This window comes from Pleurodeles waltl, chromosome 6 (assembly GCF_031143425.1).
Source record: "Pleurodeles waltl isolate 20211129_DDA chromosome 6, aPleWal1.hap1.20221129, whole genome shotgun sequence".
In the NCBI taxonomy this organism is placed as follows: Eukaryota; Metazoa; Chordata; class Amphibia; order Caudata; family Salamandridae; genus Pleurodeles; species Pleurodeles waltl.
This window is the reverse complement of record NC_090445.1, coordinates 524,866,179-524,938,267: the sequence shown is the minus strand read 5'-3', so window position 1 is coordinate 524,938,267 and position 72,089 is coordinate 524,866,179.

Genomic DNA, 72,089 nt, shown 5'->3' with positions numbered 1-72,089 from the left:
ATATGTTATTCCCCCAGGTGAGTACAATTGCCACATGCCAGACAGGGGTCTTGGACAGGTGGAGACTGGGCTAGTGAGTGGAGTACCCATAAAGGTGGCAAAAGGTGAGCAGTGAGCATGCATGACCTAGCATTTTGGTGACATATTTTCGTGTTGTGTCTTATCAAACTCCATTCCCCCAGGTATTCCTGTCATGCCCTCAGGGTGCCAGATGGACAAGACTTTCTCCTACCGGGGGAGAGAATTGTAATGGGGGAGTGGGAGGGCCACCATGAGTCTTCTTGGCCTGCAGCTGGTGCCTGGAGACCAGGGAATGAACCTTTTCCCTGAAGTATTCCACCTCTTCCTGATGTCCTCCCTTGTGTGCAGGGTGGTGCCTACAGCATTCAGTCTGTGGACTATCCTGTCCCACATTTCTATTTTCCTACTGATAAAAGTATGCTGGACTTGTCCTCCAAACAATTGTACCTCTACTCCTATGATTTCATCCATCATAACTCTTAACTCTTCATCTGTGAAATGGGGTTTTTTGGAACGTGACATGGTGGACATTTTTTTTAATAAGTTTAGAAGAGTGACAGTGACTTACTAAAGGGCGTAGTGCAAAAGGGTGTGGCTGGCCAAACATTTGTGCAGGGTTTTTTATGGAATGGTGAAAACAAATGGTGCCTAACATCTATGTAGAGTGGGATAAAGTTGTTCTGTCTTGCTGGGTCTTGCTGTATAATTGCAAAGGATTGTGGTGTGTATAGGGGTTTTCTTTATAATGTCCTTTGCAGGTGTGTGCAGAGTGGCAATTTATGTCAGCTGTGTTGTTTTCAAATCCATCCAATGTGCCGTTGTGGATTACTTTTGGTAACCGCAAACCGCCGTGGTTCAGACCACCACTGGCTGACTGCCATCAGTGCCCACCACTGTGACTTTGGACCTGTTATACAGTCAAAGGTTGGTTGCAGTGTTGTGGAGGCTGGAGTTCAGACCGCCTATTTCTGGGCCTCTGCGCTGCTGCCAGTCTGCCCTTTTTGGTTGGCGGTCGGTGGTCCTGCCTGTATGATTCATAAAAGGGCGGTCTATAAGACCTCCAACATGGCAGTCTTTTTGAGACCGCCAACATGGTGGTCTGGTGGTCTGACTACCAAACTCTAATTGAGGCCCTTAGTGGAGGTACTTACCTGCAGAAGGTGGTAGTTTTCGGTAAGGTTAGTATTTTTATTTTAAAGTGGTTTGTCGTAGTTGTTTGAGGTAAGTACAGTAGGCCTATTTTTTTCTCCATTTTTACTGTGAGGAACTGTGTTCTGTTTACACATTTCTGGTGTACATTAGTGTTTATTTGGGGCATTTTGCTTTTGAGGGTGTGGAGGGTGTGGATGTTTCCGTGGTTTCTTTTACCAATATTTTTATTAAAGTCTACATTTCTTATATTTGGATAGCGAAAAATAGTTAGAATTGTTTACCTGCTATTTGTTTCATTTTTCCTTCTTTTATGTCGTATTGAGCATTTCTTTAATATCTAACTTTTTCAGGTTTTAGAGCGATTCCCTGGTTTTTATATGATCGAAAGTGATGGATTGCTTCCTTCATTTTTGCTTTTTCTTTCTTTCGACTGAAGCCTTCATGTTAACATTTTTGGGCAAGTGCATTTTTATGATTTAAATATTAGTAGGATTGACTTTTTTATTTTGTTTGTTATTTCGTTTAGATTCAGGCATTATGTATAATTTAATTTTGTTACATTGTGTAGTGTTTTTGATCTGTGTGTGCTGTATACTGTTCTTTTATAAATAATAAATATACTTTTTATTTTCTGATTACATTGCTGTTTCTTTTTTATAAAAAAGGTAAATTTTTATTTTGAGTTATTTTCTAGTGAAATGTTTAATGTGGTGTTCTGGCTATTGTTTCAAGGTTGAGCTTGAGGATTAGTACATAAATAAGTTTTGCTTTGTCGCAATTATTGCAATCAATTAGGGCCTCATTTACTAAGAAGTGGCACAGCACTGCACCAAATTAAGCAGCGTGTGCTGCGTCACTTCAGAAATACCAGGAGATGCCTTATTTAATACAATACAGTGCACCCTTGTGAGTTCCCTAGTGCTGGTGCTAAAATTAGCTGTCTAGTGCCAATGTAGACACCCTTGCACCATGAATGATTGTTTAATTTCAGGAAAGTGTCCCTTCCTGCACATAAACAATCAAGAATGGTGATTTGCTAGTCCTATGTGTGCTGCACAATACAGCACAAATAGAAGTAGCAAATCATTATTATTCTTTGATTCTTTATGTGCAGGGAGGAACACCCTCCTGCATATAAACAATCATTCACTGCAACGCAGGAACCCTTGCACCATGGTGCAAGGGTGCCAATGTTGGTGCTAGGAAGCTAAATATATTGGCACTAGGCAGCTAACATAACCAATCGTTAATGGTGTTTTGCTCTTCCTATGTTTGCTGCGCCCTCGGGTGGCGTTAGTTTTTGGTGTTGTCTTGGTTTACAAATCCTCGCAAATCTGGAGCAGAGTCAAAAGGCAATGAGTGTTGCAGTGGAATGCTCACAGCCATGCAATGCATCTAAAGGGGCCCTATTTACAAAGCTGCCTTAGGCCACAAAATGTGGCATAATGTCACTTTGTAAATGTGGGGCAGGGCATTGCACCACTGAAACATCGTAAAAGTAATGTTCCAGTAGGGCAATTCGCTTACAAATCAGGGTCTTTGTTTGGATATTTTTGGTTTCTGTTGTGTTAGGGTTTGTTCTAGTCTCAGATATTGGTAGCTTTGTTGTTTTTTTAGTCTTTCTAGAAATTGGTGGAGTGCAGGCTGGTTTCTTCCAACTGTTCCTTGGAAAGGAATAGTGCCATCCCATGACTGCATTGTTTGCTGTGCAGTGATGATACTCTAATGCATCTTGCATCATGGAATGCAAAATTTGGGTTGGTGTCTGTGTCTTCATCAGTGCAGGTGACCAGTCCAACTGTCTTTAAAATAGACTATAAGTAGTGAGAGTTTCTATTAACATGTAGTGTTTGGGTATTGATGTAGGCTAAAGATATTATTTGTTTAGACTATGTGCAAATCCTATGCTTGTGGCATATTCTATGTTAAATATTGATTTTCATTGGTGCCTTCATATACCATAATTAAAATGGTATAAACACCTTTTTATTGCTTGGCCTGAGTATACCTTTAGGATTGCGGAAATCATAGCTTGCTCAAAATTAATAATAATTGTTTTAAGATTGTAAAGATTTGTATGTGCCTGATTAGTGTTAAGATTGCATTATAGATTGCACTTTGCTTGCTTGGCAGCAGCGCATATATTAAAGAGACATTTGTGTTATTGCATTGCTCATGTGTGATGTATATTTTTGTAAATGGTGATGGGCAGGGTTGAAATATCCTTCCATCATTCCATGGGTAACATTGTACTATGTTTAGTACGTTTATGTTAGTTGCATGGGCAGAGAGTCTTTCACATTTTTTTATGTCTCTGCATTAAGGAATATTGGTTTATATGTGTTATTGTTACGTTTTGGTGGATTTCTATTTCTTTGTATGTGCTGGGTGCTTTTCGTGTTTTCCCTATAACCAACCTTGTTTTTGTTACTAGTATTTTTAGATTTTCTCTGACAGTGAGGTGCTTGCTTCTCTTAAGTGCTGAAGGACATGCCTGACTTGAATTTCAGTCATATGTGGAGGGTGGCTGTTCCCTTACATTTTCAACAATATCTTCTTTTGTGGAGACCCTATCATAGCAAGGATTGAAGTGATATTTCATGCATCTCTATTACGTTCTTGAACAAGAAGTACTTTCATTTTTAGAGGTTTAGCCCCATAAATTAACCTACAATTTATATCACCTTTTGTGATATGTTGCAGTTTCCAACATTATGGCCCTCGTTACAACACTGACGGTTGGTGATAAAGCGGCGGTAATACTGCCAACAGGCCGGCGGTAGGAAATATGAAATTATGACCATGGCGGAAATCGCTCAGACAGACAGCCACTTTAACACACCGACCGCCAGGGCAAAATCAACAGGCACCACGGCATTAACGGCCAACAGCCAGGTGGAAGACAAAGTGCCGCCCACAGTAATATGACCCACCTATCCACCCCCTTTTCCGGGGCGGTACCAAAGACATCAAAAGCCTGGGGTAAACACTGCACAGAAGGGAAACGACTCACCTCTGGACACTCAAGGAAGAACCATGCCTGAGTTGCATGTCTTCCCCATGCTCTTCTACCTTCTGCTCCACTATGAACATAAAAGCCTGCGAAGACGACAACAGTGAGTACTGCCACCTAGCACACAGGGGAGGGGGGAGCAAAAAGAGAGTGACACACACACGCAACACCCCCGCCCCCAACACCACACACACAACCAGATGCAATAACATTACATATTCACCCGAACCCCTCAGGGATAATGCAAGGACAACCAAAATAGAGTAGAAAGAGTGTAATAAGATAAATATACTAGTAAAACGTGCATCCTAAGCAAAAAGTATATACATCAGGTCAAAAATAGACAGGCACCTCAGGGGGACTGGTAATGGGGGGCACCTCAGCCGGAAGATGGTACAATGCCACTGGTCCTGGAGGGGGGCAACATGCCTATCACTCTGTCCTGGGAAGTGCAAGGCCAGAGTCTCTCAAGTGGGTGACTTGCCCAAAAGCTCTGGAGGGGGCAACATGCTCTGTGTTTGGTCCTGGGGAGTGCAAGGCCATAGTCTCTCAAGTGGGTGACTTGCCCACTGGCTCTGGAGGGGGTATCATGCCCTTTGCTTGGTCCTGGGGAGTGCAAGGCCACAGTCTCTCAAGTGGGTGATTTGCCCACTGCTTGGTCCTGGGGAGTGCAAGGCCACAGTCTCTCAAGTGGGTGATTTGCACACTGCTTGGTCCTGGGGAATGCAAGGCCACAGTCTCTCTAGTGGATGACTTGCCCACTGGCTCTGGAGGGGGCAACATGCCCTGAGCTTGGTCCTGGGGAGCGCAAGGCGATAGTCACTCAAGTGGGTGACTTGCCCACTGGCTCTGGAGGGGGTGACATGCCCTGTGCTTGGTCCTGGGGAGTGCAAGGCTACAGTCTCTCAAGTGGGTGATTTGCCCACTGCTTGGTCCTGGGGAATGCAAGGCTACAGTCTCTCTAGTGGATTGCTTCTCCACTGGTTCTGGAGGGGGCATTGTTCCCAGTGAGCTTCATTCTGGAGAGGATGGGGGGAGTGGATGGCTTCTTCCACTGGTTCTGGAGGGGGCATTGTGCCCTGTGATGCAGATCTTGGGGGAGTGCAAGCTCACAGCCTCTTATCTGGGTGTCAGAACCTCAGGATTTGCAGGGGCCAGGTCTCACAACAGCCCACGGATGCAGGACTACACACTCTCCACCGGCAGTGACGGCTGCTCAGTGGTGGCAGTGGCGGTGCTGGTGTCAGTGCTGGCAGTGGTGGGGGGAGGCTTCAGCCCATCCCCTGCACCCTCGGACGGCTGCTCACTCCGGCTGCTGCTGCTGGCAGTGGTGCTTGTGGTGGTGCTGATGGCGGTGCTGGTGGCGGTGCTGGCAGTGGTGGGGGGAGGCGCCAACCTATCCCCTGCAGCCTCAGACAACTGCCCACTCAGGCTGCTGCTGGCAGTGGTGCTGGTGGCAGTGCTGGCAGTGGTGGAGGGAGGCTCAAGCCCATCCCCTGCAGCCTAGGACGGCTGACCCACCATGGTTGGTGGTGGGGGCTCCGACTGAGTCCCAGCACAAGGCCTCTTGTCCTTTTTGCCTGCTGGTGCAGGCCCCTTGCCCTTCCTGCCAGCAGCATGGGATGGCTCCTTGCTTCTCTTGGCAGCAGCTGGGGACTGCTCGTTGCCCTTCCTTTTACCAACTGGGGTGCCTCCTTGCCCTTTTTTTTGCATCAGCTGGGGTGCCTCCTTGCCCTTCTTTGCAGAAGCTGGGGGTGCGTCCTTGCACTTCTTTGCAGCAGCTGGGGGTGCCTCTTTGCCTTCCTTGCAGCACTTGGTGCAGGCACCCTATCAGTGTGGCTGCCTGGTGTCCCGGATCCTCTCCCACCTGGTGTAGCTGTGGACACTACTGTGCCCCTGGACTGAGTGGCTGAGGTGCTTGCCAGGGTTGTAACCACCCTGGCCAGACGTGAGGGACGGGGTGGGAGAGGGCTAGGAAAGAGGTCAAAGGTGGAGAGGAAAAGCTTCTTAGGTACATTGGAGCAGGAAGAGGTAGATGGTCTGGGAGTGGAAGTAGAGGGAGTGGTTGTAGGTATCTGACTGCTGTGTTTGGGTGCAGGTGCATGGGCTGGATGCTGTTGTGAGGTGGATGGCTTGCGTTTGTGTACTTTGGGAGGATGGGGCACAGACACAGTGGGAGAGGACACAGGGGAAGTGTGCATGGATGTGGTGGTTGTGACAGCCAGTGATGGGCGTGTGCTGATAGGTGTGCTGGTGATGGGGTTATCTGATGAGGATGTAGTGCATGCATGTGTGAGTGTAGACGCAACTGGGAGGGAGGTGGATAATGAGGAGGAGGGGGTCATAGTGGAGGCAGTGGATGTTGTTATGTCTGCATCTGGATGGTGTTTGTGTGAGTGCCTGCGGGATGAAGTGAGGTGCTTCTGTTTGCATGTCCACTCTTGTGTGTTGTCCTGGGTGCATGCTCGTCTGACTGTGTGCTTGGGATAGGTTGGGGTTGAGGGGAATGGGATTGGGTAGAGGACGCTGGAGGGAAGAGGCTAGAAACAGGGACAATGGCTGGTATCAGAGAGGAGGCCAGAGCCTGGGTTGATCTCTGTTGGCCCGCCATGCCAGTGTGAATGCTGTCCAGGAATGCATTTGTCTGTTGCAATTGGGCTGCAGGCCACTGGATGGCATTCACAATGGTTGACTGCCCAACAGAGATGGATCTCAGGAGGTCAATTGCCTCCTCACTCAGGGCAGCAGGGCTAACTGGGGCAGGGCCTGAGGTGCCTGGGGCGAAGGTGATGCCAACCCTCCTGGATGAGCGGGCACAGGAAACACGCTGAGGGGCTGCTGGGAGGGCGGTGTTGGTATGGGGGTGGCAGCTGTAGCTGTGGTGGGCACAGAGGTGTATGCCAACACCAGGGAGCTTCCATTGGAGGAGGAATCCGTGTCAGAACTGTCCCCTCCTGTCTCCACCGTGGTGCTCCCCTCGCACTCCGTCCCACTGGTGCCCTCACCGTCGGTGTATTCAGCTGCAGCTCCCTCCATCGCCGGTGCCTCAGCTCCTCCACCAGATGATGCTAATGCACATAAGGACAGGGTGACAAAACAAAAAAGGGGGGCGAGACAAAGGATACACTTGGTCAATGGAGCAAACAACACCAACTTTGGCATACATGACACACACACATCCCTATGCGCTAGGCAATGCACCACCAGTCACAATGCTAGTCACCAGCCCAGGGATAGGGACACCTAATGCTACTTGCAGCATACCTGAGACCCACAGACCTGAGCCCAGTAGTAGATGCATACTAGCTTGGTTGGAGGTATTTTTTACATCAGAGCCCTGCCCAACATGGGACCTACGCTGCAATGTCAGGCCTGGCCGAGGGGCACCCACAGGCGCACATTCCCCACCCGGATACCACCCCACCATGCGCTAGTTGTATATTGGGGCACTGTACTCACCACCTTGTGGCTGCTGTGATGTCCCCAAGCACCCAACCAGCTCCAGATAGGCCACCGCCAGTATGTGGGCTATCAGGAGGGTCAGGGTTCGATGGGCACCCCATCCCCAGCATGGCCTCCGCCATCTTCCGTGCCCAGCGTCTCAGGTCATCCCACCGTTTGAGACAGTAGGTGCTCTGCCTGCCTAGACCCCACAGGGTCCGCACGTCCTTGGCGATGGCACACCATATACCCTTTTTCTGATGGGCACTGACCTGCGGGGAAATGGACCCAGGGAAAGATATTAGTCCGACCATCCTGCCTGTTACTCTCATGGCCCACCATGCCCATTCCCATCCCCATTAGCTGTAGGCCCATACAGCATTCGGTACTAGGGTAGGATCCCATCCACCAGTGTCTCCATACTCTGCCGAGGTGAAGACAGGGGTCCTTTCCCCAGTGACACGAGCCATGGTCAATTCTAGACACAGGTCACAGCAGCACCTGCAGGGTAGGTCCTCTCCTGTTGAAGGTCAGGTAGCAAGTTGGTGAACAGATATCCACAGCGGTGCATAGCGTCACCGCCGGCGTCCATAACCATTGGCCACTGTAACCCATTGGGCCAATGTTAACTAATGAGGAGTTGCACAGCGTTTTTCGACCGCCTCTCTCAACGGCGCACAGCGTCATGGGAACTACCTGATTTCCACCTGTCCCTCCAAACATGACAGGTGAATGCCATTTCAGGGTGGAGGCAGGCCATGGCTCCTAACAGTGTCACAGTACACATTTGCACCATTTGGACCTCTCCAACAAAATACTCTTACAATCACAACATGCATTGAAGTGTAGTGGTTGGAAATAAGAGATACTAACCAGCTCCTCACCATTTTACCCCATAGATTGCAACCGCTGCGGATGAACAGGAGATGGAGACATCCCCCGGTGTACAGACCCATGGTGGACTTGGCAACAATGGAGGACAGGCACATTATCCTCACCTATAGACTGGACAGGGCCACAATCACAGAGATGTGTGGCCAACTGAAGCCTGACCTGATATCTGCTATCTTTCACCCCACTGGGATACCCCCTCTTGTGCAAGTGCTATCAGTGCTCCATTTCCTGGCAAATGGCTCTTTCCAAGTGTTAGTAGGCTTGGCAGCAGGAATGTCTCAGCCAATGTTCTCAATAGTACTGACCAGAGTGTTTTCCGCCCTGATTAAACACATGCACAGCTACATTGTTTTCCCCCAGGTGGAGGATTTGGCCACAGTGAAAGCTGACATCTATGCAATGGGACACATCCCCAACATTATTGGGGCAATTGATGGTACACATATAGCATTTGTCTCCCCCACAGCGAAATGAACAGGTGTTCAGAAATCGAAAGAGCTTTCACTCCATGAATGTGCAGATGGTGTGCCTGGCGGACCAGTACATCTCCCACGTCAATGCGAAATATCCTGGATCTGTGCATGATGCCTTTATCCTGAGGAATAGCAGCATCCCATATGTTATTGCTCAACTCCAGATGCACAGGGTGTGGCTAATAGGAGAACCATGGTTCCCACTCACTGGGTGTTGGTGTATGGGTATGGTGTGGGCCGTAAGGGTTGGTGTGTGGCTAACAGTTGTCCCTCAATATTTGCAGGTGACTCCGGTTGCCTCAATATTTGCAGGTCACTCTGGTTGCCCCAACCTCTCATGGCTACTGACCCCTGTGAGGCATCCCAGGACAAGGGCAGAGGAACATTTCAATGAGGCACATGGGCGAACATGAAGAATTATAGAGAGGACCTTTGTCCTCCTGAAGGCCAGGTTTCATTGCCTCCATCTAACTGGTGGATCCCTGTACTACTCACCCAAGAAGGTGTGTCAGATCATCGTGGCATGCTGTATGTTGCACAACCTTGCCTTACGTCGCCAGGTGCCTTTTCTGCAGGAGGATGAGGCTGGAGATGGCTGTGTGGCAGCAGTGGACCCTGTGGTCAGTGTAGAAGAGGAGGCAGAGGATGAGGATTAGGACAACAGAAGTGCAATAATTTGTCTATACTTCCAATGACACACAGGTAAGAAAGTGTAACTTCACATTTACTTGACATTTTTGTGTTTGACATTATCACTGGCAGCCTGTTATTCCCACTTCTATGGACACTCACTGTAGCCTTTGGCATCTCTGTTTGCAGATATTTGTGCCCCACTATCGCTCCTGGTGTGTAGACTGCAGCCAACTACAGGTCATACCTATGTTTAAATTACATTTCTGTACAGTTGATTTTCAATGTTTAAACCTTGTTGAACTAATACATATTTAACCCCTTCTGTGCCAGGGACGTAAAGGTTACGTCCACCGGCAGAGTGCTCATGTGCCGAGGACGTAACCATTACGTCCTTGGCACTGAGCTCAGAGGGAGCACTAGCGCTCCCTCTGTGGGCTTCCCTCCCACCCCCGTGACGTCAGCATGAGCTCATCAGAGGCCACTGAGCTTTCAGCATGATCAGAAGAGAAGCATTTCTCTTCCGATCATGTGATGGGGACCCTGAGAGGCTTCAAAGGGAAGGAAAGGAATGTCCTTCCCTTTGAAGTCTCTCAGAGCATTTCAAAAGCCAGATCGTAAAGCAATCCGGCTTTTGAAATGCCCACTAGACACCAGGGTTATTTAAAAAAAAAATGAAACTGTCACAAGGGGAGCTACCCCTTGGGCAACGGTCGCTCCCCAGGGGGGCAATATTTTGCAAGGCCTTTTCTGCCCCCCTGTGGGCAGATCGGCCTATTGTTGTTAGGCCAATCTGCCCCCAGGGGGGAGAGAATCCACTAGGTGCCAGGGATCATTTTTTATTTTTTTTTGTTGGGGAGGGTCACTCCCTAAGGGGCAAATTATATTTAGGCCATTTATGACCCCCTTGGGGGCAGATCGGCCTATTTTTATGAGGCCGGTCTGCCCCCAAAGGGGGCAGAAACCACTAGACACCAGGGAGTTTTTTTTTTACAGCAAATTCACGGAAGGGGAGCGACCCATTAGACAAGGGTTGCTCCCCGGAGGTCAAATTTATTTGAGGCCATTGGCCGATCTGCCCCCAGGAAGGGGCAGAAACCTCTAGGTGCCAGGGATAAAAAAAATGTTTTTGATTTTTTATGGATGGGGAGCGACCCCTTAGGCAAGGGTCGTTCCCCTGGGGGGAAAATTGTATTTAGATCATTTCTGCCCCCCTTGATTTTTGTTAGGCCAATCTGGCCCCAAGGGGGGCAGAAACCACTTAGGCACCAGGGATTAGTGTGTGTGTATGTGTGTGTTTTCTTTAGGGGGGCAGCCCATTGGGTAAGGGTCGCTCCCCATGGGGGCATATTACTGTTAGCCATATCTGTCCCCCTTGGGGGCAGATGCGCCTATTTTTGGAAGGCCCACCTGCCCCCTAGGGGGGGCAGAAAACCCACCAGAGACCAGGGAAGTTTTTTTTTTTTTTTATGGCCATACCCCCACCCCAAATAAATGGGGCCAAAGATGTTCTGCCCACCAGTGGGCAGATGGGGCAATTACCCCTGATCCACATTCACCGGGAGGGGGGCAGAAAGTCTACTAGATGCCAGGAAATTAAAAAAAAATATCTATATATATTGGGGTGGTGGCTACCAACTAGTATGGGCCTGGTTATGCCCCCACCTCAACTGAAGAGGGTAAAAGTCTTTCAGCTCTCCCTAACACTTTAAAACATCTTATCCCACAGCAAGCAAGAAGACATTTGATTATTTTGGGTTTTGGTTTTACGTTTGGGCCACGAGAGCTTGGCTAACTCCCAAAATCGCCCCACTTGGAATGGTGAGGGCTGCACTTTTTGGACTTTGGGACGCTGCCATGTAGAAAAATCCACAAGACCTAGACACATCTGAAAACTAAGCATCTGGGTGATTCCAGGGTGGTGTGTTTCACATGCACACCGTACCATTTTTACAACCGCATTGCCCTGCAAACCTCCAACTTTGCTGGAAATCACACATTTTTCCCACGTTTTTGTGATGGAACCTTCCGGAAACTGCAGGAATCCACAAAATTCCTACCACCCATCATTGTCTCATCTATACCGATAAAAATTCTGCTGCACTTGTCAGCCTAAAAATATTTTTTTGCAAACTGCCCTTTTGGAACCCCTTTGGTTCCCCCTCAATATGAACATGTTTTTGGCTCTTCCCTTTCACAAGCACTTGGCCCACCTACACAAATGAGGTATGATTTTTACCGGGAGACTGAGGAGAACACTGGGTGGTATGAAATGTGTCCCAGTGCAGTGATCCCACACAGAAATGTGGAAAAATGTGATTTGGGGGCTAAATTTGAGGTTTGCTGAGGATTCTGGGTAAGAAAACATTGGGGGATCCATGCAAGTCACACCTCACTGGACTCCATCAGGTGTCTAGTTTTCAGAAATGTCTGGGTTTGGTAGGTTTCCCTAAAACGTAATTTTGTATTTGATAATTTTGATGTGTCCAGATAGTTTTTCGGGGCATTTCCTTTCGCTGGCATTATGCCCACCCACAAAAGTGAGGTACCATTTTTATTGGGACACTTGGGGGAACACTGGGTGGAAGGACATTTGTGGCTCCTCTCTGATTCCAGAACTTTCTGTCACCGAAATGAGGGTAAAAGTGTTTTTTTTGGCCAAATGTTGAGGTTTGCAAAGGATTCTGGGTAACAGAACCTGGTCAGAGCCCCACAAGTCACCCCATCTTGGATTCCCCTAGGTGTCTAGTTTTCAAAACTGCACAGGTTTGCTAAGTTTCCCTATGTGCCGGCTGAGCTACAGGCCAAAATCCACAGCTAGGCACTTTGCAAAAAACAGCTCTGTTTTCTTTGTGAAAATGTGAGTGTCCACGTTGTGTCTTGGGGCATTTCCTGTCGCGGGTGCTAGGCCTACCCCCACAAGTGAGATACCATTTTTATCGGGAGACTTGGGGGAAAGCTGGGTGGAAGGAAATTTGTGGCTACTCTCTGATTCCAGAACTTTCTGTCACTGAAATGAGAGGAAAAAGTGTTTTTTTGGCCAAATGAGGTTTGCAAAGGATTCTGGGTAACAGAACCTGGTCAGAGCTCCACAAGTCACCCCATCTTGTTTTCCCCTAGGTGTCTAGTTTTCAAAACTGCAGAGCTTTGCTATGTTTCCCTATGTGCCGGCTGAGCTAGAGGCCAAAATCCACAGCTAGGCATTTTGCAAAAAAAACAGCTCTATTTAGTTTGTGAAAATGTGATGTGTCCACGTTGTGTTTTGGGGCTTTTGCTGTCGCGGGCGCTAGGCCTACTCCCACAAGTGAGGTACCATTTTTATCGGGAGACATGGGGGAATACAGAGTAACAAAACAAATGTTATTGCCCCTTGTCTTTTATTACAATTTATCCTTCCAAATGTAAGACAGAGTGTAAAAAAGACGTCTATTTGAGAAATGCCCTGTAATTCACATGCGAGTATAGGCACTCCAGAATTCAGAGATGTGCAAATAACCACTGCTTCTCAACACCTTATCTTGTGGCCATTTTGGAAATACAAACGTTTTCTTGATACCTATTTTTCACTTTTTATATTTCAGTAAATGAATTGCTGTATACCCGGTCTAGAATGAAAACCCATTGCAAGGTACAGCTCATTTATTGGCTCTGGGTACCTAGGGTTCTTGATGAACCTACAAACCCTATATATCCCCGCAACCAGGAGAGTCCAGCTGACGTAACGGTATATTGCTTTAAAAAATCTGATATTGCAAGAAAAAGTTACAGAGTAAAACGTGGAGAAAAACGGTTGTTTTTTACCTCAATTTCAATATTCTTTTATTTCAGCTGGTATTCTCTGTAGGAAACACTTGTAGGATGTACACAAATGACCCCATGCTGAATTCATAATTTTGTCTACTTTTCAGAAATGTTCAGCTTTCTGGGATCCAGCATTGGTTTCTTACTCATTTTTGTCACTAACTGGAAGGAGGCTGAAAGTACAAAAAATAGTAAAAATGGGGAATGTCCCAGTAAAATATCAAAATTGTGTTGAAAAATGGGGTTTTCTAATTCAAGTCTGCCTGTTCCTGAAAGCTGGGTAGATGATGGTTTTACCACCACAAATCCTTTGTTGATGCCTTTTTCAGGGAAAACACCACAAGCCTTCTTCGGCAGCCCTTTTTTCCCATTTAAAAAAAAAACACAGACATTTTGGCTGTATTTTGTCTAATTTCTTGGTCTCCTTCAGGGGAACCCACAAAGTCTGGGTACTTCTAGAATCCCTAGGATGTTGGAAAAAAAGGATCCAAATTTGGTGTGGCTAGCTCTTGTGAACAAAAAGTTATGAGGGCCTAAGCACGAACTGCCCCAAATAGCCAAAATTAGGCTCGGCACAGGAAGGGAAAAGGCCTGGCAGCGAAGGGGTTTAATCATTTGACATACTCCATACGTATTTTTTCAAAGGGTGTTTATTTAAGTGCTAAGAGGTAAAAGGGGATGTGCAGTGTGCTGGGGTGATGATTGAGAAAAGTCCAGGGTATAGTTCCAGTGTATTTGTATCACAGGTGCATTGTCCAAAGGGGCATAGGAAGGGGAGCGATGGCAGTTCAAGGTGGACAGGGTGACAGAGTGGGACACAAGGGTGACAATCAGGAGAGTAATTTTTCCTGGCTGGGTTTTGACAGTAGTCTCTGGCTTCTGCCTGGATTGCAGGGAACGCTTGTGGGTAGTTCTCCTTCTGCAGGGGGAGGGGTGCTGGTGGCCTGTTGTTCCTGTTGCGGGCCTCCTGTCCTCTAGCGCCAACGGAGGTGGAGGGCTTTTCATTGGTTTGGCTAGTGACAGAGGCCCGGTGGGGTGCCACTGCCTCCCTCATCTTGTTGGCCATGTCTGCCAGCACTCATGCAATGGAGACCAGGGTGGTGTTTATGTTCTTCAAGTCCTCCCTGATCCCCAGGTACTGTCCCTCCTGAAGCCACATGTTCTCCTGCAACTTGTCCAGCATCTGGCCCATCGTCTCCTGGAAATGTTGGTATGCTCCCAGGATCAGGGTGAATGCCTACTGGAGAGTCGGTTCCCTGGTCCTGTCCTCCCCCTGTTGCACAGCAGTCCTCCCAGTTTCCCTGTTGTCCTGTGCCTCTGTCCCTGAACCGTGGGCCCACCGCCACTGATCCCAGGTCCCTGATCGTCCTGTGTTTGTGGGGTGGCCTGGGGTCCCTGTAGTGGTGGACACACTGCTGATTGATGTGTCCTGGTGACAGAGGTATGGGTCCACTGGGTGGGTGCTTTGGTGATGTTTCCTGAGGGGGGAGGCTCTGTGGTGGTGTGAGAGTGTGCCTAGGTAACTGACTGTCCGTAGATCCCTGATGCGCCAGGTTGGTCATCATGATCCAGGCGAGCAGAGCTGCTGTCATCACTGTGGGCCTCTTCTGGGGGGACTGGATGTTGCTGGCACCTCTTCTCTGGTGACATTGGCTGGGAGACCTGTGGGGGTATAAATGCAGTGTTATTGTTTCTGCGTGTGACATCATGTGCATGGGTGTGTTGCCCTCTATGGTTGTTATTGCCCTGGCAGATTTCCCTTTATGTGAGTTGCTATTTGGTGGGCTAGGTGATTCTCCCCAGTCTGCATGCAGTGGTGATAGGTGTCCATGAGGGTCTGTGAGGGGTGTCCATGCATTGGTGTTACATGCAGGGCTTGGCATTGGGATGAGTGAGTTGTGATGGTGGGGTATGTGGAAGGTGGTGAAGTGATGGGAGTGAGGGTACGGGTTGGGGTTTGTGATGGCATGCAGGTGGGGTGGTGATATTAATAGAGATTTGACTTACCAGAGTCCAGTCCTCCTCCTACTCCTGCCAGGCCCTCAGGATGCATGATTGCCAAGACTTGCTCCTCCCATGTTGTTAGTTGTGGGGGAGGAGGCGGGGGTCCACCACCAGTCCTGTGTACAGCTAGTTGGTATCTTGCTGCTGTGGAATATACCTTTCCCGTAGGTCGTTCCAGAACTTCCTGATGTCCTCCCTTGTTCTGGGGTACTGTCCCACGGCGTTGACCCCATCCACGATTCTCCACCATAGCTCCATCTTCCTAGCAATGGATGTCTGCTGCACCTGTGCTCCAAATAGCTGTGGCTCTACCCGGAAGATTTCCTCCACCATGACCCTCAGCTCCTCCTCAGAGAATCTGGGGTGCTGTTGTGGTGCCATGGGTGTAGTGTGAGTGGTGAGGGTGAGGGTGTGTGGGGTGATGTGTTGGGGTGTGTGATTTAAAGTGCGTGAATGGTGTATAGGTGATTTTATGTGGCTCTTGTTGTGTGTGTGCTCTTGCTGTCCCTCTCTGGTAGCAATTATTTTTCATCGCAAAGGGTTGTGGGTAATATGGGTGTGTGTTTTATAGTGGTGTGTGTGTGGGTGTGGTGTGTGTATGGGTGTCAGGTATGTGTTGTGAGAAAGTAGCCTCTTTCTAGCATGGTTACCCTCACCTTTGGCCTGTTTGTGAGTGTGTGTCAGTGTGTTTTTACTGTGTCACTGGGATCCTGCTAGCCAGGACCCAAGTGCTCATAGTTTGTTGCCTAATGTGTGTGTTGTCAGTAGTGCTTGACTGTGTCCTTGAGGCTCTGCTAACCAGAACCTCAGTGCTTATGCTCCCTCTGCTTTTAAATCTGTCACTGTAGGCCAGTGACTTCATTTACCAATTTCAATTGGCATACTGGACCCCCCTTATAAGTCCCTATTGTATGGGATCTAGGTACCCAGGGCATTGGGGTTCCAGGAGATCCATATGGGCTTCAGCATTTCTTTTGCCACCCATAGGGAGCTCAGACAAACCCTTGCACAAGCCTGCCATTGCAGCCTGCGTGAAATAATGCACACGTTACTTCACAGACATTTTCACTGCACTTAAGTAACTTATTAGTCACCTATATGTCTGAACCTTCACTTGCTGAGGGTTAGGTGCAAAGTTACTAAGTATGAGGGCACCCTTGCACTAGCAAAGGTGCCCCCACATAGTTCAGTGCCATTTCTCTGGACTCTTTAAGGGCTGGGACGCCATTACATGTGTGCACTACATATAGGTCAATACCTATATGTAGCTTCACAATGGTGGGATATGCCATGTAACATGTCTCAGATCATGGAATTGTTCCCCCATTCTAAATCTGGTATTGAGGAGCCAATTATATGCTCCACCATGGGCCCCAGTACTGCCAAACCAGCTCTCTGAGGCTTGCACTGCAGCTACAGCTGCTGCCACCTCACAGACAGGGTTCTGCCCTCCTGGGGTCTGGGCAGCTCAGTCCCAGGAAGGCAGAACAAAACATTTCCTCTCAGAGCAGGATGTTACACCCTCTCCCTTTGGAAATAGGTGTTACAGGCTGGGGAGGGGTAGCGTCCCCCAGCCTCTGGAAATGCTTTGAAGGGCACAGATGGTGCCCTCCTTGCATAAACCAGTCTACACCAGTTCAGGGACCCCTTCTCTCCTGCTCTGGCAGGAAACTGGACAAAGGAAAGGGGAGTGACCACTCCCCTGTCCATCAAAACCCCAGGGGTGGTACCCAGAGCTCCTCCAGTGTGTCTCGCTTCAGCCATCTTGCTTTGCAAGGTGTAGGGGCACTCTGGAGGGCTCTGAGTGGCCAGTGCCAGCAGGTGATGTCAGAGACCCCTTCTGATAGGTCCATACCTGATAAGGTAGCCAATCCCACTCTCAGGGCTATTTAGGGTCTCTCCGGAGGGTTCTCTTCAGATTCTGCTTACAGGTTTCCTTCAGAAATCCTCTGCAACAACTTCAGACTCTTCTGACCTCGGATCAACCGCAGCCTGCTCAAGAAATGCTGTAACTGCAACAAAGTGTCTACAAGAGACACTTTTCTTCAGCAACCTCAGCTCCAAGTCAGCAACTGCAACAGAATCCATGGTGTGCACGCTCTGAGGACTCCCTGTTTTCATCCTGCACCAAAAGGACCAAAGAAATCTCCTGTGAAGTGACAAAGTCACTCCCCTGCTCCAAGCAGGCACCTTGCATGACGACGACCGGCATCCTGGGACTCCTCTCACAGTGACGAGCATGTTCCTAAGGACACAGAGGGTGGACATCATCAACATAGACTTTCCTGAGGTCCTGCTGAGGCAATTTGGAGGAGGTAAGACCTTGCCTTCCCCGAGAGCGATGGTACCCCTATGTACTCCGTCTTATTCGCATCCTGAGGCCTCTGTGCACTCTTTGCCAAATTCCTTTGTGCACAGCCTGTCCCAGGTCCCCAGCACTCCATCCAGTGACGCTCAACTCACTGAGTTGTTCTCCGGCAGCGTGGGACCTTCTTTTGTTGTGCTGCATCAACTGCATTTCGCACCTTCTTTGAACCCAGATCCTGCGACTTCTTGGGGTGCTGGCTGGCATCCTGAGGGCTCTCTCAAGTGCTGAGAGTCCCCTCTTCCTCCTCACACAGAGTTGAGGCCCCAGTCCCTCCTGGGTCCATCCAGCACCATTTTGATGCAAAACACACTTTTGTCGTAGCCAAGATGATGTAAGAAGGTGTCATGGGAATGGATTAAACCCACTGAATGATCTGGAGTACCCACTTGTCTGATGTTACAGACTGCCAGTGGAATAGGTGATGGCAGATTCTGGGTGTCCCTCATGTTATGCCCCACTGTGTGCCCATGATGGTATGAAGGTAAGCTAAAGGGAGGTTTGGAGGTGGGACTGCCAGGGGGTGTCAGGCTGGGACAACCTCTGATTGGTGGACCCATGTGGTCTCTGGGAAACACTTCCACAGATGTGAAATGGCTGGGAAGCATGTTGGCCTTGGTGGCTGAGTGGAAAGAATGCAGCTGGTAGGCACTACGTAGCCACGAAAAGCGTGAAAGGCAGACTGTGGTTCATAGGGTGCTATGTACAGGCCCAAAGGCGTCCAGCGCTGAGTCTGCATTCTCGCCAAAGAAGCTAGAGCCATCAAAGGGCCTATACATTAGGGAAACTTGGACAGCACCCAAAAAGCCATTAGTTTCTTAATCCGGCATGTCTACCACTAAAGACAGAATACTTCTGCCTAGTGAATTGGCTGAGTCCCTTCCGCAGTGAATAGTGAACTTAGCTGCTTCTCTGCCAACTTCAATCCCCTGTGACAGTATGGCTCGGATCTCCACTGAGACCATGGGCAGCACTTGCCCAAATGAACCCCAAACTGTGTTGATGTATTAGCCCATAAATCACATGGTGTTCACTGACTGTAGTGCTAGACAAGTGTAAGCGGACTCCCTGTTTTCATCCTGCACCAAAAGGACCAAAGAAATCTCCTGTGAAGTGACAAAGTCACTCCCCTGCTCCAAGCAGGCACCTTTCATGACGACGACCGGCATCCTGGGACTCCTCTCACAGTGACGAGCATGTTCCTAAGGACACAGAGGGTGAACATCATCAACATAGACTTTCCTGAGGTCCTGCTGAGGCAATTTGGAGGAGGTAAGACCTTGCCTTCCCCGAGAGCGATGGTACCCCTATGTACTCCGTCTTATTCGCATCCTGAGGCCTCTGTGCACTCTTTGCCAAATTCCTTTGTGCACAGCCTGTCCCAGGTCCCCAGCACTCCATCCAGTGACGCTCAACTCACTGAGTTGTTCTCCGGCAGCGTGGGACCTTCTTTTGTTGTGCTGCATCAACTGCATTTCGCACCTTCTTTGAACCCAGATCCTGCGACTTCTTGGGGTGCTGGCTGGCATCCTGAGGGCTCTCTCAAGTGCTGAGAGTCCCCTCTTCCTCCTCACACAGAGTTGAGGCCCCAGTCCCTCCTGGGTCCATCCAGCACCATTTTGATGCAAAACGCACTTTTGTCGTAGCCAAGATGATGTAAGAAGGTGTCATGGGAATGGATTAAACCCACTGAATGATCTGGAGTACCCACTTGTCTGATGTTACAGACTGCCAGTGGAATAGGTGATGGCAGATTCTGGGTGTCCCTCATGTTATGCCCCACTGTGTGCCCATGATGGTATGAAGGTAAGCTAAAGGGAGGTTTGGAGGTGGGACTGCCAGGGGGTGTCAGGCTGGGACAACCTCTGATTGGTGGACCCATGTGGTCTCTGGGAAACACTTCCACAGATGTGAAATGGCTGGGAAGCATGTTGGCCTTGGTGGCTGAGTGGAAAGAACGCAGCTGGTAGGCACTACGTAGCCACGAAAAGGGTGAAAGGCAGACTGTGGTTCATAGGGTGCTATGTACAGGCCCAAAGGCGTCCAGCGCTGAGTCTGCATTCTCGCCAAAGAAGCTAGAGCCATCAAAGGGCCTATACATTAGGGAAACTTGGACAGCACCCAAAAAGCCATTAGTTTCTTAATCCGGCATGTCTACCACTAAAGACAGAATACTTCTGCCTAGTGAATTGGCTGAGTCCCTTCCGCAGTGAATAGTGAACTTAGCTGCTTCTCTGCCAACTTCAATCCCCTGTGACAGTATGGCTCGGATCTCCACTGAGACCATGGGCAGCACTTGCCCAAATGAACCCCAAACTGTGTTGATGTATTAGCCCATAAATCACATGGTGTTCACTGACTGTAGTGCTAGACAAGTGTAAGCGAACATCCTCTTGCCAAAGATATCAAGCCTTGTGGACACCCTAGGCAGTGGAATGACTCTGTAGGAGGAGGCGTGGACCATCAAGGTATCCAGGGTGGGCTGATGGATGAGGAAACTGAGTTCCCCAGGAGCAGGGAAATGGTGTCAGGTAATTGTCCTGTGCAGAGGTTCACCTCTGTACGACTTAGACCAGGCCCCAAGCAGGACATCTACAAAGGCTTCATGAAATGAGGAAGGGGAGAGTTTCAGGGGACTACTCTCAGATGAAACACCTTGGTGAAGAAAGTTGTCTAGATACCCCATTGAGGGCAGCTGAAGGTCAGGGACCTTAGCCACCCTCCCCACCAGAATGGCAAAGGAAGTCCTTTCTTTGAAGCCACAGTAGGAGAAGAGACCAAGCTAGCCTTTAGTGAGGTATCATTTGCTGTAACTCGGCATTTCCTTGGACCAGATGAGAATAACCATAAAGGTCCCAAGACTCCTCTCAATCATCTCTCTCTCCAGCTCTGTCTAAAGCAAAAGGCAATGACTCTGACTCGTATGGCATGGTTGTGACTAACCCCTGAGTATGCCTTTGATGCCTCTCCAGCTCTGTATCAGAGTCAAGTATGATGATGGGAGTCGGTGCCTCCACAGGGCTTCAGCAGCATTATGAATGTCTGCACTGAAGCAGGATCTGAGGAAGGTTGCTTTCTCATGGTCAGTACTGCTCTGGATCCAGCATTAGATCCAAGGGGGCTGACTGGCTCCAAAGGCCAAGCATGGGCTCCCTCCAAATTCATGATCCCTAAAGGTGCTCCAGAGGGTTTGGACCACAAAAACATGAGATGCGTATCTTCATAAAATTCCTTGAGTTGGATGAGTGTCGCTCTTGCTCCTGCAGTGGAAATGTGGGAGCGGGGCTTCAATTTATTTCATCATTCCCACACCTCGTTTGAAGACTTGGACCAGAGCAATCAAGTCGAAGACTGCTTAAACTTCTTGTACTTCTTCTTTTTTGTAGGACTTATTTGATGAAGACTTCAACTGAAATAATAAATGTTGAGAGTGGCTCTGAGAGAGGTCCCAGGACCTTACATGTGACCATGTTCTGAATCGTTGTAGGGTCCTCCAACACTGGCAGGCAAGGAGCTTCAAGGATCACTTCCAAAATGCTTCAGATGCATGGTGCAGCAGTCCCAGCAGGTCTTGAAGTTGTGATTCCGCTCGAAGCACCACAGGCCAACCAAGATGGGTCTCTTGCGGACCAAAACCATTGTGGGTCTTTCACAGGCATCTTCCTGTGACAGCCATCAGAGGATTTGAAGGCAATGTTTTTTTAAGGGACATCACTAGCACACCACGCGTCAAAGTCTCGGAAAAAGACAATAACAAAACATTGAAAAAAAGTCAGACAAAAAAATTACAATGCACTTCTTCATAAACTTTGTTCACTCTTTTCATCAGGGAGGACCTGGGGGGTGGATGTTCTATTTCGTTTGTGGTTCTGAGTACACATTTATGGATTTCCATCAATCACATTGATAGAGTGTTAAGGAAGATGCATGATGAACATGTACAAGTTCTTCCAATAGTATCTTGTTGGAACAGACCCCCTGTATCCACTGCTAATTCAATTATCAGTGCAGTCCCCATGAGTTTTTTAAACAAACCCTCCCCTCTATGAACTAATTTTCTCAAAGAAAAAGGTCTTAGATGACTTTTGCTGAGAGTCTTGAACTTTGGATGTTCATCAATTGTTGTCTTATGAATTCAACAGTCTTGAAGATTGGATGATTTAAGAGTTTATGCTAGGTACTGGCAAACTATTAAGCATTGGTGTTCTTATACCAGATTTCTTCCTTCCTCTTCCGGGCCTGTGAAGATTCTTTACTTCCTTTGGAACTTTCTTTAATTAGGTTTATCAGTGTCTGCATGAAGAAGCCAGTGGACTGCAGTTAGGGGATCAGATTTTGCTTTAGCATTTCACCTCCTCAAGTCTATTTTTGAGACATCCAGTGCTGCACTTGTTGTGCTGGATTCGGGCGGCACCACCACCAGATAGTGGGCAAATGAGTCCAATTCCACACCATGTGACATCTGTCGGCCTAACCAAGTACCTCACCAGCACTTAAAAGGGGCAGTGATTTGTGGGAGCCATGAGCATGACATTCTGATTTCTCAGGGAAATCGAGGTCTGAGCGATGTCATACTTTTCTCTCAGTTACATTTGTCTCATACATGCAAAACAAACAGAAGCAAGAATTGGTTCAATACATCTTTTTGAATCAACTGCGTTCTCGATAAAATGGCATGTACTGCAATGATTAGAATGATAAAATATAATAATAGCAATGCATTGACAAGGAAAGTGAAACATAAGAAAAGTCCCACAATAGTGTCAGAATGCTAAGATTTTGAATTCCTACCTACCTGTCTAAGATACTACTAGAACCCAACAGAGTTAGCCCTAATCTGCCTTTCCGGTTCGTTGGGAAGACACCATCCCCCATATCTGAATATGGTAGCAGCAAGGAGGGCTGTTGGTTTACTCAGAATCCTTTCCCATGTAGGTAGTAAGGATGCCAAGTCTCAGCAGACACCTGCTGTGAAGCGACAGCATGCAGTGACAGTTCTTGTGGCTGGAACTCTCCCTCTAACATATAGGGGCAGAAGGATGTTTTATAATAAACCAGCTGGTGTTCTGAGAAAGAACACAAGCTAACGTAAGAACACATATGTTTCTTGTGAAGATTGTGTGTTACACTTTGTACTGACATCAATATCGGGTACAGCTTTGAGCAGAGCACTGAACAAGAATGTCATACTGAGAAGAATGAGAAAAGTTCCAAGGCTAAAAGTCTGTGAGATAAAAGAAATAAAACATTGCCATAGAATGAGGCTTCTGCTCAGAAATTAAAATAATAAAATTAATTGTTTTTAGGTTAAAGGGCACAAACAGTAGGCCTATGGATAAAATAACATGCCCATAAAAGCTCACTAAAATAACCTCACAATGCACTCACCTCTTCTTTGGACCTAATTTCGATGCTACGAGGTTTGCAGGATTCTCCTTTTGACCCTCTTTATATTGTAGGTGTAAACTTTCTCTCAGTAAACTAGAAATTTCTCTCAGTCGAGGTTCTTTTTTTGATTTTTTTTTCTCAGGCTGCAGATTCTGCAAATGTTTCTTTCAAGATGAGGATTTTTGAAATATCTTTCTTGAAACAGAATCTTGGGTGAGACATTGTTGATCCCAACTGAGACTTCTGTAGCTCAGTTGGTTATAGTTCTCTTATAATTTACTTAGCTGGATTCACCACTGACATTGAGCAAAGGTGCTTTTGGCAGTGTTGGAATAAGTTGGGGATTAACTCAGGGTAGGTATCTTTACAGGCATTCTCATGCAGGCACTCCTTTATGCAAAGCTTTGGATTTTACTGTAAGAACACACTAGAAGGACGTTTTTGTTATTATATAGTTGTGGAAGATATCCTCCTAAGGTGAGATACAAGTATCAAAGACAAAGATAGTGCAACCAACAGAGACATGTATGCAATACCAGATCAACAGAAATGTAAATTCTATGTTAGCAAGCTAAGCTAGCAAGCCTAGAAACCAAAGGAGTTTAGGTTTTCAAATACAACATAGGGTTACATTATGCAAACTCTTTAAATAAGAAACAAAAAGTAAGTTGGAAATAGTGAGACCACATTACATCAATAAAATATAGATATTGAAGGTACTGTAAGAAATGTCTATGGTAGCACGTTAAATAAGGGAATTAACCTAATGTTTGATAGTAATATTAGAAGGATGCATGTGTGTGTTTCCAAGGTGCAGCAAATCAAACAGAGTATGCTGGTTTAAAAGATCAAATCACTCTAGGTGCATTGGAACAATCAATAAGTGAAAGAGATTCTGCTAATTGGCCCCCACCATGATGGGACTGACTAAACTGGTCTTCAAATGCCAAATTGTATAGATGGCCCACAGATCAAGGATGTCTGGAAATAATGAACGAACTCTAGACAAGCAAAAGAGAGGTTTAGGAAAGTTAGGAACCAGACCTGATCTACACAGCAATCAGATACAATGATCACAGACTCTAAGAAGCAGCAAGCACCAAACTTTTCAGAGATTTCAAAATAAGTACTTCTGAACACCACAAATGTTCTTGGGACCTGTGTGATGGCACGTACGGCTCAGGATGTACTCCAGCATAGGCCACCAAGAGGGTCCAGTCCTCTTCTATTTGCAGCTGGTCACTCCAAAAAAACAGCCTATAGAAGCTTTTGATATCCCTAGAGCCACACAAGAGGTAAACGAACAAACCCTTAAGGTACACTTATTTGTCCTGGGTACCGGTTGGAGCAGGTCCAGCCCTTCAGATCTCCTTACAGGTCTCAAAGATCAGGTGCATGCCTTCTTCAGTTCTTCAGAATGTCCCAAAAGTGTTCTGAATGGCTGATGGTGAGATTTACCTTTGTACAGTTCACAAGCAATCTGATGGGGGTGAATCCTACTTACTCCATAAAAAATGGGTCAACAGTTCCAGAGGAAACCCTTTACAGCTTTTACAGCACATCTTGGTCACCTTACTGCAAATTATCCAACAGTGCACTATTCTAAGGGAAATTCAAGATATTAAAAGTCTTCTGCCTTAACAGGAATTTTGCGTGCCAGTCATTGGCGTGTTGAGGGAAATGAGCTTTCACCTCCTCCAAAGCTACTGCAAACTGGCTTTGGGACCTGCTACCCCTCCTAATGGGATGGAGGCAGGCTGTCTACCTGTATCACAGAGTTTCCTCTTTCCCAGGTCTCCTATTAGATTAAACTGAGGATAGGCAGGCCTCACCTCTGCTCTTCCCAAGTTCATGATATTCCTTGAGCCACCCCAGCTGCCTTTCCTTAGCTGATATGGATCACATGACCCATACCATGCCTATCCTTTCACTAGGTATAGGCCATTGTTCTGCTCTTGGAGCAATTTTCACACCTCATTGAGGTCGAGCACTGGCAGAGTCATCTTCTGGTAGGCTAACACAAATTAGCTTTCGGGAGTTTCCGGCACAAAAAAGGTAACTTTACTTTCCTAATTTTTATTAACAATCTAACTTTATCATTGAATTTGATTTTTATTAACTATTAAAAAATTTGGTTGAACTATTTCTTTAGCTTGTCTCAAACATCAGATAGCAAAGTAAATATATATTAGTCTGCTCATTAGTTTTCCTCATAGTACAGCGAGACCGTACTATGGGTGACATGACACTATGAGGAATTCAGGAGTGAAATTAATATTTGCAATGGATGTTTTTCTCCTGTAAAAATGGTTCTCTTGACAGGTCAGTCTACAGGTTGGAACTGCAGCATTCACAGTATATTAATAGGTCTTATGCCATGTTTTCCAAACTAGTGGATGATACAATAAGTGCTGCAGTCCACATGAGACATTGAACTTTTCATGCTATGGGTGACATTTCTCCACAATATACTGTGGCCTTTCAGAAGAGTTAAATACGCCAATCGAGAATTAGTCCATGTGTACATGATTTAGGGGTCAGAGCACAAACACTACACACTGGACAGCAGTGTTGCAGAATGCAGAGTCTGAAGACCAGCAATTACATTCAGAATAAGTGACCGTGCAAAAAGGGACATGTTCTCACACTGTACACTTTACAGACAGGTGTTGACAATAGTTGAATTACATAAGTAGCCAGAAAGGTTAATGAAGGATGTCGTCTCTCTTCTTCATCTTCAGCAACAGCTGCAACGTTTTTGCTGTTTTGCATATTTTTTATCCAGAAACCTAATTATTGATACATTTACTTTTTTTAATCCAAACATTGTTTGTCTTCAATTAAGTGCTTTATTATTAATATTTCAAGTAAGCATTATCCATTTTGCTTCTTACTCCCCTTTAACAAGAAACGGGTCATTGCACTTTGGGCTTTAGTACTCATTATTCATATGTTGTTTCTAGAGACCTATGCCCTCCGTGCTATGGTTGGAGAGGGACCATTAATGTATCTCGATTCCATGCCTGTGCACTAGGTTTCACAAGGAAACCATGTAAATATTATTTTCATTCCGCGTCATAGTCCACCATGGCATACTTAACCATGTCACACAACGTCTGATGGGACAGCCTCTAATATCCTCGTCAATCACAGAATCTATCCGCTGCTGAGTGACAATAACATCCATCCTAGAGAACCCGCACCACCTTCCATTTATTAAAAGCGAAGGACCGAAATATTCCAGTGAAAATCAGAATGTGCTATGGTCATAGGTACCCTACTTCTACAATGCATCTGAAGAATGTGCTGAATTATGGTACTTAAGTCTTTATTGAATGTGTCCAATGGACAGATCTCAAATTCATGATGAACTCTCAGCAATTACCTCTCTAACTGGCTTCCCTGAGGTGCTTGTACTGCTGGGAGAGGCTTTCTAAGTCGTAACGTATTTTCCATGCTGTAAGGAATAAATATTTATTTTAGGAAGCAATTCACTATTGAAAACTAATTAATATCGGCTACCATTGACCCAAGGCACAACTATGAATGATGCATCGGAACGTCAGGTGTAAGGGTTGCACTGTGAATGACATGGGATATTTATTTTGCTTATCTTAGGTCCCCTGGCATGTATTGCAAATGCACCACACGGTGCCAAAAAGTGGCCAGCAGATTGTATGTAGTGTCATATTTTGCCTTGACTAACTCACTAAGGAACCTGAGAAATATTACTCGACTATCCAATAATCCCTGATTCTAATGGCTTAGATCCAACTCTCACACCAGCGCATCTTGTACTATACTCTCAGAATATGCTTAACAAATAATTAACAATCAGAGTACCTGCTAGAATTATAACGTTTTTCCTCTTGTCAAGTGGTGTTCGGCTCAGCTGTATGCCTGCAAGTCAGCAACAATACAAATTTCCCTTTTAATGATACCAACTAAAAAGTCATCTCTGTCTCCTCAATTAAAACTCTGAAAAATCTATATTTTTAGGGTGGACCGCCCAAAGCGCTCTTTCCCTGGTGTAATCTCTCTATGGGCTTTTAACCACACCCATGTCACACTCATCAGTTTGGTTGGTTCGTGGGCTTTCCATTCAAAATTCGATTGATTTCATTAGTGAAAGGCATGCACACATCATGCCTTTTCCGGTGTTTAGCCCTCTTCAAGCGCATCGCCCAACTACTGAAACATACGAAGCTCGATGTTTCCCGTATGGTTTCTGGACTACTTTTTATTTTTATTTCGGAGGCAGCGTGACCTCGCTGGGCAGTAATCAACCCATCGACCCTGTTACATGGATAATTGCACTTTTGATGATATGTTTCACTGCAAGTGAACTTCTGTTTCCTTTTGTATGTCTGCCTCGCGCTCCTGGTGGCCATCGGCCCGCACATGCGAAGCTGTTTTACTTTTCATTTTATGTGTCAAGAAAAGTCCTGTTAGGAGTTTAAAACGCTAATAGCTCTAACTCAAGCAAACGCAAAACCCATTGCATTGCAAATGCTTGTTTACACTTGGAGTTAATACATCTGTGAGATTATAGCCCGTTTTCGTGTTTCTATCATCATCATTTTGGCCTTGTGTGCCTATGTATTCTAGACAGGTTCTATATTTTATATGTAAGAATGAAAAATGCCTGGCCTTTCAATTCCTTTTGTTGTTCTAAAGTGTCATGTATCAACATATTAGAGGGCGATTTTCATTTGAAGTTATTTTTCTCTATCTCTTTATTTGGTCATACTGTCCTCTTCGCAAATGTCTGTGTGCCAAATAAATTATAACTCAAACCTTTGCTGCATCTTTGCAGATTCATTTTGTTAAAATGTCAGTTATGTCTAAGGAAACTTCATGTCATAAAGTGTTTGCAGACACTCCAAGAAAGAAACAACAGCTCATCCTATTACAGTCAGGCCAAATCAATATCTCACATGGATTGCCATTTTTCATAATGTTCTTTTTTGTGATGTGAAACAATATACAATTTAACCATCTGCAGGAAAATAATTGTTATTATGTTCCCAGCTTTTCCGCTCGTCTGGGAGCTAGGTAATGTCTCTGGAATATTAGGGATTTTCTAGAAATAATCCTGCATGGTGCAGAGTCACAGTAAGGAGCCTCCAGCTTGGGTTGAGATGATTTAAGAAATTGGGTTATTAGTTAAGAGGGATGAGAGCCTCACTCAAATAAAAAACACCGTCCTTGTCAGGGTGAATCACATAAGTCACTAGAGAAACCTGTGTTTATCCCTCTGGCAGCTTGGCAAAAAAGCAGTCATGCTTAACTTAAAAGCATTGTGCACGGTAATCATATAGTACTCAAACAGTATTAAAGTGAAAACACAACAAAAGAAAAATCCCAAACAATTTAGAAAAATAGCATACATTTAAATTAATGAAATGGCACCAAAATGACCAAAAAACGTAATAAGTAGAACCAGAGATATTACATTTTAAAGTTTAAGTTAAAATAGCACCAAGAAGTGCAAAGCAGCAATCACAGTCACCTGGTCATGCTGGACCAGGTTAAAGTTCACACTGAACGCAATGAAGTGCAAGTCAAGGACAGGGACCATGTGTGTCCCGGTAGAGAGTTTACATTCTAGTTAAGGGCCTCAGTAGGAGTTTGGCAGTCCACGGACCACCAAACTCACGGTAGCAGTCGGACCACTGCACTCCTGGCAGTCTGACTGGCAGATTATGATCCTGGCGGTCACACTGCCGGGAGACCGCCACCACCACTACTATCAGAGATCCCATTGGGTTGGTTGCGGTCAAAGTCGTGTCAGCCACAGTGATGCCAAGTTTGACACCGCCATGCTGATCACAACATAAATTTTTGCCAGCCCTTTCATGGTGGAGTCCCTGTCATGAAAAGGCTTGTAGGAAGGCAGTATTGGGACTATGGGGGGGCACCTGCACTGCCCACAGACATGTCCCCCCTGCCAGTACCCTTGGAATGCACACTGTTTGCTATGCAGACCGTGCACATTATGAGGGTGCTTATGTGCGATGGCATTGCCCTCGACTCCCTAAGGAAACAGACGCCAATGCCTCTGCACTGTTTCCACCGGGCTGACTTGCGAAAACATCGTACTATGACATTTCCTATGGTCAGTGTGTAGCCAGGAAGATTGCAGCAGCAGTTGGATGAAGATCCTGTGTCGGACTGGGTAAAGTCCACTCACGTTTTCTAGAAGCTTTAGAGCTTCTTGATGTTGATCTGGAGTCCACTTATAGTAGTTTGCAAGTTGAAGGAGTACACTCTGACACTAGCCAATGGGGAGGCTCCTGTTGGAGATAAGGACTCACTCCAGCAGAGGCCAGTAGCAGGTTGCAGACAGGTCCAGTGGGTGCTGGTTAGCTGGGCAGTAGCAGGGAAAATGTCAGGAATTGTGTTGTGCTCCTAAGGCTCAAAACAGGAGGTCAGCCAACTGACCTTTGGAGTCACTGTTGGTGTCCTGGATTCAAGGCAAGCAGGTCCAGTCTTCCTTTGCCATAGAGTACCTCTTCTGAATTCTCTCAGTTTGAGGAGTGTTCTGATGAGAGGTTCTGAGGATGCCACTAAGTGCCAGCTTGTGTGTGGTGCCTACCCTCCTTGCCTAACTGGTTCTGCTTGAATCTTCCCTGAGTCTCCAATCTGTCTAGGAAGACAAAGGGCAGCCCAGCCCAGGTGTGGGCTGCATTTGCCAGTAAAAAGCAGGCACCTTCACAAGTCAGGAAGGGGATGTGCACACTCTCAGGCTACTTTTTGAAGCTGATAGAGGTCTTCGTATGGCCTCTCAGGGTATCCTGCTCAGGAGAGAAACATCCTTCCCCACAGTAAATGCTCTATTGTTCTCCTGTCTGGAATCAATACACATCACACAACAGGAGAGCCATTAACAGTCATGTGACAGTAGCAGAAAGGCACATTTTGTTTGGGTAGAAAAAAGCCCACTTTCTAAAAGTGGCATTTTCCTAACAGTAATTTTAAATCTGACTTAACCATTAAAGAATATTTATATTACAAAACAAATCAGTGGAAAAAGCATTTTTCCATCAGCTCCCAAACTGAAGGTATCAGGTATTAATTTGCTCAGGCAACCCAGTGTTAGTCCATGGGAGAGCTGCATTGCTACAGTGAAAACTAACTTTAGCAGTTGTTCACTGTTAGGACATGAACAAATGAAGTACATATGTCCCACATTTTAAAAGCCAGTCACCCAGCCCAATGTACCTTTAGAGCCTACCTTATGGGTGATTTATAAGTATTAAAAAGGGAGGTTCAGTGCTGGCAAAAGGGTCATTTTGGTAGGTTGAAAAGGAAGATTAATATTACAATACAGGCAGCAGTGGCAGGCCGGAGCCATGTTTTACAGTGCTACCTTAGTGGGTGGCACAATGAGTTCTGTATCCAACTAGTCACATTTAAATTACATGCGCTGGGTACTTGTGATACCTTTTACTAGGGACTTATAAGTAAATTAAATGTGCCAATTGGGTGCATATCAATTTTACCATATTTGGAAGGGAGTGCACAGAAACCTTTTCACAAGATAGCAGGATAAAGTGTACAGAGTCCTATTACGAACAAAAATGTGTGTTAGAAAAAATATGGTAGTGAAGGCAAAAGGTCTGTGGGAATACCACACCAAAGATAGCCAGATCTAACAATTGAGATGAAGTGGGTAAAGGTCTGGGCTGCAGGGAAATCATGAAAAGAGTTTTGGCTTACTGGCACCATATTTGCAGTCATACAGTGATTCATGGAGGCCATCATGGGACTGCATTTGTATGTGTAAGTGCCTTAAGTCAAGTGCTTAATTTGAGCTGGTGGTTGCCAGTGGTCTCCACTGCCACTCATTTTTAGGGACATGGATTTACTTTCCTATTTGATATTGTCACTAGAGATAAAAACACAGAAATGGGAAACAAGGAGAAATAGAAAGATGGGAAAAACTGGCAAAAAAGAGAAAGCATGAACTGGCAAGAGTGAGTGTAGGAAATTAGGTTAATGGTTGAGGGGGCGAAATCCAACTCAAGCAGCACCAACAATCTCTGTCAGGTTGAAACATAAGCAAACACAAAACTAACCTGTGCTTAACCCACCAGTAGTTTGACACAAAAGAAGTCATTCTCAACTTAGAGGCAATGTGTTAAGTATCTATGCAGCTCTTCAACTAGTAATAAAGCGAGAGCACACCTCAAGAAAACTCCCACACCAATTTAGGAAAATAATTGGCAGAGACTTTGTGATATGCAGGTGTGGTAGGTGTCAGTTCCTCCCCCTCATCAAGTCAGAGATGACCCATCATGCCAACACTTATCCCCTCTTCATCTCACTGTCTGGGAACAATACACAAAGACCAACTGACAGCTACCCCTATTCATGCGACCCAGAATACAGGCTGCAAGCACCAAATGGTTTGGGCAAGAAAATGGCAACTTTCTAAAAGTAGTATTTTCAGAATTGTGGTTTAACATCTGACTTTACCACCAAAGAGGGTTTTACATTACAATTCCTTAGACACCAAACTCAGGTTTTATATCTGCTATCTTCTTCCAATTGAGTGCTACCACTTATTAAATGTAATAAGGAAACCAAATGTTGTCCTAAGGGAGAGGTAGGGCGTCCAGTAGTGGAAATGAATTTAAGCGTTTTTCACTACTAGGGCGTGTAAAACTTAAAAGCGCACATCCAACCTTTTAAATAAATACCATGCACCCTCCTCTCTGGGCTGTTTAGGTCCTACCATAGCGTAACATATGCATTAACAAAGAAGATTTAAGCCTGACAAAAGGTTTTTTTCTCGGTCAAAATGGCAGTTTACATCTGTCCACACAGGCAGGCATGAGGGATGTTGGTAGGTATACTTAAGTGAGTGGCGCAATAAGTGCTGTAGGCCTACTAGTAGCATTTAGTTTACAGATCCTGCATAAACATAGTACCACATTAAGGAGAGACTTAGAAGAAACTTAAATGTGCTAGTTGGAGCATAAGCCAATGTTACCATGTTTAAAGGAGAAAGCACAAGCACTTTAGCACTGGTTAGCAGTTGCAAAATGTGCAGAGCCCTAAAATTTGCAAAAAACGAAATCAGCAAAAACAGGAGAATGGAAGGCAAAAGGTTGGGGGAAATCACACCAAGGATTCCAGGTCCAATAGCAAAATAAAGGGGCAGCAGTCACTGAAGGTGGATTAAGTAGGCCTAAGGTAAATTCAAGAATTTTTTACAGAACTACTGGAGCAGAGCTTTGGGTACCAGCACTCATTCTTTTATAAATTAAGCACTACTTAATTATGTCACCTGTGTACATGAATAGGGATTGCAATGCTAAAAAAGAAAAGCTTTGTAAAAGAGACATTATTGGTTCTTGGACAGTTGTCTTCTTTCCATGCGCCCACAGCCATCTTTCAGATGGTGGAATCTATCCTTTATAGGCACAAGGCAGCTTCACACCTTCAGTACATTTATATGGCATGAGTGATTACAAAGCACTGATATATTTCATTGTAAATTACAAGAAGAATGGCATATTTTATTGTGGTTTCTCCTTTTTTCCTGTCTGATTTTGCTGGCTTTAGAACACTGCACAATAGCCTGTTCTTATCCTGCCCAGCAAGAACATAGCAGGTATTAGTAATAAGGGCAGGCCTAACACTTTTCCTTTTCAGATGGAAATGCCAAAGATGAACAGCTCCTGGCCTAACCAGATTGCATTTAGAGAACTGTTATGGGTCACACCCTTCCAAATTAAAAACCCAGTTTCTGACACTCCTCTTTGCCATTTGCTTTATCATTGTGATTCCCTTGGAATCAACATGATAATATTGTCTCAAAGATATTTTCAACTTGTGTTGTCATTTTAATACATTGAGATTCTGTTTGTCAGGTTGATTCATGAAATATCATACACAGAACTGTCCAACTTAAATATTGAACCCTAAATAATCTTCACAAAAATATTGCCCCACAGGGTGTAGGCTATTAAAAGAAATGGGGGAATATTTTTGAAGACAATATTTATGTCTGACAGTGCTTAGTTTGTAAACTAATATGTGTCAGGGCCCTCACCAAAGGACCCCCTGCGCTTGTACCGTTCACTGCCCTTGCCAGCACTGCTAATGACACTACCAACACAGCTACTAACCATCACACTCCTCAGACTCCTACGAGTGTAAATGTTAAGATTATTCCAGGCCCCTCAAGCTATAGGAATGGCTTAGGCTGTGAGTATTAATCATTTTAATATGTTCTGAAGTAGTAATAACTGTTATTGTGCTCATCTCTAAAGTAAACATACAAATATTGTTGTAAGCACCAGTGTTGACAATAAAGTGCTGGTGCCGAGCACCAGAAATCACTTGCTCAAATTAAGCACTGATGGCTGACGATGTTCTGAAAACTATATTCTGTTACCACAATGGTTTTTCAACTTTGCAACAACTGACATTTTATGGGGTGCTGGTTTTGTGATAGTGGAGAGTCTTGGGCCATTAATTTAACATTACTACTGTATAAATGGTTCTAAAGCTTCCTCTGATAGATTGAAACATCAATTGGCTGAAATACAAGGATGTAAAAAGGAGGAAGTTAGGGTTTTACTTCGAATTTTAATATACTTGGCTCGCTTTTTCTGGTATATATTATTATCAAGCTAGAGTTTGTTTTCACCTTTGTTTCCAACAGATAATATTTTGACAATGGGTTAACTGCTTTTACTCAAATGTTTAATCCTGGAGAAGGCTGACAAAAACATAACTCAGATGACGACAGTGTTTGGTTGAATTAACTTGTATTACTGTACCATTGAAATGCAAAGTCTGTGAGGTGTACCAGGGATTTACCGTGAAGCAAATCCTGCAAAACTGGTGGCCGTGTTGTCTCTCTGCTGCTGAGCTTGCCATTCGCCCCCCCCCTCTCCCCACCAGCCACCTAGACTGGGTTATCCTGTAGCTTTACTTTACAATACATGCAGCTCTTGGAGCATGCTAAGGGTAACCCTGCTGATGAGGAATATGCTGTGTGTTATATGCATTCTTAAGTCAGTCACCCCTCGCATCTCCGCATCTGCCTAAATTCTGAATTCTTAGCCCCTTGTCATGACTTTTCATTAAAGTTTTTCAGTCCATCCCCCTAATTCCTAATCGGTCAATCATTCCTCCATAGGTGACGTTACCAAATAGTTTTTATTCTACATATCTATGAGCTCTAGTATTTAGTCTTTCTCAGTTCATGGATTGGTCCACTGTACGATGTCCTCATCATCCAGCTCTCCAGGTATCGAAAATGTTGCATGTTCCTCTTCAGATAGTGCCTCTATTGTTCAAGTCCTGGGAAAGTACATTCAGCCTACTCTACACATAATTGTATCAATTTGACTTCATCATCTTCTGTCCGTCGTACATTGCAGAAAATTCTAGCTACGCAAACTTTAATATTGGGTGGTTCAGGGTCAGGTTAATGCACCAGCTTCTCTGCAGTGCTCTAGAAATTCAGCTTCTTGTGTGAGGCCTGGAAAGACTAGGCCACAACTTCAGCCAAGTTAATTCTACAAATAAACGCAAAACATAGGTTATACATCTCAATATGACACATTACAACATTATTCTTATACATTTTCATTATTTCACACATTCTTAGTTCTTTTAGTACAAGTTCGTATAAGTGGCTACCACTCCCCAGAGGCACATTTTCCAAAAACATGCACATTAGTTTTCTCTACAATTAATTTCTCTATGAACTCCTATAAATCTTAATGTAGACGCATTTATTAATAATTTCTAATTAGCATATCTGCATCAACAGTCCCTCCTCTGATGACTAAATATGTCATCACACCTTTCTTTCCTGATCATTTCATAGTTCTGTTTCAGCTGTATTTTGTCTCCTTCTCAAATCTTACCTATACATTCTTTCCCTGTTTCATTCATCCCTCCTCTGATTATTTGTAAATCTTTTAAATTTTATCTTTTGACATAATTTACATAATTTACATATACCCCACAATCCTAATATGCAAACAATCAAAATTAATATTCCTTGTAAGATTTTTAATAATACCGCATTCCAAATTTGACTAAGCCAGTTTCCCACTGAAACAAATCCTTTTCCAAATTTCACCCAAACACTTGGTTCCTTCAATTCTTTCAAATCCTTACTTGAGTTAGTCACATTAGTGAGTAAGGGCCAGATGTAGCAAAAGAAAATTTTGCGAGTTGCAAATTGCGAGTCAGACCGACTCGCAATTTGCAACTCGCAAAATTGTATGCAGAAAGGTGTCTCAGACACCTTCTGCGACTCGCTATGGGGTCGCAAAGACCCAGCTCATGAATATTAATGAGGTGGGTCGCATTTTGCCGCCCCATAGCGAGTCCATGCTTACACAGGGATGGTGGCCTGCTGAAGACAGCAGACCTCCATGTCTGTGACTGCTTTTTTAATAAAGAAGTTTTTTTTTTTTTTTGAATTGCAGCCCGTTTTCCATTTGGTTTCATTTTTTCAGAGTAGGCAGTGGTCCATTGGACCAATGCCTGCTCTGAAAAATTATTTTTTGCGACATTCACAAAGGGGAAGGGGTCCCATGGGGACCCCTTCCCGTTTGCGAATGAGTTACCACCCACTTCAAGTGGGTGTTAACTGCAAATTGCTTTGCGACCGCTTTCGCGGTCACAAAGCAATTCTGCATTGTGGTGCGAGTCGCAAATAGGAAGGGAACACCCCTTCCTATTTGCGAGTCGGATTCACATTTTGCGAGTCGGTACCAACTCGCAAAATGTGAATCAGCATCACAATGGCCGTTTTGCATGGCGCAAACTGCGTTTTTCGCAGTTTGTGACATGCAAACCGGTTCCTACATCTGGCCCATAGTCTCTTATCTCCTTTTCATTGTTCGGAATATACGAACAACAATGCCTAGCATTAGTCATCTTACAGACTCTGCCATCTTTCGCTAAAAGAATGTCTAAAGCAAGCCTATTTTGAAGCGTAATAGCTCTATCCGCGGCTAATTCAGTATCAATCAGGAGTATTGCCCCGGTAAAATTTGTCAGCATGTTATCCACAATAGTTAGACAACTTTTGTATTTTGATCGAATTCAGAATGACTCCCACTGAAGGAATCACTGCACCAAAGATATCTCCCACAATTGCAGAAGAGGTTTCCCTCCTCTGTCGCTTATGATGTAATTCAGCCAATTTCTTTAAGTCATCTATCTGATAAATCTATCTGAAAAATGTTAGGGCAAACTATCTCCAAATAACATGTCCCATACCATCCTCTTGGAAGACGGTAATAAGCATTAAGTCCACATATATAATAGATTCCAGGAAGAGCAGGGTCCTGACCATTCAGCATAAACCTCCACTTACTCTGAAACAAAAACACATGCCTACATTCACTTGTTCTCACAAATAAAGTGTCAGTGTGTGATTCTGGCCCATATATACAAAGCTTTCCTACATGTAGTACATGTAGTGCATCTAATGCTATTTTCCCTTGCGTTTTAATAGCAGTGTAAGAATATTCATTTTTATAAGTCCTTTTCTCCAAACCTTTTTCTAATTTTTCTTTTAATGCTTTTCTCCTATCATCAGTATGCCCTATGAAGCTCTTTTTTAAAGGTGTAAGCAAGCATGTGAGATTATCTTTGTGTGCATAAGCAGTCCCAAACGTTAGTGTTGGCTCAAGGAATCCTCTAACTAGTACTATATCATGTTCTCTAGCTACTTTACTCAGATATCTAATGATGGGAACAAACGACAACACAACATCATGATTGGAATAAAAATACTGTATATACTCTTAGTCAAAAAATCTTGTTAGTAGCAGACTACATCTTATTCCATAGGTTAAAGGAAGACTATGGTACATAACCCCTTCCTCTAATGATGAAGGAATTTGTGTACACACAAGACAATTCCTCGCATCCATTGTTTCAACATACTCACTCAATAAGCAATAGAAAATTTTAGAAGAAAGCTCTCCTTGTGCATTAGTATAATCATGCAAATATTTCTCATCTAGCTTGAACCTCTCTAAAGCTGTTAGTGTAGTAGTTTCAGGATCAGAAGTAATAGTAACTCTTTTCATATCATGAACAGACATTCCCACAATCATTATTATAAACATTATTCCACACATAACTGCCAATCCAACACTCATGTATCTACAGCACCTAGCAACTCTATCTTGATTATTTAGCTCAGCCATGATCTGTAAAGAATCAGAAAGCAGAAGTAACTCTTATGTGCAGTAAAAATCAAAAATCAAACATTCTTCCCTCACAGTTCAGTTTCACATCAAGGAACCCATTTTCCTTTGTTAAAATCGATTAGCAGCTTGTCACATCTGGGTTTATGTCAAATCAGGTTATTAATGTCTCTTCCAGTAATATTTTTAAACAGTCTCTTTTAAGTTTTTCAGATCACCTCAACAATTCAGCTTATTGATCACCTTCAGGTTACATCAAAGTACTGACTCAGAACTTCTCCATGAAAACAAAAAGACATAAACTTGTGTTCCCTTTCATTAGTTGTTGCGCACGCCCATTCAGGACCTGCGTACCGTCGACATGCTATTCTCTTTCTTTTCAACCTTTGATCACCATTTAATTCTCCTTCACTCAATTCTTCCTTTCTCGTAATATCCACTTCCTCCTCTATTGTTTCATCTATGACCAGTTTCTTTTTCTTCCCTATTTGCGAATCAGGCCAATCATCTAATTTTCTTGTTTCTTCTATTAATATTGTTCTCAGGATTGGACTCTTCTACTTCTCTTTTTCTATGGTATTTCCTCTTGATGGACCTGCAACTGGCTCAGGAGGATTCGGATCACTTTGACTTTGATCTGTCTCAACTCTTTCACTCTCTTGGTCTGGCACTTGCTCTGTCTGCTTTTCAGCACCGTCTGCTTCTGGGAGAACCTCTGCTGAGCTAGGCTCCCCTGCTGTATCCGTTGAGATTGGTTCTTGCACACCCTCCTGTAATTCTTCACTTTCGTCTCCTACAGGAGTAATGGAACCATCTTCCACAAGCTCAAGTTCAACTTCAGGCTCTATTAGCTCTTTTTCTGGCCCAGGTGCAGTGACCTGTTTTCCTGTTGTTAGTGCTCTCAACAATGCTTCTTCATGATCTGGTGGACATACCACTCTCTTTGTATGACTTGCGTGTACCCAGTTTGGGAGTCCTGCACACTCATTGTCATAAGGACCCATCCAACGCGGTTCAAAATAGGTCTTGCAAACATGCTTTCTGACAATGACCCAGTCACCGGCTCTCAGGTTGTGCCCTGGATTGTGGATGGGTGGCAGGGTGGTGGCCTGCACCTGCTGAGAGAAAGAGCGAACCACATCAGCCAGACCCTTGCAGTAGTCCAACACCATATCATCTGTAATATTCACAAGTGCATTGGCTGGAACTGCTGGTAATCTCGTTTCGTGGGATGACAGCCCTGTTTTCCTGCCAGGTGTGTTTCTCATTGACATCAACATCAAAGACAATGCATCTGGCCATTTTAGATTCGTAGCTGCACACATCTTTGCAATTCTTGATTTCAAGGTACCATTCATCTGTTTCACCAGTCCTGATGCTTCAGGGCGATAGCTACAAAGCAACTTTTGCTCAATGTTTAGTGTTGCACATAAGAGTTTAATCACCTTGTTATTGAAGTGAGTTTCCCTATCTGATTATAAAGAGATTGGAAACCCGAAACGTGGTGTTAACTTTCTAAGTAACAACTTTGCTACTGTGAGACTGTCATTTCTTCTTGTAGGGTATGCTTCAATCCAGTGACTAAAAACAGACACAATCACCCACACGTATTTGAAACCTACACATGCAGGAATCTCAAGGAAATCCAATTGCATTCCGCTGAATGGACCTCCTGCTCTTCCAATGTTGCTCAAATTCACCACTGTCCCTTTTCCCACATTTAGTTGCTGACAAATTATACAGCGATGACATACTGCCTCTGCTGCCTGAACTTAGGGTTAAACCAGTCAATTTTGAACAATCTAACCATGGCATCCTGCACAATGCATACTTTCCCACACAGCTTCTTTAAACCCATTATTGCTGAATTTCATGGACTTCTCAATACTTCTTTTAAAACTCCTTGTTTCTGAAAATCTCCATTTATCTGCACCACTTTCATCAGAACATCCTGTGCCATGTTATACTGTGGAAGCTACGGAAACACTACTTTCGGCTTCAAAGTTACCTTAATCGGCTCCACTCCCTTGATTAAGCCCACCTCTTTATCTGTCAGGTCCCACACATTTTGTTGTACTGTTCCCTGCAAGTCTGCTCACAATTCTTTCACAGTAAATATAGGGAAAAACTCAATCAATGGGTACTCTTCATTAACACTTTCAGTCTCAGATTCAGGTGCCTGTTCTTCCTCATCATCACTATTTGTCTGTACCTCTATTCCAGCAGTTGAACAACTAATTGAACATTTAGGCCCATATTTATACTTTTTTTGCTCCCCTTTTGCGTCATGTTTTGATGCAAAAGCGGCTCAAACTTGCAAACTAAAAATTGTATTTTGGAAGTTTGCGCCATTTTTGTATCAAAAAGGGGTGCAAATGCGGCGCTATAAAAGTATAAATATGGGTCTTAGTCTTACACAATAAGTCCCTCCCCAGTGGGGATACTGGATTTGAGTCACAGACTACAAACTTATGCAGTCCCTGGAAGTTGCCAATCTCAACCTGTACTAGATCTGTGATCGGATTTGTCAATTGTCTGTTTGCTACTCCCACCACCTGAACTGTTCTACCTGAAAGAGGTAAGTTCGGAACTTCTGCACTTCTGACTGTAGAGTGTGTAGCTCCAGTGTCCACTAAGAATGAGACTCTGTGACCCATCACTTTTCCCTTCACAAAAGGTCCTCTCAGATCTACCTCTAAGGACTCTGCAAGCATACATGGCTCTTCATCCGAACTAATACTCATCCATTCATCGTTTATTTCATTCTCACTATGTAATGGAAATTGGTGCACTGTGTCATTACTTCTGTCTTGTCTCTGACCTGTAACATGTTGAGTAAGCATCATTTGTTGCTGTTCCATCGGCGCTTAAGGTATCTGCATTGGCTGTCAAGGTACCACAGGAACCTGCTGTTGCACTGGTTTTAATTGTGTCAGTTGTGCACGCAGCATTTGCACCTGCTGCATGGGTTGAAAATTCTACTCTTGATTCTGAGGGCCATATTTACACTTTTTGATCCTAAAATGCACCGATGCAGTTTCGCGTCAAAAATATTACCGCCGGCTAACGCCATTTCTGTGCACTGTGCGGGCGTCAAATTTATACTTTGGCGCAGGGCGGCGCAAACCACAGGTGTAAGTCATTTTTTTTGACGCACACTGCAGCGTCACGTCGTATGGAAAATGACGCTAATGTGGCGGAAATTACTGTGAGCCGATTAACGACACCGCAAACCGGATATGTGGTGTTTTTTGATGCAATAGCGTCAAAATTCCCCATAAGCACACCCATTTCAGCAGAGGAGAGCAAAAATGGATTCCAGATGCCTGTACAGACCCCAGGAAGATGACAACAGACCAGGAACCAGCCAGGAGGACCACACAAGAACCCGGATAGGGAGAAGAAGAAAAGAAAGTGTCGCTTCAGTGCAGAGGAGCAGGAAATTCTGGTAAAAGAGGTGACAGAACACCAGCACCAACTGTTTTTTCACCTCAAAGTTGCCAATCAGTAGGAGAGAGGCAATATGGCAACAAATTGATGACAAGATTAACAGTGTGGCAGAAGTACGCTGAACAGTCATCGAGTGCAAGAAACGCTGGCATGACTGCAAGTGCAGGACAATGGAAAAGATGGCCAGGAACAGGAAGGCAGCACTGCAGACTGGAGGTGGGAGTCCAGCACACCAGGAGCCACTGGACCACATGGAGGAGATGGTCGCAGCCGTTATCCCTGAGGAGATCGTCCCAGGGATTCAAGGACAGGACAGCGGAGACTACCAGGAGACAACACAGATGCAGGGTAAGTCGCATGGGAAACTAAAATGCACTAATGTTAACTGCAACCGGTGAAGGGAGGAATACCTACTACAGAATACATGTAAGTCATCATATACATGGAGTGGCATGGGTAAAGGGGCACTGCACGGGGCATGGCCTGTACAGAGAAAAGCTGGGGCACACCACAACACAACACCAACCTCTAGCCATACCGACAACTGGAATGTAACATTGACAACAGTTGCCACTACCACCTCCGCTGTGTGTGCTGGTCAAGTAGCCAATGGCAGTAACGTCCCCATGGATCATACACACCTAAATTAGAGGGTTTAGGATGACAACGTTAACAATCCCCTGAAACAAGACAAATGTTCCAGTCCTGTCAAATATGAATGCCCATAGTTGCCGCAAACATCAGCCAATGTCATCAACATTAGGAGGTACACAGCACTAATGTCACACCCATGCTGCATATGTCAGGGTCCATCCTGTGCCTGGGTCACAATGCAACATTCCAAATGTCATACTGCTCAGACAACAGCATTGAAGGGGAGGACACATGTAACTGGTCACTGAAATACACCTGCACAGTCAGAGGAGGAAATAGGACACTGCTACGACAATCAGGGCAATCCAATGTACCACACATTCCCCAACATCAGCTGTACACATTACCAATGCTGACATCCATATCACGCCATAACAATGCTATACATAGTATACTCTACATTTCAACTACATATAAGTGGATGTGAAAGATCAGAGACTGGGGCAGGTCCAGATTGTTAGTTGTGCTGCTAGTGCCATCAGAGCACCCACAGCCAGTGAAAGGTCTCACCATGAGAATGGAAGTAGGGGGAGGGTTGAGTAGGACAAGAAGGTGGCAATTCACTATTTGGCCAAAACCAACACCTAGAGGATGTGATGCTGACAAGTCTACTAACTGACCACAATACATGTGACATGCAGGTGGGGCATAGGCCTGGGAGAATGCCCATCTGAAAGTCTGGATCAATGAACAGGAACCAATATCACAATGTGAAATCATCACAAGGCAGGCATTGTCAACACCAGAGCAGTACGCGCTCTATTGGCGACAAAAATGCAAAAACCCAGCACTCTCAAAACAACTTAATTTATGCATTGTGCTGATATGTTGTGGTTTAACCTTTTGCATTGCAGAGTTCAATCCTGAAAACGTATTTTGAATATGCTTACAAATACTGTTCCTTTGCAATGTATTGCTGCAGGTTTTCAGAGTGTGCTAGGGTATGGCCCCTTTCCAGGGCCTTCCAGAGACTTTCCCTGCAACATGCCTGGGCGTGGATCTGGGCTGGGCCAAGACTCTATAAAAGAGAGCCAGCCAACTCCCAGTGCTCACTATTCAGAGGTCCCGGTGCAGAGCAGTAGCTTCTTCCTGAGCTCCTGTCCCTGTGGCCTATTTTGATCTTCCAGTCTTCTGCCCTTCATCCTTTATTGGTGATCATTGTTCCAGGCAGTAAGACGGTGGTTGGACTGTTCCGACACCGTTATTGAGAATTTTCATATTCTTGGTTTAATTCTTAAATGAGTAACAGATTACTTGCGCGCTACCATTTCTTGACATTTATATGGTAGTTTACAAATAGGCAAGACGCACGATTTGTTTCATAAAGGTTTGACTTTTTTTATCATTGCGTGCTACCATTTCTTGACATTGGCATTGTGGCTTAAGAATTGGCAAGATGCGCCATTCGTTTTATGGTGTTTAAACATTGGTGTCCATTGCGCGCTACTATTTCTTGACATTTACATGATGTTTTCCGAATTGGCAAGACGCGCAACTCGTTTCATGAGGATTTAACTTTGTTGTTCATTGCGCGCTACCATTTCTTGACATTTACATGGTGGCTTAAGAATCGGAAAAAGAAGCGCGATTCGTTTCATTGTACTTTGATCTTGTTATTTATTGTGAGCTGTTATTTCTTGACATTTACATCGTGTTTTACGAATCGGCAAGACGCGCGATTCGATTAATGATGATTTGACTTTGATATTCATTGCGTGCTACCATTTCTTGGTATTTTACATGGTGACACTCGAATCAGCAAGACGCATGATTCTCTCCTCAAGTTTATTTCATGTTGTTTATTGTATGCCACTATTCTAAGATATTTATTATGTAATATTCGAGTTGACAATTTATGTGATTTGTTTCCTGAATCCATATTGTGTTTTTCATGGTGCACAATCCTTTTATGGTGTTTACTATATATATATATATATATCTTCAAAATGCGCAATTTGTGTTGAAACATTTTAAGAGTACACAGAAGGCCAGAGTTTCTAGATGCAATATTGTATGGTCCTAGTATACATTCTCAAAACAGAAAATATATGACTGGTTTAAAATTTAGTCAGAATGTTTTTTCTGATTCTCATGTGAAGGAAAGTACTTGAATAAGAAAGTCTTCATTTAAATCATCTTGATTCCCTTACAGGTATCCGGCCATCTTGAAACTTAGTCATTTTAAACTTAACTCTTTGTTCATGTTTTCAGAGTGACTAGGCTTAGAATCATAGTCTAGTATTGATTTCAGGAGATATAATTTTCATATTGTGTGTTCTAACCTTTTTCTTACTACAGGTCTCCTTCCCAGCTGTTCCCTTCCTAATCCCCTCTTCCCCTCTTGAACTCTCTCAGTCTCTGTGATTTATCTATCAGAGTCTTGGAGCTGTTCAGTGGTGGATGTGTTGGGAACGTGCACAGACTCCGAGGATCTGGTGACTCTGACAGGCATGTCACATCACAAATGCCACAGCACAGACACACTAATTGTACCCTATTTCATTGCAGAGGACGATGGATCTCCTGCGGATATGCCTGTCCAGGACAACCCTGATGACATGGATGACGAGCTGACAAACATCAGTCAGCAAACCCTCCAAGATGTCCTTGGAACCCTCCAGACCCCACCTTCAGTCACAAGGAGGAGCACAGAACAAGCAGCCATCACAGAGGACCCACCCACAACCCCAATTGTACAGACTGCCAGCTCCAATACAGCTGAGGACTCAGACGACACAGGCACCAGCTTTGAGAGAACTGTAGTGGGAGTACAGCGGGAGCTGGCAAAGGAGGTGTGGGTGGGGATGCAAAAAATGGCAGGCAGCCTTGAGGGGATGCGTTCGTGCATGATGTCATCTGCAGATCAGGCAGCAGCCATGCAAGCGCTAACATCCATCCTGCAAGGACTACAACAAACTGTAAAGGAATTCACCACTGCAGTAAGGGAATTGCCACAACACCTTGCACCCCAAACCTTCCACTGCATGCACAAATGCAATCATGACCCCCTCAGGGCCGACCTGGCTGCCTACCATCGTGATGTGGCTGCTATTCTTAAGAACCAGCATATCCTCCTTGCAGCAGTACTGCCTTTAAGACCCCCACAGGTAGCAGCTAGCGGGATGTCTGACTCCACGTCTACACACACTGAGGTGTGTGTTGCCCCTTCACAACCACCACCACCAAGGGCAGAGGAGGCAACACACACATCAGAAGATGAAGACCAGGAACAGATCGCCTTCACACGTAAAAGTACCCGGGAGCACTAGTCCCTGCCACATGGCCACCTATTACCAAGGTCCTGCGCTTCATAACATGCCAGTCTTGCAACAACTGTACTCAAGCACTGTTCTGCAAACCACTGTCTATCTTGTCAGCCTGCCCTGTGATTGTCTCTCACTAACTCATTGGCAAATCCTGTCCCTCTGCACTGTCTGACACTTCACCCCAGCATGTCCAATGAAATGTCCTTTTGCACTTGTGTAGGATCACAATGGAAGATGTCACTATAATGGATTTACAATCATGGACAATGTACATATAGCACTGCAGCACTTTTCAATAAATAGCACTTACACAACCACTTTGTCTCTGTGTAATGTGACACATCAACCGTGCAGTAGACCACTGAATTTTGCCTCCTGTCAAATAACATAGCTTGTAAATACAACTGTCCTGAAATATTGTAGGCTGATAACTATGCACAGTGGCCTGGATTCTACCATACTCTGCCCTTCCTGAGGGTAATATCTGAGGAAAAGAAAAACTATACACCATAATGCTGTGTTGGACAGAATAATGCTTCCTCAAGGGATATCTAAACCATAAAATAGTGCCTTCAAAATGTTGCTTCCATGCAAAACTAACACATGTAACATTGCCCACAAATATAAGCGAACAGTCACCAAACTTCATGAATGGAGGTGTGTGAGTTTACATCCAAATAATTAATCATGCTGAACAGTGTAACAAATGATCTATGTGAGTTATGTACACTATACTACAAGAGAGCTTACTACCACTCACCTTATAAGGGTTTCCTTGGACATCAGACTGCAGTCAGACATAACACAGTGTCGCCAATCATAAATCTGGAAGCACTGTATGTGACATTGAAAACATACATTATGAAAAAAACATGTTGGGATCCATAGTAACTGTGATTGGTGGTTGCAATTAATGGTCTAATCTTTGCAAGGTAGCTTTGGGGTAGCTGCCAATGTTACAGCTCAGTTGGGATTTGTTAGCAGCATACGACACAAAATGTAATACAAAAGAAAAACTATACACTCATGCCAAGGCCCTGATCTACAAGCATGTCACATATACTGTAAAGGGTTTACTACATATTCATTAAACAGTAAAAACAGAAGTGAAAACTCAGGGAAAAGCCTTACCTACCCTAATCTACTCTAACTACTCATTACCCACAACTGTCCCTACCTAACCTAAGCTAAACGTACTTATCACATTTAACGAAATGTTCTAAATATCAACCCCACGCCCCCTTATGAGACGGGACACATGGAGGACAACAGATACTAACCTAAACACATACTATCCTATACTAAATAAATATATATTTTTTTGTTTTCATTTTTTAACACACAAGAACCCCAACATTGCCCCCCACCCACCCACACACTCAAAAAGAAACAGTAGAAATATTCAGGACCATCCACCCCCCACCCACTAACACTAACTAAACTAACAACCTACACTAACCTAACACTAAGGGGGTGATTCTAACCCTGGCGGTCGGTGATAAAGCGGCGGCCAACCCGCCAACAGGCCGGCGGTCCAAAAAATGGAATTCTGACCCTGGCGGGAACCGCCAACACAGCCCGCCACATTAACACTCCGCCCGCCACGGTGGTACAAACAAACAGCGCGGCAGTCACCGCCAACAGACAGGCGGCAGACAATGTACCGCCCACACTATCACGACCCACCAATCCGCCACCTTTTCCGGGGCGGGAGCACCGCCGATAAAAACACGGCGGAAACAGACTACGAACGGGAAAACGCGCACCTCTACGCACTCCACGAGGAAGGAGGACAGCATGGAACCCGAATTAAACATCCTACCTGCTCTCGTCTACCTGCTCATCTACCACGAGTACGAACGCCGGCGCAGACGACAACGGTGAGTACTGCACCTACGACACAGGGGAGGGGGGAGGACGAAAGGTTACGGCACACACATATGCGACCCCCCCCCCCAAACTATGTACACACCAATGCAGAGCAACAAGTCACAGTGACACCACCCAAACCCCCGTGAAAAAAGCAAGGACATAATTAAATTGTGAATCGAAATTTATGGAAATAAAAAGCCACTGATAAGTCATGGTCAAATAGCAATAACAATTTTAAAAAATCAATTCAATATTTAGTGCATACGATAAACCGAGGCAATTAGTCCTGCACATCTAACGAAATTCCAAGTGTCCGTGGGCCAAAGTGTATCAACACAAGGGCAAAGCCCACACAGGAGACCTGAGTCCTTTGGAGAGAACACTGCAGGGGCATCTGATGACAAAACTACAGGCACCTCAGGGGAAAGGAAGGGGGGGGGCACCACAGCCACATGAGTTCACGACGCCAGATCCACGAAGGGGCCACCATGCCCACTGTGCCATCCTGGGGAGTGTGTAGCCACAGTCTCTCAAGTCTCTACAGTGGGTGGCTTGCCCACTGTACCATCCTGGGGAGTGCAAAGCCACAGTCATTCAAGTCTCTACAGTGGGTGGCTTGCCCACTGTACCATCCTGGGGAGTGCAAAGCCACAGTCTCTCAAGTCTCTACAGTGGGTGGCTTGCCCACTGTACCATCCTGGGGAGTGCAAAGCCACAGTCTCTCAAGTCTCTACAGTGGGTGGCTTGCCCACTGTGCCATCCTGGGGAGTGCAAAGCCACAGTCCATCAGGTGGATAACAGTCTCCACCGGTCAAGGAGGAGGCATGGTGGGCACAGTGAACCGTGAACAGTAGCTCGAGACAGATCCGGCACTGTCATTGTGCCAGTGGTGCTTGAGACGGCGGGGCCCAGCGGAGCGGTGCTTGAGACGGCGGGGCCCAGCGGAGCGGTGCTTGACAGGAAGGGCCCAGCGGAGCGGTGCTTGAGACGGCGGGGCCCAGCGGAGCGGTGCTTGAGACGGCGGGGCCCAGCGGTGCGGTGCTTGAGACGGCGGGGCCCAGCAGAGCGGTGCTTGACATGAAGGGCCCAGCGGAGCGGTGCTTGACAGGAAGGGCCCAGCGGAGCGGTGCTTGAGACGGCGGGGCCCAGCGGAGCGGTGCTTGAGACGGCGGGGCCCAGCGGAGCAGTGCTTGACAGGAAGGGCCCAGCGGAGCGGTGCTTGACAGGAAGGGCCCAGTGGAGCGGTGCTTGAGACGGCGGGGCCCAGCGGAGCGGTGCTTGAGACGGCGGGGCCCAGCGGAGCAGTGCTTGACAGGAAGGGCCCAGCGGAGCGGTGCTTGACAGGAAGGGCCCAGTGGAGCGGTGCTTGAGACGGCGGGGCCCAGCGGAGCGGTGCTTGAGACGGCGGGGCCCAGCGGAGCGGTGCTTGACAGGAAGGGCCCAGCGGAGCGGTGCTTGACAGGAAGGGCCCAGCGGAGAGGTGCTTGAGACGGCGGGGCCCAGCGGAGCGGTGCTTGAGACGGCGGGGCCCAGCGGAGCGGTGCTTGCCAGGAAGGGCCCAGCGGAGCGGTGCTTGACAGGAAGGGCCCAGCGGAGCGGTGCTTGAGACGGCGGGGCCCAGCGGAGCGGTGCTTGAGACGGCGGGGCCCAGCGGAGCGCTGCTTGACAGGAAGGGCCCAGCGGAGCAGTGCTTGAGACAGCGGGGCCCAGCGGAGCGGTCTTGAATCGGGGTATACTACTCAGTACTTGTGACCAGGCCTACAGGTCTATGCACAACAAATACACACATGGATGATGAAGGACCATGGATAGCTGTACTTGGCACCCTACAGAGGTGGGGGGCGGGGGCACAGAGCCATGCCTAAAGGAGAGGACTACACTACAGAAAACGCCCTGGCCTAATGTCACCCACAACCCTCCTCCCCCACCCAGACGCCTCCACTGCGCAGAACGATAGCAGAATGTGCTGATACTCACCCCCTTGTGTCTGCTGTGATGTCCTCAAGCACCCATCCAAACCAGGTTAGGCCACCGCCAGGATCCAGGACATCAGGGGGGTCAGGGTACGACTGGCACCCCTCCTAGGTTGGGAGGCCATCCCCAGCAGTGACTCGGCGGTCTTCCTGGTCCCGCGGCGGATGTCCTCCCACCTCTTGCGGCAGTGGGTGCCCCGTCTGACGTGGACCCCCAGGGCCCGGACTTCCTTGGCGATGGCACGCCAAATGTCGACTTTCTGATGGGCGCTGACCTATTTGACATGTACAGGGTGGGAAAGGAAAATTCATCATTTATCTGCATGTTAGATGTGATTGCCCCCCCCTCCCCAAATTTGCCATGTGGCACATGCTCTCATCTGTCGTGCGTTGCACTCCTCATTCGCTCCCCACCCCACCATCATACATCCACCCCACTCAACACAGGCATAGCCCATTCCATGTGCACCCAGTGTACTTACCTGTTGGTCTGGAGGACCGTAGAGTAACGCATACTGGGGGAGGACCCCATCCACTAGTTTCTCCAACTCTTCAGACGTGAAGGCAGGGGCCCTTTCCCCAGTCGCAGCAGCCATTGTATCTTCCAGACCGAGGTCACAGCAGCACTTGCAGTATAGGTCCTCTCCTGTGGATGATCAGGTCTCGAGTGATTAAGCAGATAGAAAATGGCGGTCACGCCCGCGGCGGTGCATACCGCGGCGGTGCGTACCGCGACCACTGGCGCACCTCGTCATTGGCTCCAGAAACCCATAGGCTTCAATGTTAACCAATGCGGCTTCGTATAGCGATCTTCGACCGCCTACCGCCACGGTGTGCCACGCCAGCGCATTGACCTCACATCCCATTGTCCCACTTCACAGGTCAGGCAGCCGCCATTTCAAGGGCCCACATGGCATAATTTGTACTGCGTCACACAGGCCTAGGCCTTGCATTGCCACACATACACGCCTTTCAATACATAGATAATCGTGTGCTAGGCATGCTGTGGTGAACGTACCTGTGATTTGCTTGACTCTGTGCTCCATGTTGTCCTTCCTAGGCACCGTCCGCTGGGACTTGCGAGGAGAAGGATGAATCCTCGCGTGTACCGACCGCTGGTGGACCTGTCGACAATGGAAGAACGCCATATCATACTACGATACCGACTTGACCGAGCCACTATACATGAACTGTGTGCCCAGCTGGAGCCAGCCCTGATGTCCCCCATCCGCCAACCCACAGGAATTCCCCCTCTAGTGCAGGTTCTGTCAGTCCTACATTTTTTGGCAAGTGGCTCATTCCAGACAACAGTGGCCATGTCATCTGGAATGTCTCAGCCTATGTTTTCAAAAATTTTGTCTAGAGTGTTGTCTGCCCTGACGAAACACATGCGGAGCTACATTGTATTCCCTGAGGAGGTTGATTTGGCCACTGTGAAGGGTGATTTTTATGCCCTTGGACATATCCCCAACATAATTGGTGCCATTGATGGGACCCATGTGGCTTTAGTACCCCCAAAAGACGATGAGCAGGTGTACAGAAACAGGAAAAGTTACCATTCTATGAACGTCCAGGTGGTCTGTTTGGCTGACCAGTACATCTCCCATGTGAATGCCAAGTTCCCTGGGTCAGTGCCTGACGCGTATGTGATGCGTAATAGCAGCATCCCTTATGTGATGGAACAGCTACAGAGACAACGTGTGTGGCTAATTGGTGACTCTGGTTACCCCAACCTGCCTTGGCTATTGACCCCAGTGAGGAATCCCCAGGGCAGAGGAACGGTACAATGAGGCCCATGGGCAAACTAGGAGGATCATAGAAAGAACCTTTGGCCTCCTGAAGGCCAGGTTTAGGTGCCTGCATATGACAGGGGGATCCCTGATGTACTCACCAAAGAAGGTGTGACAGATCATCGTGGCCTGCTGTATGCTTCACAATCTGGCATTGCGACGTCAGGTGCCTTTCCTGCAGGAGGATGGTCCAGATGGTGGTGTTGAAGCAGCTGTGGAGCCTGCGGAGAGTGAAGAGGAGGAAGACGAAGAGGACGACACAGACAACAGGGACAGAGTTATCCAACAGTATTTTCAGTAGCACACAGGTAAGAATCAGCCACGCCATTTAACATTTACTGAAAGCCCCCTGCATCTTTACTTTGTGTATTTCCCCCCAGTTCTTTTAAACTGATGTTTGATTTTCCCTTCCCTTTTCAGTGCTGTATGACCCACTGCGTGACTTCTGCTTGGTTAGCCCATGGACTAATGCTTATTGACATCGGTATGTTGTCATCACAAAAATAACTGAACATTATTGATCAGTAATGTGTTATACATTTGTAAATAATACAGGATGACTACTGAATGATTTCAGTGCAATGAGTGATTTATTTTTAGTGCTAGATATTGGTACATGATATTAAAACGGTGATGGGTGAGGGTGGAGTTATGTCCATGGCAGAGTCCAGTTCTCAGTTTCACAGGTGCATTTTCCATATGCCTGTGGAAGGATGGAGCAGGGGCAGTTCAAGGTTGGACAGGGTGACAATGTGGGACAGTGGGATGACATCAGGGGGTATCTTATGCTGGCGGGGGTCTTGCATCCTACTCTGTCTTCCTGTGAGATCTCAGGTTCCTCTTGCGGGGTGGTTGTTCTTCAGCAGGAGGTGGGGTTCTGGTGGCCCGTCGTTCTGTGGGGGCCTCCTGACCACTAGCGCCGGCGGAGGTGGTAGGCTGTTCCTGGCTAGTGACAGGGGCCCTTTGAGGTGCCACATGGTCCCGCAATGTGGTTTCTATCCAGTTGAGGGCCTGGACTATGGTCCCCATAGCGGTAGCGATGTTCCTGAGTTCATTGCTGAACCCCATGTACCGTTCCTCCTGCTGTGCCTGGATCTCGGTGAACCTGGCCAGTACCGTCGCCATCGTCTCCTGGGAGTGATGGTATGCTCCCATGATGGTGGTGAGGGCCTCTTGGAGAGTCGGTTCCCTGGGCCTGTCCTCCCCCCCCTGTCGCACAGCAGCCCTCCCAGTTGCCCTGTTTCCCCGGGCCTCTGTCCCCTGGACGGTGTGCCCACTACCACTGCCCCCAGGTCCCTGTTGTTGTTGGGGTGTTGGGTCAGCCTGGGTGCCCTGTAGTGGCAGACACACCGCTGCTTGATGCGTCCTGGAGACAGAGGCATGGGCCCGCTGGGTGGGAGCTGTGCTGGTGTTCCCAGAGGGGGTTGGGTCTGCTGTGGCCTGTGTCTGTGTGTGGGGAACCAACTGTCCAGAGGTCCCCGATGGTCCGGGCTTGTCATCAGGTTCTAGGTCGACAGAGCTGCTGTCCTCGCTGGGGGCCTGTTCTGGGGGTGGGATGGACAAATCTGGACCCTCCGTGGCGGTGTGTTGGCGTTCGGGCCCTGCAGGGGTAAAGGAGTATGGTTATTGTTTCTGTGTGTGCCATGGCGTGCATTTTGAGTGCCCTTGTCCCCCAGTGCTGACATTCCCTTGTGGGAGGTGTTGTGAGGGTGGTGGGGGGGGGGGTGTATGGGTATGTGCAATGGTCATGCTTTGGTGGTGGCTGTCTATGGTTTGTGTTGGCATTCAGGGGTTGGTGTTGTTTAGGGTGGGTTGTTCTGGTGAGACATTGGCAGGGAGGTTGTATGCTGGGGGTTGAGATTGGGGGTAAGGAGGGGGGTTGGCATGCTGGTGGTTGGGGGGGGTGAAGTAGTTGAGATTTGACTTACCAGAGTCCATTCCTCCGTGTACTCCAGCGAGGCCATCAGGATGCAGGATGTTTACTACCTCTTGCTCCCATGCTGTGAATTGGGGTGGAGTGGGTGGGGGTCCGCCGCCAGTCTTCTGCACAGCGATGTTGTGTCGCGACACCATCGAGCGCACCTTCCCCCGTAGGTCGTTCCATCGCTTTCGGATATCTTCCCGGTTTCTGGGATGCTGTCCCACAGCGTTGACCCTGTCTACGATCCTTTGCCATAGCTCAGCCTTCCTTGCTATAGTGGTGTGCTGCACCTGTGTGCCGAAGAGCTGGGGCTCAACCCTTATAATTTCCTCCACCATGACCCTGAGTTCTTGGTCCGAGAACCTGGGGTGTCTTTGGGGTGCCATGGGGTGGTGTGGATGAGGTGTGGGGTGGTGTTTGTGGTGATGTGCGTGGTGATGTGTGGTGATGTGTGCGTAAATGTGGTGTGGGTGATGAAGTTGGGTTCCTGTGTGTGTTGGGGTTTTCGATTGCTGTGCTCTCTCTCTCTATCTCTATCTCTATCGCCTTCTCTCCGATTTCCAACTAGTGGGGGTTTGTGGGTGATGTGGGTGTGTGTTTTATAGTTGATTGGATGTGTGGGAGTGTTGTTTGTATGTGTCTCAGGTGTGTGTATTTCAAATTGTCCAATGTGGCTGTGTTTTGGAGCTATGTGTGTATTTTGAGCGTGGCGGTGTGTACCGCCAATGGAATACCGTGGTTGAAAGACCGCCGCGTGGATTCGTGGGTCAGAATGGCATGGGCGTGTTTGGCGTGACGGTGGAGGTTTGGTCATCTCCAGTTTTCCGCGGCCCGCTGATGAGGCGGTCTTCCTTGGATGTCGGGTTTTTGGCGGTTTCACAGTTGGTGGTCAGAATGACCATGGCGGTTTACCGCGGCCACGGCGGTAGAATGGCGGACTTCTGACCGGCGGTAAGGGCCTTTTACGGCCGAGGTCAGAATGACCCCCTAAGCACCTAAACCCACAAAGTATAAGAATCAGGAAAGAGGAGGGAGGGAAGGGAATAATGTCCGTCAAAACTGCTACAGGTTGGCCCTCCAGAGGGTCCTCTTGATTGACCGCACCCACCGGTTGACATGTCGCACCTCCTGCCGCAGTCGACTCCTCTTCCGCAGAACACGGTCCAATTTACGCTGCATATGTCCAAAAACAGCAGGGTCAATGGCTGCAGCTGGGGTGGTCTGGGTGCCAGTCGAGTAAGTGTGGGGCTGTGTAGTGTCCATGGCGGTGGGCGCCCTGCAGGTGGTGCTGTGCTTTGGCCTGGAGCACTTGCTGAGGATGTTGCCGCAACGGTCCCAGCTGCTGGTGGTGCCACCTGGGTAGCAGTGGTGGTGGTGCTGGTGGTGGCTGTGGTGAGCAAAGAAGGGCCGCCTTGTGGAAATGCCCTCCAGGCTCCGGAGGCCCGTTCGTGCCTGTATCTGCGTGCCATTTTTCGGTACCCAGACTCTACTTGAAGTATGTGCCGATACCTCATTGCCCGCCGTTGAAACTCCCTGACCTGGATGGGTGTCATATTTGCAGCTGTGAAGACATATAGAAAATCTAACATTAGGAACTGCATTGTGTGAAAAGGCACAAGAAGTAAATCAGACAATACATCAATTGTACTTGTAACAGCTCATATCATCATACAGATGAATGATTGTCTCTGAGGAAGTACATGGCAAACCAGCCTACAAAGGTTCTATCACACATAGCACATCCAAACCCTACAAGATGGGTAACAACTGGAATGATTTTGGCATCTATGTTCTGCCAGTTGTCAGCTAACAATCATGCTGCAAATCCTCCGCCAATGCCAGGGCTACAAATGTCATTGTACGGGATGGAAATCTAGGACCACATGATCTACAAGTTGTAAGTGGACTTGCTAGTACAGTACTCATGTGCGAAACATGAGTGTGTATACTAGGTTCATACAAAAGATTCACTGATTTACATGTCTGTGTACCAAACTTGTATCATCAGTCCTAGGTACACTATTCACAAACCCATGCCTGTTTTTGTACTAACAACTAACAATTTCAAACAACAAGGACACCCAGGAAGCTTAGGAAAGCTGGATATGTGTTTGGCTCAACACACACATCACAGGTAAGGAGTATCTCCAAATAGGAGACAGCAAACCCTTGACCAATCTCAGTGCCACACGTTTGGAAATGAAGACCTTTGTCCACATCATTTACTACCAGTAAGCCATGACTTACAACAAACACAGAGATGCAAGAACACCCCTGGCCATGAGTTGCATGCACACCTTGGCCATTGCACTCAAGTGCCACATACTCGTAGCACTACATGTGGAGATATATGCTGCTAGGAAGTTCAACCTACAGTTTAATCAGTACATTAGTGAATTGGGAAGCAGAAGTCTGTGGGTAAGCATTTTGCAGCCCCATTCTGGGAGAATTTGGGTCTGACTGGCTGACTAAATCACAAATTAGGTCCAGTGCGACTCTTTCTGATTCAAGTGTTATCCACATGACTCATCCCTATTCACATTGTGGGGCCTACAGAACTGACCTAGAATCCCTAAATAAGACAATAGGATAAGGATTGGCCAACTCAAAGATGGTGATAAAATTAAATTCCACTCATGGAACAAAACAAAAGATTGGCCAGCGCATCACACCTTGCTATGTGTCCAACACACAGGGGTCCATCACACATCACCAGCAAACACAACACATAACAGACATATCAACACTTACTGGAGTTGTCTGGGTCCTCGAATCTAGCCACCTCGCCAACAGTGTAGGGTGCCGGTCCACCTGTAAGGCATGGAAGGGAGAAATGTGCTCAATTTCTGTGAACTGTACAACAATTCCAAAGACAAATACTACGTGTAAGATTACATAAGTAAGTAAAGCCACTCAGACATGATGATACTGCATCCGATATAGCACGGCTAACATGTACATACCATGGGTCTCCAGTGAGTGTTACACACATATCTGCACACATGCAGTGGCCCTAACTATCATGTGGCGGCAAACATGCTCCTTCATTAGTGAGCAGACATAATAATGGAGTGTATTCGTCTCATCATGTGTATCCAAGAGAGAGAGATCCAAAGCCACCTTCCGTGAGGACTGCATTACCAGTCAACCAGCCATTGTGACCATGACAAATTTATTACACACAGGTACAATGTACAGAGGGGCAGGGACAGTTGTTAGCCCTCATGTTGTTACAATTTCTTCATTTGATGTGGCCCAGCTATGATGAGTTGCACCAACCATAGAGATATGAACTCATGTGCATACCTTTGGCCAGCCATCCCTAAACGAAAGGTGGAACAACAAACTCCAAATACCAGTCTAAGATGTTAGCTGAGCACAGCTAGAACTTGTTCCCTATGTGTCCAAATCCAGATCTGACATGTATCCGAAATGAAGGAGGGGCAAAATAATCCCTACGATTTTTGGAATTTCCGTGATCAGTTTCCTTACACACTCACCAGACACACATGAGACATATGTTTGGGCCACATTGCTATCATCAATTGACGTGAAGCCTGCACTCATTTTCAGCCTCATATAGTGTTTCAAAAGTCAGTCTAGCTGTTGCGTCAACAAATGTTGTTAATGAATTTGAAATTTACTATACCTCACAGGCAAATGTGACCTATATCTATACATAATTGGCTCCTGATTGGTGTTGCTGTTTGACACAAAGGCGGCACTTACTTACATAATGCAAAAGTATTCAGTAAGTTTGCAGAGCTCTTGCTTCCTAACAGCTAGCAATTGTGGTCCTTAACAAAGTAGATATATGACCCTGTAGGTTTCAGAAGCATTCCACACACTCAACAACATTGCTGGCAGATATTGTAAAAATCATCTGATGTCACTACAGAGCATTTAATCGTGCACATTTACATGATTTGTACTCACCAACAGGGCCACCAATCACAATCCCCGGGTGGTCCAGCAGATCTTGCTCCCTGGAGATAAGGTCAGCCCAGCGGTGCTTCAGCTGGTGGTCATTCCTTGGTGTCCGATAAATCAGTTGCAGGTGATGCAAGACCTTTGCTCACCGGAGCCTCCATGCCTTAGTGTGATACCCCTGTATCACCTGCCCACCTGCCTCAATCATAAGGGGCAGGAAATGGCACACCAGCCACATAAAGCCACCCAGCTCCTCCTCACCCATCTTGCCAAGACTAGGCCTACCCAACACCTTAGCAGCAAAAGATAAATAGGGGATAAAGGGGAACAAAGGAGAATAGGGGGAAAGTAGAATAGGAAAATCTTAAACTAAACAACTAACACAGCCCAACTATACCAAAACTAACAATCCCCACAACAGACTCCCAACAAAACAAAGACAATACTTTACAACACAATTGTACACAAAAAACATTCAGACAGGATACAACAACAAGTTTTTATTCACAAAAAGACAATAAATAGACCACACAGGAGACAAAAGCACAATTTGACCAGACAAAACTCTCAACACAGCCACACAGTCAGGAAGTATCACAGACTGCAAAGTGAAAGTGAAAGTACACCCACTGTACATAATCTATAAACAGGATATCCTATCACTTCCTGCCTAAAATAACGGACGTTTTTATCACACAGGAGTAGAAATGAGCCCGCATCCACATGTTTGGAAATAGTTTTACACTTAACCAATTTTCTGAGGTACAGTGTGGAAGATACAGCTCAGGGGCAATGTTTTTTTCAGGGCATTATGCGTCGTTTTTTGGGCAAAAGCATCATTTTTTGAAGCTTGTGCATCATTATTTGTCGCGTATGCGTCAAAATTTCAGTCATTAACTGGGTTTGGGTTATTTTACAATTTTAATGTTATATTACATTTGTGACAAAACTGAGATAGACTGATTGTACCCACTTTGGTCATGACGGTGTATGGGCACATGTGAGACATCATTCTACTGCGGGCCATGATCCGCTACTTCATTTTACAGGATTTTCACTCTTGACTGACACACTAGATAGCCAAACGTGTGGCCTACATATCTGTATTGCACAAATTGGGCATGTTTGGCATCAGGAGAGGATAGCAAGGTGACGCACATAAGTACAATACCTCAATGCCTATGGCTCAATGTGTGTGCACTGGCTACGAATGTAGTTGTTGACCCACTGTGTGTGTATCACAAGATGCATCATTGCAAATATGCTTGTATGAATGTGAAGTCAATGTGTCCAACCCGCAGATGCAAGTCAGTGTGGAAATGAGAGAGGACATGTGTTAGTCATACATGTAGCAACATCTGTTGTGTGCACTTCCTAGTTTTTGGGTAACATAAACACCACAAATGACAAACCATGCACCGGATAGATGGCAGACGCTTGTTCATGTCAATGGTCCAAAACTTGCCCATCACATGTCCTGGAAATTTGGACACTGCTTCCTAGGCACTTGTTGGTGAACCCACCGTGAGTCAGGCACATGTACAGACTAAGTGGGTACGATGTTATTGACACGGAAAGCCAAAGGTGAACCACAAATGTAATATCACACCACAGTTGTGGTCATATGACTGAGCCACAACTCTCCTGTGGCAGTGGTGGACCAGCAGACAAAGCAGCACGTGGCCACATATTTCCAGTGATCAATTGCGCAGAGGTGTCTGGTTCATGTGTGTGGTCCAATGTTGATCCTGTATATTTTTAGGGGTCTATGTTGTCACAGTTACGTCCAGATCTTATCATGAGTCAGTGGCGGCTATTCCTGTATCTACTGAGTATCCTTCGGAGATCAATGGAAGTGAAGCCAATGAGGACATAAGAACCTACATGGGGATGGTCCCACCCTGTCACTGCGACGTGTTATGAGACTGTCAACAGGGCAACCTTGGTGTGCTGAGTGAGATCATATCTCAGGAGTCATGTTTCGGCAGGTGTCATTACAACATTTGTACACAGGTTGGCCTGTAAAGTTCCCACTACATCTGGGAACATCATAGCCTCTGTGTTGATTAATCTTGCAGCTATTCAGCACGCACAGCCCATCAATATGTTGTGAGCAATGTGATTCAGCGTGTGAACTGTCAGGGTCCTAACAGGTGTGGACTTTTCATGCACATATTCTGAGGTTGCTGGTTCTGCTGGAGGCACCATACCCAATCCGTGCATACGGCCATGGTACACTGTCACACTTTGTCGCTCATGCATACATGAGACCCAGACAAGGGATAGGCCATGATTTGGGTATTTGGAGACAAGTTCCCAATTACGGTATGATAAATAAGCAGATTATGCTGAGTAACTTATTTGAGTATGCATTGATGAACCACCTGACAAAATACCCCCGGAGGAATGTGAGGGTTGGGAAAGCAAGTATGATTCATATGTAGCCACAATGAACCTTTAGGGTAATGCACAGACAGGTGCCAGTCAGGCTGACAGGATTCAAGGTCAATCAGGATCCAGCAGTTTCACAAGGTACATACTCAGTGGTCTGACTAAGACTGGTCGGAGGAAGAACAAGACAGTTGACATGGAAAACTGTGTTTGTCCTGTGCATTGGAAGGTGACACATAAACCCACGGGCTGTGTTACACAGCTTATTTTTCTAGCAATACATAACAGTGTAATCAACAAAATGGCAGCTTCTAAGCTGTTCCAAGCATCTGCAAGAACAGTGCATGTTCAAATGGGTGGTCTGCATGGAGGTGCTCACAGGTGTGTGCAACATTAGTTTCTCACAAGTCCTGTAGGCGAGATTTGAGTTCAAATGGCCAACAGTACCTTTCACATGGGAAGCAAACTACAGGTGAGAACAGGGCTTAGAGACAACAAGCCAGTGCATTATTTAACCTGACGTCCATGCAGACAGATGTACTATGACTATGGCATACCATACGAAAGGGTGAAGCACACAGGATTGCTATTGTTAGTCTGTGTGTGTGTAGAGGAGGGAGTATCTGGGTACACATATTACCATTCCAGGGACCTCTTAAGACAGGTGGGGTGAAACCAGGATCATGGGTGTGTCAGGACTTAGGATATGGGCTGACATGTACATGGAATGTCATGTGCGCAATGCTTGTCATAGGTGTGGCACTTGTGCTGTCTATGTTCTGCTTATATGGAATTCTAGTCACAGATAGTCCTTGCAAAGATAGGTGCTGTACGACTTACTGCTGTCAAGGGTCTGGTCATACATTCCTGTTACCAATGCAATAGCACATCCACTGCCTCATGTATGAGGCTTTTTTTTCCTTATTGACTGATGGTGTCTTACTTGTGTGCCATATGCTGCAATGAACCATGTTGCCAACATGTATGTGTAAAATAGGTGTGGTCCTCTGCTATTTCCCTTAAAAGGTGAAATGTACAGGATATTTGTCATTTACAGTGTGTGTGAATGTGACTGTTGTATAATATGCATCACAATTGCTTTGGAAATTTCTGTGTCCTGATCGGTATGTCAGCAACGCTCCATGAGACTACACTCTTATTCTGACAGTTAGAGATAAAGGTGAGCAAAAATGATTACCCAGACCATGATATGGGGATTATTACAGGTGTTTATTTACATATGTTGATACAGTGGTGATGGTGAGTTGTTTCAAAAGAAATTGTTTACAGTATGTTGGTGCCTACGCAATCCAGCAGCTGTGTTTTGTTGGTCCTCCTCATGTTGCAGGCCAGCATCATCCTCTTCCTCCTCTTCAGGCATTTGTGGCTCTGGTTCTAATAGGGGAATGTTCCTTCGTACACAAATGTTGTGCAGGATGGCACATGTTAAAACGATCTTGCAGACCATTTCTGGTGAGTATAGGAGGCTGCCACCAGTGATGTCAAGGCACCTGAATCTCGACTTGAGTATGCCAAAGGTTCTCTCGACTATGGTGCGTGCCCTTCTATGTGCCTCATTGTAGGCACGCTCTGCTGCAGTGCTTGGGTTGCCAAATGGTGTCATAATCCATGGCTGGATCCCATACCCCTGATTAGCTGAAAGAGAAAATGATTGGGATCATGTTGATGTAGCTTGCCCCATTAATATCACCTTGCATGGCAGTAGTTGTCTTGTAATGTCTGTGACTCTTTTGTGTTATTGTGTTGATTCCTAGGCTTCTAGGATGTACCATCTGCATTGGGTTGTTTCCTTGGCTGAACGAGTGTTTGTCTGGTGACCGGTTGTCAGCAGTAAGTTTTGGGATTTGCAGTACAGTGTGCACTCCCTAGCATTGTGACTTGTGATACAGGTGTTCCTGTGTCTTCACTGGGGGTGAGATGATAGTTCCATACACAAATTCAATCTGACAGTGGTGGTAACACGTTAGCACCTATGTACCCTGGACATCTCATACTTTTAGACATATGCAATGGATTAATTTAAACATCAGTGAGACGCTTACATTTTGCAAGGTGACAATTAGCCAAACCTCTCCATACGTTGTGATCATTGACGTCTTAACATTAGACTGTACACTAATTTCAGATGTGTGACAGGTTCACTGCAGAACTATCAAACATGCCTAGCGGTGTCACGAAATCAGTGTGTTCCTGTTCACATGTTGCTGTCGTGGTGTATGTGTTGTTTGTCCTAGAGGGTTGCTGTGCAGTGTGCATATTAGTAGGTTTCTGTACTTACCAACAATTAGTCCATTGCCATATATTCCATCCTGGAAGTGTTGATTGATGGTACAGTGACGGAAGATGAATGAGTCATGGACACTCCCAGGATACTTTGCCACGATATTGGTGATCAATCCTTGGTGATTCACAATGGCCTGCACATTGATGGAATGTGTGTGCTTCCTGTTGCGGTATAGGTGTTCAATTGCAGCAGATGGCACAAGGCGTACAGGTGTGCAGTCAATGGCACCAAGGACGTGTGGGAATCAATTAATGAGGTAAAACCCCTGTTTTGTCTCCTGCTGCTTCTGCTGTGTGTTTGGAAAGCAGATGTGGCGGGGTGTCAGTCTGATGATGGCATCCAGTACCTTGGGCAGGAAGGCGGAGAATGATGGCTGTGATATCCCAGCAACCAGGGCGCCAGTGGTTTGAAAGGAGCCACTTGCCAACATGTGTATTACAGCTAGCAGCTTGGTTTCTGTTGGGTTGGTGTGGGGTGTCAGCAAGCTGGGTGCCAACTGTGGCTCAATGTTGCGCAGCAGCTGCTGAATGGCTTGCCAGTTCAACCTGTACCTCTGGATGATGTCATGTTCCCTGAGGCCATGGCGGGTTGTCCTGGTGCGGAATATCCTCTCCTGCTTTCAGCGTTGCCTTTGGGTCCCTGCTGGTGTTGTGGTAGCTGCTGTTGTTGTTGCTGTGCTCTGAGTCTGCATGCACACTGGATGAGAAGCACCTCCATGCCTCCCTTTTGCTGCTCTACTGTTGCTTCAGTGTGTTCTGATTAAATACAGACGTGTTTGCCCCATTTCAATGCCTGCCCTGGCCCAGGTGTTAATTTTTGACGCAAATCGGCCTGTGCGTCATTTTCCAACTCCGCCTCCCGACCATGTGGGATTTTTGCCCTGTAGCATAAATACGACGCACGGGCGTTTAAGTAATTTTTTGGATGGGAACGCCTACCTTGCATATGATTAACGCAAGGCAGTTTCCCGCATCCAGAAAATGACACACATGGCGGGATTTTGACATCCGCGGGCTTGGGCGTCAAAGTTTAAATATGAGGCAAGGTTTACGCCGAATATGCGTCAAAAATGTTGACACACATTCGGTGCAGACAGAGTATAAATATTCCCCTGAATGTTCGGATTTAGTCCTCTCATTTTAGGGACTTTCACAGGTTGAAATGTATTGACATCACCACCTTGCTGAACAACACCATCTTGCACCATCATCGGACACTCCCAGTTCCAGTGTCCCACGTTTCCACACAGATGACACAGTAACATCTGTTTCATCCCTTGCACATCATTTTGAACCACTACAGTACTCAAATCTGGACCACGATTCATGTTAACTCCACGACCTCTACCTCTCATCTGAGGTTGGAACATGATAGTTCCCTGCTGCTGCGGCATCTGTGGCACTAAGGCTCCCTGCACTTGTGTCTGAGCTGCCTTGATTTGCATCACCATCGCCTTCTGCTTCAGATTTTTCTGCTTCAACTCAATCTCATCACTACAGTATTTTGCATACTGCAACACCTCATCAATCGGCTTCGCTTGCCAACAAATCAAATGACTCTTAATCATCTGTCCTATTTCTGGTCTTAATCCTTCAACGAACCTGAACACAAAGTGCAATATGTCTTTCGGCTCAATTGCTTCTTTACCACTGTACTCCTTGAACAGTTTCAACAATCTCTCATAATAGGTATGTATTGACTCTTTCGTCTCCTGTAATGTCCTGTCAATCCTCTGCCAGTCAATATGTTTGGGCGAGATTCTTGACCTCAGGAACTCAGTCACCATATAGTAATGTTTCATCACTTCAGGTGATGGTGCACCTGTAACTCTATCCCTTTCTGGTTCACTCGTTGGCCAATCCACTGCTCTTTAGCACTCAACCCATAAGTCAGCTGGAACCATTATTTTCAACAAGGTGTTCAAGTCTTCCCATAGACATTTAGAAAGCTTCACAAATCTATCTATCTGCTGGTACCACTCAACCGGTTTCTCTCTCAGCTTTGGGTAATCATTTGTGAATGACACAATATCACTCCTGTGCAAGGGAACATGAACAAACTGCCCTCCATCAAAGGTCTGACCCATAGACGATACCACCTGCACATGATCCCTCACTCCTCTCCTCACGAGGCTCTGTGACGTTTCACCCTGTTCTCCTGCAATTGTTTTCTCTTGCGCAAACAATGGTACTGCTGGACCAACAGTAATCGGTAGCGATATTGCATCAGGTGCTGCTCTGACACTCGCATTTTGTAGAAGGATTACTCCCGTATTCTGATTCATTACTGGTGTCACATCTGACTGTGTCCTTGTCATTGGTGTGAATTCCGGCGAACCCTGTGGCTGTGCTTGAGGCAACAACATTGGAGTCGGCTCAGTATGAACTAGCATTGGCCTCCGAACCACTTGCTCCGTCGGCACCACTAAGTCTGAAGTTGTCTCAAGAACTGGTACATCTGGATAAATCCTCAGTATTAATGGTGGGTGCATCTGCGCTTGGACTACCAAAGTAGTCACTGCATTAGGAGTACTCTGCACTACCTCTTATACCTGTCCCTTATCTGTCTGCACTGGTCCCACTGCTCCTGTCACTTGTGCTGGAGCAGTCAGGACAGAACTAGTACTTGGACCCCAACATGCGCCGCATATGGCAGAGGTCGATCCCTCAATCTCTGTGTAATAAGATCAGCAACATCTGAGTCGTCTTCATCTACATAAGTCTTTTTCTTCTTCTTATCTCTTGATCCCTTTTCACTCTTGTCGTCATCCTCTTTTTCATTTGACTCATCTTCCTCTGCAATAGCAGGAAACAATCTAACACCCTGTAACATTGTCATTCCCCACTTCTTCTGTTCCCAATCCCACCTTGCTGCTGCTAAGGACTTTTCTACCTTCCTTATTCTCCTTTGAAACTTCATCACTTGCTGTTGTCTGGCTACGAGTTCCCAAACCGCTAAAGCCTCAAACTGTGCTGGTCTCAGAAGTGGCTTCGTCTTATTTAATGTCATTTGCAACTGATCCAAAATTCTCAAATTAAACGTTCCATGCTCTGGAAATGCTGAAGCTCCTTGTTTCTCTGTCAGTTTGCACCACTGCTTTAACCATGGACATGGCGCGACACCTCGCTCCTCCATCACAATAAATGCCAGAGAATTTTCCGGTGGGGTCGGCTCCCCAACTGCCATGCTAATGTAAGAATCTCCCTTCATGGCACTTCTGAATGCTTTGAAAAACTTCATCTTGTTATCTTTTGTGTATTCAATTCAATAAGGAAATGACTTTTACTACCAAGATTCCTTTCACCCGCTTACTCAATCAATTGTCTCTTACGAACGGCTGACAATCAGCTCGCAACTCTTCTCACTAACCAACCTATCCCAGCGTGGCTCACTCTGACGTCACACTCACACACTGCGGCTGACAAAGTCTTGCGGCTTGTCCTCCTAAACTTCAACTTACACGGAACCAATCCAAAATATTGTGAGCACTAACCAAAAACCAATAACCAAAACAAACCTGCTGGTTTACTACTGGGAAGATACACAATCGCTTCAGAGACCTTACAGATTTTCACTAATGGCCCTTTCGCTCGTGTAGCTATTCCTCTTTCTCAGTCTCCCACATCTGCAAGTATAATTTGACCCGGGAATTTCACTCTCAACTGATCAATGGGTCTGTCCTGGTGCACATAGGACTCACCAAATCTCAGTCGAAAAATGTTCTTATTCATTTAACTCACACAGCGACTTGTTGACCACCCCCGATCAACCTACTAAGCCAGGCAGGTTACAACATATAACCAAGTGCCTCCTACACTTGTCAATATACTCTGGAGTCTTAGACCACGCAGGGTCCGTACATCACCAACAACCATGTGGACAATTTTTTAACACAAAGCGCCACACATGTATGAAGTTCGACGACTTCCCTACTGTGAGAAAGTAGCCTCTTTCTAGCCTTGTTACCCCCACTTTTGGCCTGTCTGTGAGTATATGTCAGGGTGTTTTCACTGTCTCACTGGGATCCTGCTAGCCAGGGCCCAGTGCTCATAGTGAAAACCCTATGTTGTCAGTATGTTTGTTATGTGTCACTGGGACCCTGCTAGCCAGGACCCCAGTGCTCATAGGTTTGTGGCCTATATGTATGTGTTCCCTGTGTGATGCCTAACTGTCTCACTGAGGCTCTGCTAACCAGAACCTCAGTGGTTATGCTCTCTCTGCTTTCCAAATTGTCACTAACAGGCTAGTGACCAATTTCACCAATTTACATTGGCATACTGGAACACCCTTATAATTCCCTAGTATATGGTACTGAGGTACCCAGGGTATTGGGGTTCCAGGAGATCCCTATGGGCTGCAGCATTTCTTTTGCCACCCATAGGGAGATCTGACAATTCTTACACAGGCCTGCCAGTGAAGCCTGAGTGAAATAACGTCCACGTAATTTCACAGCCATTTACCACTGAACTTAAGTAACTTATAAGTCACCTATATGTCTAACCTTCACCTGGTGAATGTTGGGTGCAAAGTTACTTAGTGTGTGGGCAACCTGGCACTAGCCAAGGTGCCCCCACATTGTTCAGGGCAAATTCCCCGGACTTTGTGAGTGCGGGGACACCATTATACGCGTGCACTATACATAGGTCACTACCTATGTATAGCGTCACAATGGTAACTCCGAACCTGGCCATGTAACATGTCTAAGATCATGGAATTGTCCCCCCAATGCCATTCTGGCATTGGGGGGACAATTCCATGATCCCCCGGGTCTCTAGCACAGAACCCGGGTACTGCCAAACTACCTTTTCAGGGTTTGCACTGCAGCTGCTGCCAACCCCTCAGACAGGTTTCTGACCTCCTGGGGTCCAGGCAGCCCTGGCCCAGGAAGGCAGAACAAAGGATTTCCTCTGAGAGAGGGTGTGACACCCTCTCCCTTTGGAAATAGATGTGAAGGCTAGGGAGGAGTAGCCTCCCCCAGCCTCTGGAAATGCTTTGATGGGCAAAGATGCTGCCCATCTCTGCATAAGCCAGTCTACACCGGTTCGGGGATCCCCCAGCCCTGCTCTGGTGTGAAACTGGACAAAGGAAAGGGAGTGACCACTCCCCTGACCTGCACCTCCCAGGGGAGGTGCAACAGCTCCTCCAGTGTGCCCCAGACCTCTGCCATCTTGGATTCAGAGGTGTTGCTGGCACACTGGACTGCTCTGAGTGGCCAGTGCCAGCAGGTGACATCAGAGACTCCTTCTGATAGGCTCTTACCTCTCTTAGTAGCCAATCCTCCTTCCTAGGTAGCCAAACCTCCTTTTCTGGCTATTTAGGGTCTCTGCTTTGGGGAATTCTTCAGATACCGAATGCAAGAGCTCACCAGAGTTCCTCTGCATCTCCCTCTTCACCTTCTGCCCAAGGATCGACCGCTGACTGCTCAGCACGCCTGGAAAACCGCAACAAAGTAGCAAAGACGACTACTGCAACCTTGTATCACTTCATCCTGCCGGCTTTCTCGCCTGTTTCCTGGTGGTGCATGCTCTGGGGGTAGCCTGCCTCCTACTTGCACCAGGAGCTCTGAAGAAATCTCCTGTGGGTTGACGGAATCTTCCCCCTGCAACCGCAGGCAACAAAAGACTGCATCACCGGTCCTCTGGGTCCCCTCTCAGCACGACGAGCATGGTCCCTGGAACTCAGCAACTCTGTCCAAGTAACTCCCACAGTCCAGTGACTCTTCAGTCCAAGTTTGTTGGAGGTAAGTCCTTGCCTCCCCACTCTAGACTGCATTGCTGGGTACCACGTAATTTGCAGCTGCTCCGGCTCCTGTGCATTCTTCCAGGATTTCCTTCATGCACAGCCAAGCTTGGATCCCCGACACTCTAACCTGCAGTGCACAACCTTCTGAGTTGTCCTCCGGCGTCGTGGGACTCCCTTTTCTGACTTCGGGTGGACTCCGGTTCACTCCTCTTCTAAGTGCCTGATCTGGTACTTCTGCAGGTGCTGCCTGCTTCAGTGAGGGCTCCCTGACTTGCTGGGTGCCCCTTCTGTCTCCTCATCCAAGTGGCGACATCCTGGTCCCTCCTGGGCCACAGCAGCATCCAAAAACCCTAACCATGACCCTTGCAGCTAGCAAGGCTTGTTTGATGTCTTTTGGCGTGGGAACACCTCTGCAAGCTTCTTCACGACATGGGACATCCATCCTCCAAAGGGAAAGTTCCTAGTCCTCTTCGTTCTTGCAAAACACCAAGCTTCTTCCATCCAGTGGCAGCTCCTTTGCACCCTCAGCTGGCATTTCCTGGGCATCAGCCCACTCTCGACACTGTCACGACTCTTGGACTTGGTCCCCTTGTTTCACAGGTACTCAGGTCCGGAAATCAACTGTTGTTGCTTTGCTGGTGTTGGTTTTCCTTGCAGAATCCCCCTATCACGACTTCTGTGCTCTCTTGGGGTTGTAGGTGCACTTTACGCCTACCTTACAGGGTCTTGGGGTGGGCTATTTTTCTAACCCTCACTGTTTTCTTACAGTCCCAGCGACCCTCTACAAGCTCACATAGGTTTGGGGTCCATTCGTGGTTCGTATTCCACTTTTGGAGTAAATGGTTTGTGTTGCCCCTATACCTATGTGCTCCTATTGCAATCTATTGTAACTTTACACTGCTTGCATTACTTCCTTTTGCTATTACTGCATATTTTTGGTATTGTGTACATATATCTTGTGTATATTTGGCATCCTCATACTGAGGGTACTCACTGAGATACTTTTGGCATATTGTCATAAAAATAAAGTACCTTTATTTTTAGTATATCTGTGTATTGTGTTTTCTTATGATATTGTGCATATGACACCAGTGGTATAGTAGGAGATTTGCATGTCTCCTAGTTCAGCCTAAGCTGCTCTGCTATAGCTACCTTCTATCAGCCTAAGCTGCTAGAAACACCTCTTCTATACTAATAAGGGATAACTGGACCTGGTACAGAGTGTAAGTACCCCTTGGTACCCACTACAAGCCAGGCCAGCCAACTACACCTACTCTCATAATGAGGAGTATGCACACCCCTACTAAATCTCAAATGGAGTATAAAAACTCCCTATTGACATACATCACAATTCACCTGCAATTTGCATAAGCCTTTGAAAGTCCAATCCTACCACTTTCATACTATCACAAATACGCTGAGAACATACCCATCTTTGCTAGCAAGATCCAGGATCTGGGAAAGTAATTTCTGGGCTTAAGGGGACATCATCTTTGCTACAATTGCCATTTCAGAAAAACAAAATTCAAACCTCATAAAATGAACAACTAACTCTAACTTAAACTACCACCATAACCATCGGTCACCACATAACAAGTTCTCAAAGGAAACTAACCATCAAGCTGCTACCAAAAACTGCAAGCGTGCCTGGTCCTTAGTAAGTAAACTTACAAGGGGAAGCGTATAGGCCGATGAACCTTTTGGTTCGCATGAAGTATCCTAGCTATGTAGTAATTGATGAACATCAATTATCAATGTAATCAATTAACAACCACTACGAGAATCATTAAGCATGAGACAATATATCAACATTACATGAATAACCACAACTCAATTATACGTTTTGTCAATTTTTATTTCCCTATTAGTTAAAATGCTAAGTCATCAGGTTAGATCAAACTTTATTCAATCAACTCAAAATTAATTCATTAATGACCACCAATAACATATTCTAGTCAGAACTCGAGAAAACATATGCTCGAATGCTTCAGCATATGCCAACAAAGTTGAATGTAGCAGCATTAATAGCAGAGTTCAACAAACATTCTGTCAATGATTTGTCACTGTCAAAGTCACCCAAAAAACCCTTACCTAACCCAGATTAGCATTTAGCATGTGGGACTTCATGCAAAAACTATTTAGAAAACGTGAATTTGGAAAACATCTAGCTAAGAGAACAATTATAAAAACAGCGCAGTTGGTACCTAGAAAGAAAAGGCATAAAAGTTGATCAATCACATTGTCATAGCTACCTATCCACAAAATGAATCAGCAACAAAGTCAATCTTCATCCTCAGGTCATCAATCGATCAGCAGCGCATCAGGCTCTCAAGAGCATGAGCCCAATGACAGAATCTCAAACCGCGTCTCTTGACGTCATCAGCATTCACCCCTCGCATCTCCGCATCTGCCTACCTTCTGAATTCTTAGCCCCTTGTCATGACTTTTTATTTGAGTTTTTCAGTCCATCCCTCTAATACCTAATTGGTCAATCAGTCCTCCATAGGTGACGTTACCAAATACTTTTTACTCTACATATCTATGAGTTCTAGCATTTCGTCTTTCTCAGTTCATGGATTGGTCCACTGTACGATGTCCTCATCATCCGCTCTCCAGGTATCGAAAATGTTGCATGTTCCTCTTCAGTCAGTGCCTCTATTGTTCAAGTCCTGGGAAAGTACATTCAGACTACTCTACATATAATTTTATCAATTTGACTTCATCATCTCCTGTCCGTCGGTACATTGCAGAAAATTCTAGCTAAGCAAACTTTAACATTGGGTGGTTCAGGGTCAGGTTAATGCACCAGCATCTCTGCAGTGTGCAAGAAATTCAGGCCCATATTTATACTCTTTTAGCGCTGCATTTGCGCCGCTTTTTGATGCAAAAATGGGGCAAACTTACAAAATACAATTGTATTTTTTTAAGTTTGTGCTGCTTTTACATCAAAAAACGACGCAAATGCGGTGCTAAAAAAAGTATAACTATGGGCCTCAGCTTCTTGTGTGAGGCCTGGAAAGACTAGGCCACAACTTCAGCCAGGTTAATTTTACAAATTAGTGCAAAACATAGGTTATACATCTCAATATGACACATCACTACATTATTCTTATACATTTCATTATTTCACACATTTTTAGTTCTTTTAGTACAAGTTCGTATAAGTGGCTACACACTTTCCAAAAACATGCACATTAGTTTTTTCTACGATTAATTTCTCTATGAACTCTTATAAATCATAACGTGTAAGCATTTATTCATAATTTCTAATTAGCATATCTGCGTCAACAGGGCTAGAGTGCAGGATGTTGTCAATGTGTATGCCCTGTTACAAGGCAATATTGGGCAACACACAACAGGCCAGGTTAATTTCCAAAACTAGTTCAGAGAAGTACAGTACAACAACCAATGTGATTAAGACATGTAAAACATAATTTAAGATTTTTGAATGTGCTCTATATTATGCCCTGCATCAGTATCTGTGTTGTGCTACTAAACAACAGTTGAACGACTGAAAGGGATGAAGAGAGAGGCCAGTCTATACATTGGTATCTCTGGATATCTGCGCTTAACTGTTCAGCGAGTCCCGAACTTTATAGTCAGGCATGTCAGTAACATAGGCACGTTTGATCATGTCATCCACGTCCTAAAATGACCTCGACTTGGTGAGCATGGAATGCAGAAATCAATACAAACGTCTGCCTGTTTGTAAGATTTACTTTGGCAAATAGAAATCTGAGCTGTGTGAGTCCTTGAAGCCACACAGATTCAACCACTCTCTATATTTCCCATTTCCTTCCTTGTTTGCTATTTTGAAAGTGGAAACACCCACTGTACTTTGGATGACCGTCCAATGACCCTAGGCAGTTGTCAGAACCATCTGACCTTTAGGAAGGTTTCTAAAACGGTTTAATTATCCTAATCTGGTTTTGGCTGCCAGCAGTATACATCCTACTTTTCCCCCCTTTTTAATGTCTCAGCACCATGATGCATTTCGGTGTACAAGTGCAGTGTAAATCAATAATAAGAAAAAAATATGCAATATCAACTGAAAAAACAAGTCATGAATTGCTGATTTACAGTTGGTCTCCATTCGGATTACTGCACATTACAAACATTCCTGCATAGGCTTTTGTTGGAATTCTGTTTTAACGTGTGCCAGACAGAGTGACATCATGCCCTATGTGCATGTCCGATGGGTTTGTTATTCTCAAATAGGATCCACGCCTCTATAGCCCTTAGCAATAAATTCACATGCAATTGCCGACTGACTGAAGAGGAAGCGTTTATGTGTTGTACCAGAAAGGGTAGGCAAGGCACATGTATGAATTAGTTCGAGGCATCTCAGACAGCTTGCACATTGATGGAGTGCCTGCAGTGTTGATTCAGATAATTCTTTGCCCTGTGCTGGGGAGACTGAAGTACCACATGTGTGTAGCCAATGGCTTCTAACACGTGAGGCCTTGTATTATGGGGTCACTAATTTCACATTCTTTAGTGAGTGTGGCATGGTCATATATTACTGCACTCAAGTAGTGATGCATGTCAAAACTTGATGCATAAACACACAGGGATTGACTTGCCTTTGAAATGGCGGACATGCCACTGGTCTTGAGGATTGATCCAGTGACCTTTGATTCAGTGGTCAGGAAGTGGAGTGCTACCAGTACTTGGTCATGGGCAGAGATATCATGGCGCTGGCCTGATGGTGAAGTTAACTCTGGTTTATATTGACAACCACTTGCAGGGCCAGGGAGTTAGGCGAATTCACCCCATGTCCTCTTCCTCAAACAAGGGAAAGAGTGCAATTCTCTGCCTGCTCATCTTCTCTCATAGTTAGGGCACATGAGGCACAAGATAACATTAGTCAACATTGAAGAAGAGTTATTGTGCCTGTGGATGGCCTTCTAATAGTGAACATCTCTCTGTGAGTGTTTTGTGTTTTGACAAGGAGCAGCTGTGGGCAGGCGTGGTTTATATTGTGTCAGGAACCTTTTCCCTAGGATTAATATGTGTCAGAGTTTCTGCAAGTGTTCATTTTCTACAAAATGTTCGTTTAGTATATTCACGTTTTATAGTTTTATTAAATATGTGTGCATGATTTGTTTGGTCTGTGTCTGTATGTGACCAGCTACATGTTGGAATTGGTGGATATTACGTTTCTATTGATACAAGTTTTGCCAAATATTTTTTGGCCCTTTTGTGTGTGTTTATATGTTTATGATGCCAACTGTCGATGTTGGCATCGGTGCACCGTTCAAACGTCTTATTTTGCCCTGATAGTGCTGTTCTCTGCATCCATTGCTATCTGTGCGATTTCATTGCAGTTCCAATGTGAGTCTGTGTGGCGTCTATAACTTTCTTCGGAGCTAAGTGGATGAAACTTTGACCCTGGTTCACCTCGCGAACCAC